This window comes from Eptatretus burgeri, chromosome 14, assembly GCF_056783735.1.
Source record: "Eptatretus burgeri isolate ZD-2024b chromosome 14, Ebu_testis_v1, whole genome shotgun sequence".
Taxonomy (NCBI): Eukaryota; Metazoa; Chordata; class Myxini; order Myxiniformes; family Myxinidae; genus Eptatretus; species Eptatretus burgeri.
Window position 1 is genome coordinate 13,875,024 of NC_140974.1, and position 72,089 is coordinate 13,947,112.

The 72,089-nt window shown below is 43.7% G+C and overlaps 2 protein-coding genes and 1 long non-coding RNA gene across 3 annotated transcripts in view; all 3 read right to left on the reverse strand.

Annotated features, from left to right (window-relative positions):
- Positions 1 to 1,361: 1,361 nt before the first annotated feature.
- LOC147012687 (uncharacterized) lies at positions 1,362 to 46,577 on the reverse strand. The gene is made up of 17 exons (XM_085855747.1): positions 46,189 to 46,577; positions 41,568 to 41,671; positions 40,416 to 40,575; positions 33,281 to 33,396; positions 27,583 to 27,743; positions 27,337 to 27,418; positions 26,877 to 27,020; positions 24,503 to 24,663; positions 24,200 to 24,338; positions 23,744 to 23,887; positions 21,100 to 21,260; positions 20,798 to 20,936; positions 18,241 to 18,401; positions 17,939 to 18,077; positions 6,497 to 6,657; positions 6,195 to 6,333; positions 1,362 to 1,535 (listed from the first exon to the last, which is right to left on the reverse strand). The coding sequence occupies exons 1-17, from the start codon at positions 46,445 to 46,447 to the stop codon at positions 1,362 to 1,364; spliced, it is 2,544 nt and encodes an 847-aa protein (XP_085711873.1). The 5' UTR covers positions 46,448 to 46,577.
- Positions 46,578 to 56,381: 9,804 nt separating this feature from the next.
- On the reverse strand, positions 56,382 to 65,412 carry LOC147012688 (uncharacterized). The gene is made up of 3 exons (XR_015051415.1): positions 65,144 to 65,412; positions 64,805 to 64,991; positions 56,382 to 57,047 (listed from the first exon to the last, which is right to left on the reverse strand). It is a non-coding gene; the product is annotated as an uncharacterized LOC147012688 (long non-coding RNA).
- A 3,342-nt stretch (positions 65,413 to 68,754) lies between these two features.
- LOC147012689 (uncharacterized) overlaps positions 68,755 to 72,089 on the reverse strand; it is a 58,192-nt gene continuing 54,857 nt past the window's right edge. The window contains exon 28 of the mRNA XM_085855748.1: positions 68,755 to 72,089. This exon is cut by the window's right edge and continues 1,153 nt beyond it. The gene's annotated coding sequence lies outside the window, so the exon portion shown is untranslated.

Below are 72,089 nucleotides of genomic sequence, written 5' to 3' on the forward strand. Positions count from 1 at the left end.
AACAGCACCATATTTAGAGATCGGGACAGGGAGGAGGGGAGGGGACAAACTTAACACAGAAACATAAACAGCACATTCACGAGCATCGAATTTCACTTCTGAGGTAAAAACTTTTACAATGCCTGTTCACCAATCATCGAGATTCTAGAAGGTGTTCACAAAGTCCCATTACCCCTCTACAGAACCTAATGAATGAATATAATGAACACACAAGAAGTACAAATGTAAACTCTGAATCCACAAGAATTTTATTGTCATAAAATCAAGTTGGAAACATTAAGATACACATACGAAATGTACCAGGGTGGATGATGATTTGGGGGTTGGGGGGGGGGGGAAGGGGGAAGGGATGAGTTCATCGGACTTTGTGGCCACCCTGTATCGTATCGTACATTGCCCCATGTGCAAAGTAAATGTTGCGATCTCTTGATTGTGGGTCTCTTGGTCACTTGACAGTTCCAATACTAACACAGGGTTTCCAAAAATCTCACGGGATTGTTAGTTGGACAGGCGACAGTGACAGGTCTCTATATCATGCCTAAGCCTTTGTTGTCATGTGAAACGGAATACTAAATGCTCCCCGACCCCATTCCTTTGTGGGTATTGGGAAGTGTTTTCGCCTCCCACAAAAAAACGACCGGGTAACACTGGGTAGCCCAACTCATCATTGATATTGAAATAATGGTAAACTGTACCTCAATTATACACTCCTTCTCCAGAAAGGGGGAATTTTGCTTGCATGAGTCACCCTGGGCTGTCCTGCTTTTCCATCCATCCACGATGCAAGAGTATAATAAGTGGGTAATATGTTTCAGGAAGTGAAGCATCGTTGATATTACCCCCCAATAATACAACAGAGTTTTGTTAAAAATGCCTGCGATGAATATGTCAAATATTGGATGAATGTGGATGCACAAATTTAGGGCAGGTGGGTTTTTAGCAGTTTCATGACAATCGTCCTGAATTTTTATTTTCAATTATACTTTTACAAAAACAAACCCAATTTTAAGTTCAACTAAATTATAGATCGAAGCGTTGAGGATATGTTTCATGATATGAATCATTGCCATTACCGGATTAAGTGAAGACTTGCTTGCAATCAACAATTCGTTTGCAGATAGAAGCTGTGCTTTCAAATAATCAACTCTTTATTGAGTTGCTGTGACACTCTCTTCGTAACGCTTCTTCGAACTTTCCACCTGATGCTGTAAACTGCAAGATCCAGCACACGACATGTGAGGGAACAATGTAGATCACAAGATACACGACGGTTTCTGGACAAGCAAAATATACATCGTTTACACCACGAACAACAAATATATCAATGGAAGGAAAACTAAAAAGAGTTAAATTGGGCTTTGCTATGCCTCCGTACCTTTCCACAGACTGTGAAAGCTGATCACCACGAGACTTCTCTGCTTCCAACTCACTCTGTGCACGAGTGTGTTGTTGACACAGAGATTCGTTTTTCCCTCTGCGATTGTTCGCGACACCCTTTCCATTTTCAACTGTGAATTGACTACACTGAGTTGCACCTGAAAACAGTGTACACTGTTAGGGTCACTCCACCCTCAAATTGGTGAAACACATTTATTTTGCCCATTTACCTCCAAGTCCCAGCAACAACAGAAACTATTGTTACGGTTGTGGAAATTCGCATTACACCATAAAGGGCCCTCAGGTGAGATATCTCTGTAAGTACATGTGTAGTTAACCCAAACCCGTTGTATAGAGGGAATTTATGTGATCCATCCGGGCTGCGACGCTTTGAGTTAGCCATTTTTCTGTTCTATCTTTTATTTCAAACAAACAGCATCTCAACAACCACGCCATCCCCACCACAGCACCAACCACACTACAACGACGCCACCTCTACCACCTATGCTACCACATCATCGCTTCTACAACCATTCGCAAACACCACCACCGTCGCCTTTACCTTCACAACTTCATCCCACATTATTGCTTCTACGGCCATTCCCAAACACCACAAGTCAACACCAAACGTCGTGTTCCTGGAGCCGTTCGGCAGTGGAGGCCGAACGCGTCGATCCGTGGATCAGGAATGCTTCACGCCCACTTCTCCTCCATCCAATGGGTGAATGCGAGGGGGCTTGGCCCCACCTCCAAGTGCATGTCTGTGAAGTCCGTTTATGCAAATATGCGGATCAAGGGAGGTTCACGTCCCCTTTTTGCCCGACCAATGGCTGAACAGAGGGTGGCGTGGCCCCGCCTCCAATGGCATTTTGATCCGCATATTTGCATATCGGCTCCTCCGGAGGCCTATAAAAATCGAGCGCAAGGCGACTCGCGGAGAGTTGCGTTTTGGTGGAGCGTGGAGCGTTGAGCGTGGAGCGTTGAGAGTTGAGCTGGAAGAAGTGGAGTGCACGCGGTGGAGCTGCAGGCGGCGGGTCGGGGCAAGGGAGCTCGGGTCCGAGGCAAGGAGGACGGCGGTCGGCGACGAGGTTGCGGTGTGGGGGATCGCTCGTCTCGCGGGACCCAAGCCAGCCAGCCACTCCCCTCCCCCAGGGCATCAACAATTTCCCCTTCCCCCATGCTGAGATAGTGCAAAGGGGGGCCCCGTTCCTCCCCCACCCCAAATGTGGTGCCAACGAGCATGCCAGAGGTACGGAGTCAGGGCACAGCGGCGCGGACATTTTGCAGCTTGCCCGCCAACACGTCACGAGGACGCGGGTAAGACCTCCCCGGTCTCGCGGACCTGGCCGCTCCTCCAGGTCCCGCGTACATTTGGCCTACGGGCCTGTCTGCCTCCTTGTCTGTGAGGGTGGCTTCCTTCTTTTGCTTTTGTGTAAATGTGTGTTGGCGCCGTCTGTGAAGTAAAACTGTGTTAGTGTTGCCATGTGTACGCGTTAGGTCAGTGTCAATTGTTCTTCTTGCCTTTGCTTTTTGTGCATTCTGTATGGCTGTACATACGTGCTTTCCGTGTGTCGCGAAATAAAATGCTTGCTTGTTGAACTGTGCCCGTTTCGCTTCGTCTTTTCTCGATTTGATTCTCCATCTTGCATCATGTAAGGGGTTCGTAGTGGGTTCAACATCCCGGTAATTAATCTGAACCGTCAAGGTCGACGATAACACCGCTCAGTTATCCCGATTTTAGGGAACGGGCCGCCCAAGTGGCTCGTGTCCGGAGTCGACCTGTGGCGAGGTACGATCGCCCGGTTAACCATCCGCGTGGGTACTTAGGTAGGTCGAGTTTGGCGAACAACCCGACCCAACGCGGGTGGCCAATTGGCACGATTGTGGTGAGGTCGAAAGGCCCACCCGTGACTAGCTCCCGGCGTTGTTCCGAGAGGGTCACGACAGAATTCTCCGTCCGGTGAGCGACGTGCCGCGATTCGAGTTACGTGGCCGTTCACACGCCGGCGGGCGCGAATTCGCAACACTATTATTCCAATGTTAAAGTGTAAATTTTAGTTTTAAGTTATAATTAAATTCATACTAAAGGGTAAATAACCTGATGTTAATCAGGTGACAATTATTTTTTGAATAGCCCACTCCCAGTCGACACCGAAGTAAAAACAACATGGAAGGACTGGAGTCTCATAAGTTTGTCTCCAGAGCTTTCAGCGGTGAATTATCTAAGTCCATTCATTGTACTGTGAGAAGCTGTTAGAAGAAGACTGTCAGATATAAACCCACCTGAAGTTTGCGGAGAAACTCACTTTGTGGATGACACTGTTCCAGTTCAACAGCCTGACTCTGCATGAGCTTGGCCTGCTTCACTATCTTTGCATCTGCTTCGTTGATTTGTCGATGCAGAATATTTATTCTCTTCTCTTGTTACTGCGCCTGGTGTTGGCTTAGTTGTTAGGGTGGCTGGCTTGGGATCCTAGGGGTCCTGAGTTCGAGCCCCGTTGGCCACTGAATTAACACCAGGGGGTTGACTCAGCCTGTCATCCTTCCAAGGTCGGTGAAATGAGTACCAGTGTACTGGTTCCGGTGTATGCCCCGGTTAGAATAAGTGCACCATATCCCTGTGTGTCGTAAAAGGCGACCACGGTTGGCGTCAGGAAGGGCATCCGACCATAAAACATTGCCTCAAGAAGGGAACCATGGTTGCATGGAGCTGGCAAAAAGCTAACCCCTGCTCAGCAGGGAAAAATGGCTGTAAAAACAGGTGTTTTATTTTTTGTTTTGTTTTTTTCTTGACCCTGCCACATTCTCAAATCATCAATTTGTGATGCACAATATGAACGTGTGACCGTACATAAATCAGGGTTCTGTGCACCTGATTGTGGGAATATGATATTTGCACATTTTCAAAACATATTTATGTGGGCAACACATTATTTTGGATGCATTTTGGAGATGGCTGAACGGATCTTAGTCAACCTTTGAGGGGTTCGTCAGTCAGTGTCAGGGAGTGGTTTGACAAAAACTTTGAAATATTTGGAAAAAGAAGGTCGATTTTGGGGGGATTAATTTTTTTTTAAACTCTATAGTGCCAAAGCCTTTTTCATTAATGACAGTTATATTCAAGTACACAGACGCAAAAATAAATAAAAATCAATTCCCACACTTTTGAATACAAACAAACCTCTTCCGGTCATGGTTGAAATTGGCGGTACATCTTATTCTTCCTGGACGGCACCATATTTATAGATCGGGGCAGGGGGGAGGGGAGGGGACAAACTTAACACAGAAGCATAAGCAGCACATTCACGAGCATCTAATTCCACTTCTGAGGTAAAAACGTTTACAATGCCTGTTCACCAATAATTAGAATCTACAAAGTGTTCACAAAGTCAAATTACCCATCTGCAGAACCTAATGAATGAATATAATGAACACAAAAGAAGTACAAATGTACACTCTGAATTCACAAGAATTTTGTCATAAAATCAAGTTGTAAACATTAACATACACATACAAAATCTACCTTCCAATGGCAAAACCTTGCAAGTCACTTTTCGTCAAAGTTGAGATTTTGTCATTTTTGGAGTTACTAGGTTCTGTCACATGTTCAGGGTGCCCCACAGAAAACCAAAGAAATTTGAGATTTTGAAATTTATTTTGCCGTATTTTACCATATCAATAAACTAACATATTAATCTTCCAACCGTTTTTATATTTATTTCAGAATGCAGCAGTTATCAAATTTTCAACGTGAGGTGATTGTTCTCTTTAAGAAAGAACATCCAACTTGGGGACTGAAGAAATGCCATGAAATTTTGCCAGAGTTTTTTTAATTGCCGGAGTTGCCAAATTTCCAGGTTTTCTGTGGGGCACCCTGTATAACAAAATCTGTAAAAGTGGATCCTAGATGCTTGAATGTCAATGGTAAAACCGAGCAAGTCAGTCGGATTAGGCCTTTGATAAAACAGTTTTCCTTTGTTTTCTCTAAATGAACAAGAGATGACTTACGAGGTTTTGCCATTGGACGAGAGAAATGTACCAGGGTGGATGATGATTTGGGGGTTCGGTTGGGGGTGGGGGGGAGGGGGAAGGGGTGAGTTCATAGGACTTTGAAGCCACCCTGTACAGTGCAGTACATTGCCCCATGTGCAAAGTAAATGCTGTGATCTCTTGGTTTTGGGTCTCTTGGTCACTTGACTGTCACAATAATACCACAGGGTTTCCAAAAATCTCACGGGATTATTAGTTGGACAAGCGACAGTGACAGGACTTGAGATCGTGCCGAAGCCTTTGTTGTCATGTGAAACGGAATACTAAATGCTCCCGGACCCCATTCCTTTGTGGGTATTGGGAAGTGTTTTCACCTCCCACAAAAAGGACCGGGTAACACTGGATAGCACAATTCATCATTGATACTGAAATAATGGTAAACTGTACCTCTATTATACACTTCCGCTCCAGCATGGGGGAATTTTGCTTGTGTGAGTCATCACCCTGGGGTGTCCTGCATTTCTATCCATCCCAAATGCAAGAGTATAATGACTGGGTAATATGTTTCAGGAATGAAGCATCGTTGATATTACCCCCCAATAATACAACAGAGTTTTGTTAAAAATGCCTGCTATGAATATGTCAAATATTGGATGAATGTGGATGCACAAATTTATGGCAGGTGGGTTTTTAGCAGTTTGATGACAATCCTCCTGAATTTCTATTTTCAATTGTACTTTTACTAAAACAAACCCAGTTTTAAGTTCAACGAAATTATAGATCGAAGCGTTGAGGACATGTTTCACGATATGAATCATTGCCATTACCGGATTAAGTGAAGTCTTGCTTGCAGACAACACTTTGTTTGCAGAAAGAAGCTGTGTTTTCAAATAATCAACTCTTTGTTGAGTTACCGTGACACTCTCATCGTAACGATTCTTCGAACATTCCACCTGATGCTGCAAACTGCCAGATCCAGCACACGACATGTGAGGGAACAATGTACATCACAATATACACGACGGTGACTGAACAAGCAAAATATACATCGGTTACACTACGAACAACAAATATATCAATGGAAGGAAAACTGAAAAGAGTTAAATTGGGCTTTGCTATGCCTCCGTACCTTTCCACAGACTGTGAAAGCTGATCATCACAAGACTTCTCTGCTTCCAACTCACTCTGTGCAGGAGTGTGTTGTTGACACAGTGATTCGTTCTTTCCCTCTGCGATTGTTCGCGATCCCCTTTCAATCTTCAACTGTGAATTGACTTCACTTAGTTGCACCTGAAAACAGTGTACACTGTTAGGGTCACTCCACCCTCAAATTGGTGAAACACATTTATTTTGCCCATTTACCTCCAAGTCCCAGCAACAACAGAAACTATTATTCCAATATTAAAGTGTAAATTTTAGTTTTAAGTAACAATTAAACTCATACTAAAGGGTAAATAACCTGATGTTGATCAGGTGACAATTATTTTTTGAATAGTTCACTCCCACTCGACACCGAAGTAAAAACAACATGGAAGGACTGGAGTCTCATGAGTTTGTCTCCATGGCTTTCAGCGGTGAATTATCTCAGGCCATTCATTGTACTGTGAGAAGCTGTTAGAAGAACAGTCAAATGTAAACCCACCTGAAGCTTGCAGAGAAGCTCACTTTGTGGATGACACTGTTCCAGTTCAACAGCCTGACTCTGCATGAGCTTGGCCTGCTTCACTATCTTTGCATCTGCTTCGTTGATTTGTCGATGCAGAATGTTTATCCTCTTCTCTTGTTACTGCGCCTGGTGTTGGCTTAGTGGTTAGGGTGGCTGGCTTGGGATCCTAGGCGTCCTGAGTTCAAGCCCCGTTGGCCACTGAATTAACACCAGGGGGTTGACTCAGCCTGTCATCCTTCCAAGATCGGCGAAATGAGTACCAGTGTACTGGTCACGGTGTACGCCCCGGTTTAAATAAGTGCACCATTTCCCTGTGTGTCGTAAAAGGCGACCACAGTTGGCGTCAGGAAGGGAATCCGGCCATAAAACATTGCCTCAAGAAGGGAACCATGGTTGCATGGAGCCCGCAAAAAGCTAACCCCTTTCTCAGCAGGGAAAAATGGCTCTAAAAACAGGTGTTTTATTTTTTGTTTTGTTTTTTTCTTGTCCCTGCCACATTTTCAAATAATCAATTTGCGATGCACAATATAAACGTGTGACCTCACATAAATCAGGGGTCTGTACACCAGAATGTGGGTATATGATATTTGCACATTTTCAAAACATATTAATGTGGGCAACACATTATTTTGGATGCATTTTGGAGAAGGCTGAATGGATCTTCGTCAACCTTTGAGGGGTTCGTCAGTCAGTGTCAGGGAGTGTTTTAGACAAAAACTTTGAAATATTTGGAAAAAGAAGGTTGATTTTTGGGGGATTAAAATTTTTAAAATTCTCTATAGCGCCAAAGCCTTTTTCATTAATGACAGTTATATTCAAGTGTGCAGACGCAAAATAAATAAAAATCAATTCCCAGACTTTTAAATACAAACAAACCTCTTCCGGTCATGGTTGAAGTTGGCGGTACGTCTTATTCTTCCGGAATGGCACCATATTTATCGATCGGGGCAGTGCGGAGGGGAGGGGACAAACTTAACACAGAAATATAAGCAGCACATTCACGAGCATCTATTTCCACTTCTGAGGTCAAACTTTAACAATGCCTGTTCACTGGGGTGTTCCAAAAAAATGAAAGTTTGACTTTTGCTGCTCTCTGATTTTGCCTTTGTTCCAATACCCCATAAGAACTTATAGGTCCAAAATGAACAAAATTCCATGATATTTATGGGTTTCTCAAGTTGGCACAATTATGTCCATTATGGAGATGGCATTTTGCACTGCAATGTCAAAAAGCTCATCTAGGTCTCGTTGGAAAAACTATTGTTGTGGTTGACGAAATTCACAAACCACCATTCAGGTCCCTTAGGTGAGATATCTCTGTAAGTATATGTGTAGTTAGGCCCAAACCCGTTGTTTCGAGGGAATAAATGTCATTCAGTCGGGCTGCGACTCTTCAGGATAGCCGTTTTTCTTTTACTATCTTTATTTTGGACCAGCCGCCATTACTACCACCACCAACCACGTCTCAACAGCCATCACACAACAACCACCAACCACAACGCCGCTTCACAACAACAGCCACGACCTTTACCGTCACAACTCGCCACCATCGTATCACCACCATTCTTGCGCCACTTGTGGGCACCGATACTGGACTCGTGCAGGGCGCGCACCGAGCAACGTGTTCAGAAACATCACAGACTTTCCGAAGAAAACGGATCAAAAATGACTCACGCCCACTTCTGTTCCGTCCTATCGGTGAGCGTGGGGCGATTTGGCCCCGCCTCCAGGGCGTTGGAGGGTGGTCGCTATATGCAAATTAATGGATCAAAAAGCATTCACGCCCACTTTTCCTCGGTCCAATGGGGAGCCAGTTAGAGGTGAAGGGTCGGAGGTAAAGGGTCGAAGGTGAAGGAGCGAGGCCACGGGGCATATAAGGGGCTGCGTTCGTCAGTCAAAGCAGTTCGCAGTTGGGAGTTCGCAGTTGGGAGTTCGCAGTTGGGAGTTCGCAGTTGGGAGTTCGTGGAGCCAGTGAAGAGTTGGGACGAGTCAAGAGAGGAGACGGAGAGGGCGATCGGACGAAGCTGTGGAGAGGCGGCGGCGGCGAAGGCGGTTGAGGGGGTGCTCGCGTCGGATTCGGGGAATTGCGGAGGGAGAGGCCGGCGGCGCGACCGATGTCGTGGTGGAGACGCTCGTCGCGGGACCCGAGACAGGGAGATATCCTCCATCCCCCGAGCATCAACAACCCCCTCCTGTTTCCCCCCGCGCTGAGATAGTGCGACAAGGGGCCCCCTTTCCCACCCCCTACCAGACACTGTCCGCGAGGCCCGCGGAGTTGGGGCGCCACCGCCACTTTGCGTCTCATCATCAGACGGGTAGGCCCGACGTGGTCTCAGCCCCAGGCCCGCCTCATCCTTGAGGGTGGTCCTTTTCTTTTGCTTTGGGTATATGTGTTGTCGGCGCCGTCTGTGAAGTAAAATTGTATAAGTGTTGCCGTGTGCTCGGTAGTCGGATCGCTCTGCATTGTCTTCTTCTTTTATATTTGCTTTTTGTGTAATATTGTGTGTTTCTTCTCCTTTTACATTTGCTTTTGGTGTAATTGTATATGTGTGCTTTCCGTGTGCCATCGCGAAATAAATGTGAATTATGTTGAACTGTTTTCCCGTTTCGCTTCGTCTTTTCTTTCATTGAATCTCCATCTTACTTCACATAAAAGGTTGGTAGTGGGCTGAATACGCCCGATAATTAATCGAACCGTCGAGGCCGACGATAACACCGCTCGGTTATCCCGATAGTACAGAACGGGTCACTTAAAGTGGCCCGTGTCCGAAGTCGACCTGCGGCGAGGTGCGATCGCCCGGTCTACCCTCCGTGTGGGTACTTAGGTAGGTCGAATTTGGCGAGCAACCCTATCCCACGCGGGGGGCCGATTGGCACGATCGTGGTGAGGCCGAAAGGTCCACCCGTGACTGGTTCCCGGCGTTAGTCCGAGAGGGTCACGACTGGATTGTCCGTCCGGTGGGCGACGTGCCGCGATTCGAGTTACGTGGCCGTTCGCACGCCGGCGGGCGCGAATCCGCAACACTGGTGTCAGGAGTGGGATATAAACTCATCGCCCTCCTCGCGGCACTGGTATCGGAGAACGGGAAAACGGGCTCTCCTGTCTCCAGCTAAATTCACGGGAATCGGTCCAGGGGTGAGAGGAGCGACCTCCGATTCACTCCAAATTACGAGCGAGCTAAATTAACGCTTTACGAGAAGCAAGATGGCGTCTCAAGGCGAGCGGGTGCCGGGTGGATTAGGTATGTGTAATAGTAATGTAGAATCCATGGCTCAGGACGAGTTCACCGTGCAAGAGAAACCCGTACCAGAAGGTTGGGAAAGGCATCGATGCCGTTCATCTGGTCGTTTTTTTTTATTATAACTCCACCACTAAATGTAGTCAGTGGGAGTGGCCAGGGCAGGTGACAATGCGGCAGATTATGGAACTCGCGCAGAGCATAAATGACAAACTGGATTACTGGAATTCCGGAATAAAAAAAATGAACGAAAAGATGGATACAAACACAAAGGAAATGAAAAACGAAATGAAAGGCATGAACAAGCAAATGAACGGAATGAACAAGCAAATGAACGGAATGGAAACAAACATGAAGGAAGAAACTAAAAAGCTGCGGGGTGAGACGCAGAACATGGGCCGAAGCCTGCAGGCGGGCATGAAGGCAGTGACCAGGGAGCTAAAAATGGCGACTCCACGTGTGGGAGCGAACGAGCTGGAAGGGGGTGCAACGGCTGTCGGGCCCGCGGTGGAGGCGGGTGACAAAATAATTCGGGGGGCGTGTTGGGCGAGGGGCGTGACAATTCGGGGGGCGTGACAGAAAAAGTGACAGTAACCGAGAGGGACAAACTAATTGGTGTGACGGAGACGTGCACGAGGGAGATAACAAGGGGAGAGACAGAAATAATAGTTGAGACAAGGGAGGTAAAGGGTGAAGAGGTGACTGAGTTGGCAGAGACACGGGAGATGGGAACAATAGAGGGAAGACTACACGATGAAGACGGGGTAAGTGACGCACACACACACGGAGGTAGTGGAGGACCATGAGGGTGAGCTCGCGGACTGGGTAGAGACCCGGTGCGAGCAGTTGGATGGCCTCCTCCAGGAACGAGGGGAGGGAGTATGCCCCCTTGAGGCGAGTCACGACCAGGTGGGTTCGGTCGTGCTTTGCGAGGTCGAGGGGAGGAGTGCTGTGGACAGGTGCACGGAGAGCTTGGGGGGTATAGAGGCCCCGGAGACCCTTGTGGGGACACGAATCCCCAGTGTGGTTGTCCCTGTGTGTGTGGTGCAAGGTGTGAGTGCGTCCCCGTGTGTGGAAGCGACCCCGTGTGTGAGTGGTGTGGTGGCGATGGTGCCGGTGTACGTGCTTCCCAGCACGCCGTGTGTAAAAGGGGCACCGCAAGTGGAAGAGGCCGTGTGTGTGGATGAAACACCGCGGATGAGTGCCCACGCGTGTGTGAGTGAGGCACGGTGTATGAGTGAGGCACCGCGGGTGAGTGCCCCCGCGTGTGTGAGTGAGGCACGGTGTGTGGATGAGGCACCGCGTGTGTGAGTGCCCCCGCGTGTGTGAGTGGTGTGGTTTGTGTGAGGGAAATGGCACGAGTGAGTGGAAGGCCGCGAGTGCGTGGAGCCATGTGTGCAAGGGAGGTAGCATGCGTGAGTGAACGGCCGAGTGCAAGGGAGACCGTGTGTGTGAGAGAGCAGTATGTAAGGGAGATGTCGGTCGGCATGTGTGAACATGCAGCCGCGTCTCCCGGTGTGAGTTTAATGGTGAGGTGTGTTAGCGTCGTAACACGCAGGTGTGCGTGGGTCGAATGGCGACGACGGCGACATGAGAAGAAAGAAAGCCGAGCAGTGGCTGTAGTTGTTTCGGGGACCGTGCCGGGTTCACCCAGCAGTGAGAACGAGGTCCGTGCTGTGCAACGCACGAGGCCCCCACGTGCTCGCTTGCGAGAATGAAGTCCCGGTCCGGAAACGCACGCGGTGGATTTGCCGATCCCGCGGACGGACAAAGTTTAGGCAGGTAAACGGATTTGGACCGGATGGGTTCTCCACGCGGGCGTGTGTGTGTTAAGCTCCAACGGGCAAAGCACATGTGTTCGCATGGGGAACCCCTCGAGACGTGGGGCTTGTGTTTTTTTTTAAGCGCACGGTGACGTCATGGCTGCACGTGGGGTTGGAATCCGGAAGGAAGGGTATCCCTGCCGGATAGTACCGTCCAAGGAGGGACGAGGTACACGTGCAGCTGCATGACGTCACGGGCAGGTGCAAAGTGCGCGAGCTGTGAGTTGCCGCGCTGGTGCTGCGCATATGAAAAAAAAAAAAAAGAAGAACAGCAAGCCTCACTTTCGGGTGCACAGGATTCCTGGGCAAGGGGTGGAAGACCCCCTTGAACTGGGCACAGGATGGAAACTAGTTAGGGGGAAGGGTAAGCTTAGTTAGACCGACTTTATGGGGCAGGGGTAAGTCCTCATGGAGTCCGTGGAATGGATTAGTTAGAGGGATTGTGGCGAGATTTAGGTTGGGTAAATAATTTTTTAGAGATTTGGAGACAGTGACAGACAGTGAATGTGTAGAGGGGACGTAGTTTAGCTACGTAGTGTTAAAAGGAACGTGCTATAGTGTAAGGGACGACGTGGGAGCACGAGTTAGTTAGGGGAGGTAGTTAGAAGGATGGCAGAATTCAGTGGTGTGTGTGTTGAAGAGTTGTTTGTGAGTGAGTGAGGCCAGCGGGTCTGTGTGAGTGGAGCGAATGGGGAATGCATGGTGCGATGAGTGATTGGGGGGAGGAGTGACTCCCGCCCAAGGGACCCCGGGGTCAGTGTAGAGTGAGTTAGGGGGTTAGTCAAATTAACAAATATGGAAGTCGTTTTGTTGTTGGTGGGGAAGTAGGCTCGAAACCCGTTTGGAGGGGTGCAGGAGCCCTGTTGACGGGCTGGGAGCGTGGCTGCGAAAGGTGAGTATCGCTGAGTGGGTACCCTGGGCACCAGGCTAGTCGGCCGTGGTAGGCCAAGGACCCATGGAGGGCCGGGATAGCGTAGTGGGCACGGGTGCGCCTGCTTGGTGCGGGGGCCCGGGGCGCTATTAGCCGCGTGGGCAGTGTTGTGGGCACGGGTGACCCTCGGAAAGGGGCCTGGGAAGCCAGCCTGCCACGTGTGCGTTTCAGGGGAGGTGCCATGGGGGGCACTCCCCGGTGTTAGGGAGCTGGTAGGCTCGGAGGCAGTGTAGTGCCCGGGGGTGCCATAGCGGGAGAATCGGCAGAGGGTCGTGCCTGCCAAAGGTAGCCACGTGTCCCAGCCATGAGACCGTGTGAGGGCACGGAGAGAAAATTGGGGGGGCGAGGCCCGAAATTGTGAGGACACCAACACAGGCGACGGGAATCTGGGTTGTTAGAACCAATAGTTTAAGCGAGAGGTGCTTGTTGAAAGCCCCGGGGTAGTTTAACAGTTAAATGGTTAGGGTAGATAGGAAGTGTACCGCTCCGCACCATCCATCCCCTCGCTCTCGTTGTGGGCCGCTGGACCCACTTTGTGTTATAGATCGCTGAACTCTGGGGAGGCCATCTTGAGGCTTCGTTGGGCCTCGACACAGGACGCTAGCTCTCCCTTGTTCCTCTCCGGGAAGGGAACGTAGGGGTTGGGAGTAGGCTAGGTGACAGGATAGGTTAGCCGAACAAGGACAGTACAGGGGGTTAGGGGACGATTTATAGTGGGGAAGTAAAAATAAAAGTAAGTTCGGGCTAAATTGGGGTTTGACAAATTAAGGGAGTGGGTATGTACAGTGACAGGCAAAGGCGATAGGTGGGAGGGAGACAGGTAGGTAGGTCCGAGCCCGCCTTCTGAGTGGCCAGCACCACCGCACTCCCTCCACCAACCTCCACTGAACGGCAAAGGCTGGCCAGCTTTATCTGCTGGCTGCGTTGCTGCAAGGCAAAGGCCGGCCCACTTCATCGGCAGCTGTTGTTTTGCTGCAAGGCCTGTGCCGGCTGGATCGTCTGCAGCTGTTTTTCTTCAAGGCCCGTGCCGGCCAGTTCGTCTGCCGGCTGTGTTTGCCTGCAGCGGCCTTATTCTGCAGGCTGTGTTTGCCTGCTGCCTTTGCCATGCCATGCCCACTGCCCCTGCTCACCAGCCCCCATTCAATTTTTGCTTTGCCCCCCCTGTTCATTGCCATGTGCGCCAGGATCAAGGCAACAGTTTGTAAGCTGCGAGAACTGCCCTGATGGCAGCTACAACACGGGCCTGCACTGGCGGCCCGTGCACCGTGTTTGTGTTCATCCATCCATTCGTTGTGTTTATTGCGTGTGCCACTTGAGCTGGCACGGAGACTGCATTTGTGCAGCCCGTGCACCGTTGTGGTTCACTGCGTTCAGTTCAAACCATTCATCCATCCATTCGTTGTGTTCATTGCGTGTGCCACTTGAGCTGGCACGGAGACTACGTTTGTGCAGCCCATGCACCGTTGTGGTTCACTGCGTTCAGTTCAAAAGGGAAGGCCTTGGACTGCGTGTGAGCAGCCGGCCACGTTCCCTGTCACCTGCATTAGTTGAGCCAGAGACTGCATGTGAGCAGCCTGGCTCCCTGCTAACTGCTTTCTTTTTGCAGAGTTCATTGATCCTGGGCCATGGTTTTGTGTAAAATTTGTAAGTTAAGGTTAAGATGTACTGTAAATATGAGTGCGCCCCCGGCATGTCTGTCTTAGCGCCGGCAATTTTATTTAAGTCGTCCGTGTGAGTGAGTTTGTTTAGGTAGTTACTCAGCCCTCAGGTTATTTATTTTGGGGACACGAATACCATGAATGTCGCACTCAGGGATCCGTAGGTAAAATGTACTAGGGGAAAACTACACATGATGGCACACGAAAATTTGACGACTCGGGACGAGTCTGTAAAAAGGGGAGGGGGTAGTGTTGTGGTTGACGAAACTCACAAACCACCATTCAGGTCCCTTAGGTGAGATATCTCTGTAAGTATATGTGTAGTTAGGCCCAAACCCGTTGTCTAGAGGGAATAAATGTCATTCATGCGGGCTGCGACTCTTCAGGATAGCCGTTTTTCTTTTACTATCTTTATTTTGGACCAGCCGCCATTACTACCACCACCAACCACGTCTCAACAGCCATCACACAACAACCACCAACCACAACGCCGCTTCACAACAACAGCCACGACCTTTACCGTCACAACTCGCCACCATCGTATCACCACCATTCTTGCGCCACTTGTGGGCACCGATACTGGACTCGTGCAGGGCGCGCACCGAGCAGCGTGTTCAGAAACATCACAGACTTTCCGAAGAAAACGGATCAAAAACGAGTCACGCCCACTTCTGTTCCGTCCTATCGGTGAGCGTGGGGCGATTTGGCCCCGCCTCCAGGGCGTTGGAGGGTGGTCGCTATATGCAAATTCATGGATCAAAAAGCATTCACGCCCACTTTTCCTCGGTCCAATGGGGAGCCAGTTAGAGGTGAAGGGTCGGAGGTAAAGGGTCAAAGGTGAAGGAGCAAGGCCACGGGGGATATAAACGGCTGCGTTCGTCAGTCAAAGCAGTTCGCAGTTGGGAGTTCGCAGTTGGGAGTTCGCAGTTGGGAGTTCGCGGAGCCAGTGAAGAGTTGGGACGAGTCAAGAGAGGAGACGGAGAGGGCGATCGGACGAAGCTGTGGAGAGGCGGCGGCGGCGAAGGCGGTTGAGGGGGTGCTCGCGTCGGATTCGGGGAACTGCGGAGGGAGAGGCCGGCGGCGCGACCGAGGTCGTGGTGGAGACGCTCGTCGCGGGACCCGAGACAGGGAGATATCCTCCATCCCCCGAGCATCAACAACCCCCTCCTGTTTCCCCCCGCGCTGAGATAGTGCGACAAGGGGGCCCCTTTCCCACCCCCTACCAGACACTGTCCGCGAGGCCCGCGGAGTTGGGGCGCCACCGCCACTTTGCGTCTCATCATCAGACGGGTAGGCCCGACGCGGTCTCGGCCCCAGGCCCGCCTCATCCTTGAGGGTGGTCCTTTTCTTTTGCTTTGGGTATATGTGTTGTCGGCGCCGTCTGTGAAGTAAAATTGTATAAGTGTTGCCGTGTGCTCGGTAGTCGGATCGCTCTGCATTGTCTTCTTCTTTTATATTTGCTTTTTGTGTAATATTGTGTGTTTCTTCTCCTTTTACATTTGCTTTTGGTGTAATTGTATATGTGTGCTTTCCGTGTGCCATCGCGAAATAAATGTGAATTATGTTGAACTGTTTTCCCGTTTCGCTTCGTCTTTTCTTTCATTGAACCTCCATCTTACTTCACGTAAAAGGTTGGTAGTGGGCTGAATACGCCCGATAATTAATCGAACCGTCGAGGCCGACGATAACACTGCTCGGTTATCCCGATAGTACGGAACGGGTCGCTTAAAGTGGCCCGTGTCCGAAGTCGACCTGCGGCGAGGTGCGATCGCCCGGTCTACCCTCCGTGTGGGTACTTAGGTAGGTCGAATTTGGCGAGCAACCCTATCCCACGCGGGGGGCCGATTGGCACGATCGTGGTGAGGCCGAAAGGTCCACCCGTGACCGGTTCCCGGCGTTAGTCCGAGAGGGTCACGACTGGATTGTCCGTCCGGTGGGCGACGTGCCGCGATTCGAGTTACGTGGCCGTTCGCACGCCGGCGGGCGCGAATCCGCAACACTATTCTTTCAACCTATATGACTGCTGTGGTTTTTGAAAATATCAAACAACCATATTAATTGTGAAGTGTACTGTGTTGTGCATATTCGACGGCAAGTTGTTAGTTACAGTTTGGCAAATTTCAAAAATATTGTGCCAACTTGAGGAACCCCTAAACATCGTCCAATCTGCTTCATATTTGGTGTGTACGTTTCTACTGCCAAATGGAACAAAGGCACACCCAGGGAGCATGAATATTCATACTTTTATTTTTTTTTACCCCCTATTATGAAGCACCCGACTGTTCACCAATTAATCTACAAGATGTTCACAAAGTCCCATTACCCCTCTGTAGAACCTAATGAATGAATATAATGATGTCCATTATGGAGATGTCCATTATGGAGATGTCCTTACCCCACAAGAAGTATAAATGTAAACTCTGAATACACAAGAATTTTATTGTCATAAAATCAAGTTATATACATAAACATACACGTACAAAATGTACCAGGGTAGCTTATGATTTGGGGGTAAGGGGGGGGAGGGGGAAGGGGTGAGTTAATAGGACTTTGAAGCCACCCTGCACAATGCAGTACATTGCCCCATGTGCAAAGTAAATATTGCAATCTCTTGGTTTTGGGTTTCTTGGTCACTTGACTGTTCCAATAATACCACAGGGTTTACAAAAATCTCACGGGATTGTTCGTTGGACAGGCGACAGTGACAGGGCTCTATATCGTGCCGAAGCCTTTGTTGTCATGTGAAACGGAATACTAAATGCTCCCCGACCCCATTCCTTTGTGGGTATTGGGAAGTGTTTTTGGCTCCCACAAAAAAACGACCGGGTAACACTGGATAGCCCAATTCATCATTGATACTGAAATAATGGTAAACTGTACCTCTATTATACACTCCCGCTCCAGCATGGGGAATTTTGCCTGCGTAAGTCACCCTGAGATGTCCTGCTTTTCTATCCATCCCAAATGCAAGAGTATAATGACTGGGTAATATGTTTCAGGGATGAAGCATCGTTGATATTACCCCCCAATAATACAAGAGTTTTGTTTAAAATGCCTGCGATGAATATGTCAAATATTGGATGAATGTGGATGCACAAATTTAGGGCAGGTGAGTTTTTAGCAGCTTGATGATAATCGTCCTGAATTTCTATTATCAATTGTACTTTTACTTAAACAAACCCAATTTTAAGTTCAACGAAATTATAGATCGAAGCATTGAGGATATGTTTCACGATAAGAATCATTGCCATTACCGGATTAAGTGAAGTCTTGCTTTCAAACAACAATTTGTTTGCAGAAAGAAGCTGTGTTTTCAAATAATCAACTCTTTGTTGAGTTACCGTGATACTCTCATCGTAACGCTTCTTCGAACATTCCACCTGATGCTGCAAACTGCAAGATCCAGCACACGACATGTGAGGGAACAATGTACATCACAATATACACGACGGTTACTGAACAAGCAAAATATACATCGTTTACACCACGAAAAACAAATATATCAATGGAAGGAAAACTGAAAAGAGTTAAATTGGGCTTTGCTATGCCTCCGTACCTTTCCACAGACTGTGAAAGCTGATCATCACAAGACTTCTCTGCTTCCAACTCACTCTGTGCACGAGTGTGTTGTTGACACAGTGATTCGTTCTTTCCCTCTGCGATTGTTCGCGATCCCCTTTCAATCTTCAAGTGTGAATTGACTTCACTTAGTTGCACCTGAAAGCAGTGTACACTGTTAGGGTCACTCCACCCTCAAATTGGTGAAACACATTTATTTTGCCCATTTACCTCCAAGTCCCAGCAACAACAGAAACTATTATTAAAGTTTAATATTCCAATATTAAAGTGTAAATTTTAGTTTTAAGTTACAATTAAACTCATACTAAAGGGTAAATAACCTGATGTTGATCAGGTGACAATTATTTTTTGAATAGTCCACTCCCAGTCGACACCGAAGTAAAAACAACATGGAAGGACTGGAGTCTCATGAGTTTGTCTCCATGGCTTTCAGCGGTGAATTATCTAAGGCCATTCATTGTACTGAGAAGCTGTTAGAAGAAGACAGTCAGATATAAACCCATGTGAAGCTTGCGGAGAAGCTCACTTTGTGGACGACACTGTTCCAGTTCAACATCTGACTCTGTCTGAGCTTGGCCTGCTTCACTATCTTTGCATCTGCTTCGTTGATTTGTCGATGCAGAATGTTTATCCTCTTCTCTTGTTACTGCGCCTGGTGTTGGCTTCGTGGTTCAGGTGGCTGGCTTGGGATCCGAGGGGTCCTGAGTTCGAGCCCCGTTGGCCACTGAATTAACACCAGGGGGTTGACTCAGCCTGTCATCCTTCCAAGGTCGGCGAAATGAGTACCAGTGTACTGGTCCCGGTGTACGCCCCGGTTAGAATAGGTGCACCATATCCCTGTGTGTCGTAAAAGGCGACCACAGTTGGCGTCAGGAAGGGCATCCGGCCATAAAACTTTGCCTCAAGAAGGGAACCATGGTTGCATGGAGCCAGCAAAAAGCTTACCCCTTTCTCAGCAGGGAAAAATGGCTGTAAAAACAGGTGTTTTATTTTTTGTTATGTTTTTTTTTCTTGTCCCTGCCACATTTTCAAATCATCAATTTGCGATGCACAATATGAACGTTTGACCTAATATAAATCAGGGGTCTGTACACCAGAATGTGGGGATATGATATTTGCACATTTTCAAAACATATTTATGTGGGCAACATATTATTTTGGATGCATTTTAGAGAAGGCTGAACGGATCTTCGTCAACCTTTGAGGGGTTCGTCAGTCAGTGTCAGGGAGTGTTTTAGACAAAGACTTTGAAATATTTGGAAAAAGAAGGTCGATTTTTGGGGGATTAAAATTTTTTAAATTCTCCATAGTGCCAAAAGCTTTTTCATTAATGACAGTTATATTCAAGTACACAAACGCAAAAATAAATAAAAATCAATTCCCAGACTTTTAAATACAAACAAACCTCTTCCGGTCTTTGTTGAAGTTGGCGGTACATCTTATTCTCCCTGAACGGTACCATATTTATTATAGAAAGGGGCAGAGGGGAGGGGAGGGGACAAATTTCACACAGAAACATAAACAGCACATTCACGAGCATCTAATTCCACTTTTGAGGTAAAAACTTTTTCAATGCCTGTTCACCAATAATCTGCAATGTGTTCACAAAGTCCCATTCCCCCTCTGCAGAACCTAATGAATGAATATAATGAACACACAAGAAGTATAAATGTAAACTCTGAATACACAAGAATTTTATTGTCATAAAATCAAGTTGTAAACATTAACATACACATACAAAATGTACCAGGGTGGATGATGATTTGGGGGTTGGGGGGTGGGGGTGGGGAGGGGGAAGGTGTGAGTTAATAGGACTTTGTAGCCACCCTGTACAATGCAGTACATTGCCCCATGTGCAAAGTAAATATTGCGATCTCTTGGTTTTGGGTCTCTTGGTCACTTGACTGTTCCAATACTACCACAGGGTTTCCAAAAATCTCATGGGATTGTTAGTTGGACAGGCAACAGTGACAGGGCTCTATATCGTGCCTAAGCCTTTGTTGTCGTGTGAAACGGAAGACTAAATGATCCTCAACCCCAGTCCTTTGTGGGTGTTGGGAAGTGTTTTCGCCTCCCACAAAAAATGACCGGGTAACACTGGGGCGCCCAACTCATCATTGATATTGAAATATTGGTAAACTCTACCTCTATTATACACTTCCGCTCCAGCATGGGGGAATTTTGCCTGCGTGAGTCACCCTGGGGTGTCCTGCTTTTCCATCCATCCCAAATGCAAGAGTATAATGAGTGGGTAATACGTTTCAGGAATGAAGCATCGTTGATATTACCCCCCAATAATACAACAGAGTTTTGTTTAAAATGCCTGCGATGAATATGTCAAATATTGGATCAATGTGGATTGTAAATGCACAAATTTATGGCAGGTGGGCTTTTCGCAGTTTGATGACAATTGTCCTGAATTTTTATTTTCAATTGTACTTTCACTTAAACAAACCCAGTTTTCAGTTCAACGAAATTATAGATCGAAGCGTTGAGGACATGTTTCACGATTACCGGATTATCATTGCCATTACCGGATTAAGTGAAGTCTTGCTTGCAGACAACACTTTGTTTGCAGAAAGAAGCTGTGTTTTCAAATAATCAACTCTTTGTTGAGTTACCGTGACACTCTCATCGTAACGTTTCTTCGAACATTCCACCTGATGCTGCAAACTGCAAGATCCAGCACACGGCATGTGAGGGAACAATGTACATCACAATATACATGACGGTGACTGAACAAGCAAAATATACATCGTTTACAATATGAACAACAAATATATCAATGGAAGGAAAACTGAAAAGAGTTAAATTGGGCTTTGCTATGCCTCCGTACCTTTCCACAGACTGTGACAGCTGATCATTACGAGACTTCTCTGCTTCCAACTCACTCTGTGCACGAGTGTGTTGTTGACACAGTGATTCGTTCTTTCCCACTGCGATTGTTCGCGATCCCCTTTCAATCTTCAACTGTGAATTGACTTCACTTAGTTGCACCTGAAAACAGTGTACACTGTTAGGGTCACTCCACCCTCAAATTGGTGAAACACATTTATTTTGCCCATTTACCTCCAAGTCCCAGCAACAACAGAAACTATTATTCCAATATTAAAGTGCAAATTTTAGTTTTAAGCTACAATTAAAGGCCCGGTCACACCTTGAAGTTTTAGCCAGCGATGGCAACGTATTAAAATGTATGTAAAACGCTGGCTGACGTTGAACTTTTGATGTTTTTTTTTTAAGATTCGGACGTATTCATAACGAGTTGGTCGTATGCATAACATTAATAATGGACACAGAACGTTTCGTTGTGATATAGATAACTTATACCAACGAATGCTGAACCTGTTGTCGGCCTACACAACCTATGCCCAACGATAGTCTAACTTCGGCATAGCGCGTTGCACGCATCGCCGACGATGTCGTGACGTAGCCTATTAAAAGGCTGATGCACAACGATTCGAATCATAACTGCCGTAGAAATGGAAGTGACAACATCGCGGTCACACCTTGGCGTTCTTGCCAGCGTATGCCGACCTAAGAAAAATGTGTCTAAAAGGTTGGGGGCACGTCAAATACAGTATGAGTAAGTTTGGTATATGTGAGTAGAACGCTAAAGTACGCTATCATACGTCGTAGTAAGTAGAGTACGTCAAGAAATTTTAAACATGTTCAAAATTTTACGACGTACTCGGCATATGACACACATTCCGCATGCGATGGGGATAAGTTTTACACACGATATGTGGACGCTTACACACGTCCACAAAGGCTACTTATAAACTACTCATAAGTCTAAACACGTCGAGGTAATGTGTTTTTTACGCGAAACTTATTTCTAACTTATGTTTGACGTGCTTTGAACCAATTCTTTACGTAGTCCCAACACACATCGACGTATGTAGACGTATTCCAATGATGTCTTCCGGTCGACAAAAAAAAAATAAATGAATGTGTTTCTAGCTTACAACTGCAATATAAAGACGTGTTCCCAGCGGTTTTGGGTATTGGTCTATAAAAATGCTGCTCATAAAAGGGGAACCCAACAGTGTTTTCGAGTCCTTTTTGAGTCGATGTCCATGTCAGCAGTAACAGTATCAGTATCAGTATTAGTATTAGTATTAGTAGTAGTTTGTTCATGTTGGCAGTAGTAGGAGAGTGTGAGGGGGAGGGTGTGGGTTATGATGGATCGTCCTTGCGTCCGCGTGTCCACGGGTAGGTTCATAGGCTGCCACTCAATGATTTAAATGGCTGTATCTCCACTATTGAAAGTAGACGCTTGTGCTCAACAATTGGATTTTTTTTTACACTCAACGACTTTTAAACGGTACCACTCACCTATTTTCATTGTTTACAATGAACGATTTAAATTGCTGTCACTCACCTTTGTTTTTTGACGCTGGCGCTCGGAAATTTTAATCGTTTCTATTGAACGTGCTAAATCGCTCAAACCCCACTATTGAAAGTAGACACTTGCGCTCAACAATTCGATTTTTTTTAACACTCAACGACTTTTAAACGGTACCACTCTGCTATTTTCATTGTTTACAATGAACGATTTAAATTGCTGTCACTCGCCTTTGTTTTTTGACGCTGGGGTTTGGAAATTTGAAGCGTTTCTTCTGAACGTGTTAAAACGCTCAAACTCGACTATTTTAAATAGACGCTGCCGATGGACAATTGGAATCATAGCCAAGCTAGACATCGAAGTGTGAACATCCTCGTCATGCCGAAGAAAAGTTTGAAGAATGCTGCAAATAAGTGTCCTGGCCGTGGCCGTGGACGCTGACGCAAGGACGATCCATTATACCGACGTCTTTCAGCCTATGAGTAACTTAAAAGTAACGTCTGTCGATGTGTGGCAACGATCGCGTAACGTGCAAACAACACGTTAATCATAGGTTAGAAATAAGTTTCGGGTACGCTAAACATTACCTCGGCGTGTCTTAACTTATGATTAACTTACAAGAAGCATGTGTTGACGTCTGTCAACGATCGCAGACCGTGCATACAACTTGTGGCCAGCGTAGCGGAACGTGTGAGTCATACGCCGGCATACGTCGTGAAATTTCAAGCATGAAAAAATTTGAGGACAACCGAAAAGTACAACGTTTAAAGCCAACGCACAACGACGTATGGCAGTGTTTTTCAGCGTGCTCTCAATGTTATCAAAACTTACCCATAACGTATACAACGTGTGCCAGCGTTTTAGAAAAAAAAATCAAAAATCGGCATACGTTGGCTAAAACGTCAAGGTGTGACCGGGCCTTAAACTCAAACTAAAGGGTAAATAACCTGATGTTGATCAGGTGACAATTATTTTTTGAATAGTCCACTCCCAGTCAACACCGAAGTGAAAACAACATGGAAGGACTGGAGTCTCATGAGTTTGTCTCCATGGCTTTCAGCGGTGAATTATCTAAAGCCATTCATTGTACTATGAGAAGCTGCTAGAAGAAGACAGTCAGATATAAGCCCACCTGAAGTTTGCGGAGAAGCTCACTTTGTGGACGACACTGTTCCAGTTCAACAGCCTGACTCTGTATGAGCTTCGCCTGCTTCACTATCTTTGCATCTGCTTCGTTGATTTGACGATGCAGAATGTTTATCCTCTTCTCTTGTTCCTGCCACATTTTCAAATTATCAATTTGCGACACACAATATGAACATGTGACGTTACATAAATCAGGGGTCTGTGCACCAGAATGTGTGCATATGATATTTGCACATTTTCAAAACATATTTACGTGGGCAACACATTATTTTGAATGTACTAACACGGATCAATGTGTATGGACAAACATGATGTCCATGCAGATATCGACAAGTGCACTTGAAAAATGAAAAAAACAGATGTACCTGCTGGACACACGGGCATGGATGACGTGCACACATAAATGATGCACAGGCATCAAGGAAGTTCAAATAATCATTACCAGTTTGTACGAAGTCTCCCTTGCCAACATGTCTTTCTTTGAAAAGTGAAGCTGAGCTTCCAAATCAGCAACTCTTCGTTGATATGCTGCGAGCTTCTCCTGAAATTGTTTCTCCGATTTTGAAATTTCATTCTGCAACCTGCAAGATTCAGCACACAGCATGTTAGGGAACAATTTACATCACAAGATACACTACAGTAACTGAACGAGCAAAAATAAACAACATTTACACAACAAACCACAAATATATCAATGGGAGGGAGACTGAGAATAATTTAAATGGGCTTTGCTGTGCCGACGTACCTTTTCAGAGAGTATGAAAGCCGATCACCACGAGTATATTCTTTCTCCAATGCACGCTTTTGCAGAGCGTGCTGTTTCTGCAGGGATTCATTTTGTCCTTGTGTGATTGTGCGTGACTCCATTTCAACCTTCAACCGTGAATCGCCTGCATTTAGTTGAACCTGACAATCACATACACTGTTAGGGTCACCCACATCCTCAAACCGGAGAAATACTGTGCATTTCTTTTACCCATTTATCGCTGAGCAACAGCAGTCACAGAAACTATTATTCTGATGCTAAAGTGTAAATTTTTGAGTAAATTTATTCTGAAACTAATACTAAAGGGTGAATAACCTCTTCTTGATCAGATGTCAGTTAGTTTTTTAATAACCACTGCCAGTCGACACCAATGTAAAAACAAACATGGAAGGAGTGCAGTCTCATGATAGTGTTGCGGGTTTGTAAAACCGGCGCTCCTCTAAGGTAATGGCACACAACATACAGTGATCCCAAGGCAGTTATTTCTTTCGTATGTGTTCATTTCGTTCTTTCCACATGTGTAGTGGGAAAATGGGAAAGATGCATTGCATAGGGAATTTAGTTCGATGTTCATTCCTCTATTCTTTCATATCTTTGAATCCTTCACTTTATTTTACCTCTTACACAAACCACGCAAGTAAGCACCTCATGGAGAACAGCAGCGGTGCCAGGAATACGAAGCAAAGTCAGATTTATTTGCATCTGCACGTCATTTCCCCTTCAAAATTGCATGCCAAAACTCAACTTCTGCCTCACCTCAGAATTTCCTGCTCACCATAACCACTCCACACATCCTCTAAAAATCCCCACAATCTCCGTCCACGCCATCACTGCAAACGCCACAGTTACAAACATCTCCTCCAACCTCTTCACTACAACGCCACATCTACAACCACCTCTCCCAAGCTCTCACCACAAATTCCACAACGTTTCTCACACCTTTCTATTACCACCACAACTATAAGTGAACCCGGTGAACACTCATCACAGTCTCGGAAGATGTCAAAGATGCCAAGGAAACAAGTCGCGTTGTTTTGGCATGTAGCTCAAAGTGCAAGCATGTGCTGGAGTTCATTCGTAGACGTATGCATAGTGCTGGGATCCCCCTAAATAACCAAGTTCAAATGGAGTGCAGCACACGTTCAGGGCCGGAGAGCGCTCGCCAAACTCGAGGCCAATGTTAATCTCGGAGCTCCGATGCATGGCGTGGCGTATGGTCGAATGAAGCCATTCAATAAATCCGAGGCCTGGCAGGATGTGGCTTCGGCACGAGGCGACTGCTGTGCACCAATATGGGAGCTCAGAAACACCTACAGCATTGTTTGATCCGATTTTTAGCTCCTCCCTTGCTCGGGAGCCCATAAAGGGGGCAATTCAGCGAACAATTGAGACAGACATCACCAGAATTCAGCAGACAGCAGACTGGGCAGGCTTCACTTCACCTCTCGAGGCGGTCATACTGTACAAGAGCTCTCCAGCGCCCGAGCGGATCTCGTCAAGAGTCAGCACGAGCCACAGGAGAGGGCGGAGCAGCCAAGCGAGGAGATCAGGTGGAACAAGCGTTTGCCAGCACGAGCAGGGACCACCTCGGGTCACTTACGTTCAGTGTTTGACTGCATCCAGCAGTCAACATTTACATGTGCAGACTCTTACACAATTCCGTTCAGCTCTTTCTCTTATGCATCTTCTCTCGCATCTATCTCTCATCCAGTGTGGATGCACAAGGGCAATCGGTAAGGGCAAGTCCCAAACAACTGTTCTTTTCAGAGCGACGTCACCGATTCGCATCTCTCATACGTTCCTCTCACACCACGCTGCACTAAACTCACACCTCTCCCTCCGACACCACAAGCACCTTCAGTTTTCCTCCCTCATCTCCATTCCTTAGCGTTTGGGTTGCAACGGTCTGCCAACCATGCCAAGTACCAAGAGGTTGCTCTTCCTCAACTGCCTCTTATCTATCTGGGCTATCTCTAATTTTCCTCAGTTGTGTGTGTCGCATGGCGCCTGTTAAGTATCATGTACCCAGCTCGTTTTGGTCTGAGGGCGTGATTCCCCAATAAGGCGATCACGTGTTCCGAGTTAAATGGTAGTCAGATAGAGGACACTAGGTCACGTGTTCAAATTATTGACGTTCGCGGTCGATTGATGATCCGCTCTGGCACTAACTTATTTGCGTGTGATGGCCAGTGATTCCCGGGAGAAACCAGGGATATCTCCACCCTTGTTGTACAATCGCGAACCTGGGTCCACGACAATAGGTTGTCACCATGGCATTCAGAGGTGAATTATTGAAGGGCATTAATTGCACTGTGAGAAGCCATGAGAAAAAGACAGTCATACATAAACTCACCTGAAGTTTGCTGATAAGCTCAATGCGATGTCGACTCAGTTCCAGTTTAACAGCCTGACTCTGTATGAGTTTGGATTGCTTCGATATCTTTATATCTGCTTCGTTGATTAGACGATGCAGATATTTAATTCTCATGTCTTGTTCCTGCCACAACATTATCAAACCATCGCTTTGTGATACACAACATAAATACGTGACGTTGCATAAACAGTCAGTGTCTGCACTGGGATGTGTGCATATTATCTTTGCATACTTTCAAAACATATGTATGTGGGCAACACATTATTTTGAATGTACCTACATGGATAAGTGTGCATGGACAACTATGATGTCTCTGCACACAAATACAAGCGTACATGAAAAATGCAAACACAGATGTACCTGATGCACGCACACATATGGATGATGTGCACACATTAATACTGCACATGCATGGTTGAAATGCAAATATAATCATTACCAGTTTGAACGAAGTCTCCTTTGCCAACAAGTCTTCCCTCTCCTGAAGCAGTTTGTCTGACTTTGCCTTTTGATGCTGCAAACTGCAATATCCAGCACACGACATGTTAAGGAACAATACACATCACAAGATGCACTACAGTAACTAAACAAGTGAAAATAAATACCATTTGCACTACAAACCACAAAGAAACTAATTGAGGGAAGACTACGAAGAGTTAAAATGAGCCATGTTATGCCTACGTACCTTTCCAGAGATTGGACAAGCCGATTGCCACGTGTCTTCTCTTCCTCGAGGGCACTCTTTGCCAGGGCAAGTTCATCCACGAGTAACAGACGTTTCCTCTCTGTGATTATGTGTGAAGATCTTTCTTCGTTCAACACCGAATCAAGATTTTTTAGGTCAATCTGCCATTGGAACACACCGTTAGGGTCACCCCCATTGCAAAACCGGTAAGGTACATTTGTTTTTCACAAGTCTTTCACAAATTGGCTGGTTGGGCCCGTCGATGGACTGAAAGCAAATTGTTCAGGAATTTGCAAGTTGTTCAGTGACAGAATTCATACACACGTGACATGAAGGACTGAGGTATTAGAAGAGATCAGTGTGGTATGAATTCAAATCCAAGAAGATTAAGAAATATAGGACAAGCCAACACATCGTATGGGATTTGACTGAAGAATCGAGCCACCTGATTGAATGGGAATCTAAAAGAGTGTCCCATGATTAAATGTCCAATACCAAGGAGAAGCATCCTCATTTAGATGACGGTTAAGTGGATTTGCATGATGTCCCTTTCTCAATGTGCAAGCTTGTAGACAATCATGCAAATCACATCAGATGGTTAAAAACTCCTTCGCTCTTTACCCCAAAATCTCGTTTGAAGGATTATTTAGAAACGTGCTTGAAAGCAAATCATAGTGATTGTTCTGTGGAATCCAAGTCAAACAAAGAAAAGTTGACTTTCCTTAAACCTCTCCAGAATTTTCCGATTGAGGTTTACAGAAGACTGAAACTTATTGGTCTTCTCAGTTACGAACTTGGCCTGGATTGATTTATTTTCTGCCATCTTTTCAAGTTCAAGGTGGAGATCATCAATGATCCTCTTTTGTTGCTGCCAAGACATTAATCAAAGCATCATTTATCTGCAGCTTCAGGTTAAAGGTATTTGCTGCACGTTGCATCGAATAAACAATTCATGTGTGCACGGAGACGTAGATGATGTGTACAATCGGAATTTGTGCAAATGAGATCTACATACTTAAACAACATATGTACATGAACTAAATATGTATTTATATGTAGGTCCAGGAATGAGTATAAATGGATAATCATAATTTACCGACATCCAGAGACAAGTGCACTTCAATAATGCGCATACATGAATGATTTGCAAAAAATATACGAAAATAGATGTACCTGAATAACGCACACTTATGGATGAGAAGTACACATAAATAATGCGCCTGCATTGATGAGGTACAAACATAGATGTACATATTCATGGATTGACATGGATACATGCACAAAGCATAAATGATGTGCATCAATGGATGACAGACAGACATCGATGCTGAGCATTCAGGGATAATGTGCAAATATGGATCTTGTGAAAACTTACATGATGCGCTTAATAAATAATGCACCTTTATGGATGATGTGCAACCATGGCTGATGTCAAACACAGATGTTGTGTAAACATGATGTGCAATCTGGCTGTTCCCCGACTCAGAGCATTCCCCATTCCTGCTCATGACTTTTTCCAACCTCATTCTCCTTCCCGAAGCGCACGCCTTCCTTTCCAGGTTATTACATTTTCTCTGCACTTCATCCACCCTGCTTTCCGCTTATTGTCCCATTGCTTTAATGCCCGTTTTGCTTCCGCTTCTTTCAGGATTCATCTTGCTGTGTTTTAGATTGCATTCACCCCCCTGTGTGCACACCTCCCTCCAACCCCCTACCCCTCGCTTTCATTATTTCCCTCACCAATTCTTCTTTCAACTGTCCCTCCACCAGAAGGTTGGTGTGCTCCCAGATTTCCACTGCGTTCTTTCGCTTCAACTCAGTAGTTCGATTCATGGTTGAGGTGGCTGGATTCAGGTCTGACTGTCCTGAGTGTTAGCCACTGGCATCCAATAAAATAACATGAGATGGGTTGACTCAGCCTGCCATCCTATTGAGGTCAGCAAAACGAGTACCAGCTAACTGTGAAGAAATAGACATTCAAGTGTCCTGCACCGGAGTGGCTGCCTGTCCAAAATTGTGACCCCTTCACAAGGAGACTGCTTCGGCAGCACCAACGCTCTGCCCAGAGTATGGTCCCAATGGATGGCTGGATGGACCAGGAAAAACTGCCATAGCAGCCCTATTCGTCTAAAGGCATAAAATGTGCTTCTTCTTTCTCTTCTGTTCTGCATGTTATGGCTCTTTCACTAGCCTCAACTTTGGATACAAAAATGTACAAACATGAATGATGTGCACATCTAGATGGTATGCAAACAAATGGACATATAGATTATAGACAATGTGGAAGCATGAACTCAGCCTTCCTGGCTGATTTCCACAAGAAATAATGAGCATACATGAAAGAAATACAACCATGTGACATGGATAGATGCATTCATGTTCATAAATATGTGAATAGATTCATATATATATATATATATATATATATATATATATATATATATATATATATATATATATATATATATATATATATATATATATATACATATAGGGTGTCCCAAAAAAATGTACTCACTCTTTGAATGATAATAAATGCGTTATTTATTGAATTAGAAACAAGATTAGTGGTTAAATGTATAAATGGATAAATGCATGTTTACAAATGTTTAAACTGACGACCATCACGTTCCAAACACAGCCGATAACGCGGACCAATGGATTCAACAGCATTACAAATCATTTCATTTTGAACTGCAAGGCATTGTCTTTCAATTTCCTCTTTCAGCTCATCGACTGTTGCTGGTTTTGAGCCGTAAACCTTATCTTTGAAATATCCCCATAAAAAGAAGTCCATTGGAGTGAGGTCTGGGGAACACGCAGGGCATTCAACACTACCTCTTCGCCCAATCCATCTGTTCGGAAAAGTTGCTTCGAGATAGGCCCTTACATCACGGTTGTTGCGGGGAGGTGCTCCATCTAGCTGAAAGTAAATCTCTTCGTCAACAAATATCTCTTCGACAGATGGACCGACGGATTCCTGCAGCAAGTTTAAGTAAACATCCCCAGTGACAGTTTGGTCAAAAACGAATGGCCCAGGATGCCCAATGCTGATCTCCCACACCACACAGTAACCCCTGGTAAGTTTAAATGGTGTTCCATTGTAACATGCGGATTTTCAGGAGCCCAGTACACGCAATTGTGTCAGTTAATTGAGCCATTTATCTTGAAATTGGCCTCATCGCTCCAAACAATTTTGGATGGAAATACTACATCTTCTTTGCATTTGCCAAGGTGCCACTCACAAAATTCAGCTCTCCGGTCAGGATCGTCTTCATTTGGAGCGTGGATTAATTTTGGAATGTAACTTTTCCAATTAATTCACTTCAAAATGCGATGGGCGCTTGATTTTGGGATTCCTGTCTCATGAGCCATTTGTCGTACAGATTTCCGTGGGGATCGGTGGAGGGTTTCCAGCAATTGATTTTCCTTTCCGGGGGTGGTTGATGACCGTGGTCTTCCTGAACGCTCCTTATGGACGTCATGCACAGTTCGATCTGTTTCAAACTTATCTCGGATGCGAGCAATGGTACGTCACATTGGTGGATCTTTGTGAAAATGACTTATAAATTGTCTTTGCACTTCCATGATGTTTTCGTGCTTCTAGTAGCACTTTATGATAAATTTTCTTTCGTCAAAACCGAGTCGTACTTCTGCCACTATTAGGGTCAATTTGATCTGAAAAGAAATGAAAAATTCAATGAGTTATGAGGAGCCAGAATGTGAGTACATTTTTTTGGGACACCCTGTATATATATATATATATATATATATATATATATATATATATATATATATATATATATATATATATATATATATCAATATATATATATATATATATATATATATATATATATATATATATTTAAACATATAAAGATATATACATTTATTTATATATATATATATATATATATATATATATATATATATATATATATATATATATCTCCATACATACGTACATACATATATATATACATATATATATACACAAACATATATATGTATAAACAAATATGTTTCAACATACATATATATATATATATATATATATATATATATATATATATATATATATATATATATATATATATATATATATATATATATATATATATATATATATATATATATATATATATATATATATATATATATATATACATATATAAATACAGACATATTAGGGTGGTCCAAAAAAGTCAAAAAAATAGAATGTTGCTCCACAAGCTAAAATTCTAATATGATCCAATAATGCGCATAATTTTTTTTAGCTTGATCGGAGGTGATTTAGAGGTCGCTCCATATGACAACTTTTAGTTTCATGAGTTGGTTAAATTTGAGTATGGTCAGGCAAGTACCTGTACTTCTGGATGTCCGAGGTGGAAATGGAGTGCATTTTCGAACTCTATGGGGCCGATTTACTCTAAGAAATGACTGCACCGACATTGAATTCACTGCCATTTTGAAAATATGACCTAAAACAAGATTTATCATTACAGAAGTTGAGTAACTAATCCTACTTATTTCGATATTTTATAATCTATAGTAAATTTGTTGTCCGTCTAAACATTTCTTCAAGTAAATCGACCCCACTGAGTTCGAAAATGCAGTCCATTTTCACCTCGGGAGTTCAGAAGTGTACGGATTCGCATCTTACCATACCCTAATTTAATATAATAATAACGAAATAAATAACTAACATATTTTTCGTGAATCATTGAATCTAAAACACTGGATGTTGGGCCAGCTAGAAATAAGTTCAGGCGGGAGTCGAGACAGCAATAGATGCGGAGATGATAGTGGTATTTGGTAAATGAGACGAAATATTCTAATAGTTTGTAATTCCATTGATTGAAAAATTAGGGTATGGTGAGATGCGAATCCGTACACTTCTGAACTTCCTAGATGAAAATGGACTGCATTTCGAACTCATTCGAATGTTTACAAAGTGGGGTTGATTTACTCAAAGAAATGTTAAGACGGACAACAAATTAATTAAAGATTAGAAAATATCAAAATGAGTAGGATTAGTTACTCAACTCCAAGAATGTTAAATCTTGTTTTAGGTCATATTTTCGAAATGGCAGTGAATTCAATGTCGGTGTAGTCATTTCTTAGAGTAAATCGACCCCATAGAGTTCGAAAATGCACTCCATTTCCACCTCGGACATCCAGAAGTACCCGTAATCATACCTGACCATACCCTAATTTAAGCAACTCATGAAACAAAAAGTCGTCAAATGGAGCGACCTCTAAATCACCTCCGATCAACTTAAATTTATTTATGCGCATTATTGAATCATAGTGGAATAATTTTTAAGGCTTGTGGAGACATCAGAATTTTTTTTTTGCTGTTTTTGGACCACCCTAATATATATTATACATATATATATATATATATATATATATATATATATATATATATATATATGTATATTAAAATAAATATGGATACGTGCATTTCCACAAACAATGTGCTTTACTGGATGACAAACAGATATTGATGAAAACATGGATGACTTGAAATACGTGATCACCTCAACAATGTGTAAACATCGAGAATACACATTGAGGGATGATATATGTACATGAATGTGCATCCATGGATGATGTGCAAATATGAATGATGTGCAAACATGAATGAAATACATGCACAGATAACATATTTTAAGTGAAGGCTTTTCCCAACCAGATTCTGTGATTCATCAAGAAGTTTCGTTTGCCGCATCACCTCCATTTCCAGCTCTTTCAAATGCAGTGCACATTCCAGATTGTGTATTTTATGCTTCAAGTCCAAGGACTCCCCTGCATATCACCAGACAAAACAGAAACATTGTGATGATGTTCAAACCTAGAGTTTTTTTCTTGATGACAAGATGAATAAATGAACCACAATGTAAACAAAACAGTCTCCTGCAAAAGTATTCTCCCCCCTTCTAAGTTTTCACATTTTGATGCCACCTGTGCTTATTAGTCCCCTCACAGTTTCACCAGAGGGGACAATAGGTTTGCTGTGTCCATACACCCATCTGTCCCACCTGGTGTTTTCCAGACTTTTTTTCCCCATATCCTTTAACATATTCAACTGAAACCTGATAAAGGGCTATATTATGATAAGGTACAGAACAAGTTTGAGTTTCAGGGTGTTTGGTCAGTTTTTCCCATATTTATGCCCTTTGTAAACTTATAAAATATCACATATTATACATGGGTCCACTGACCCAACATGTTCAAGTCAGGACTTTGACTGGGACACTCAAGAACTTTTATTTTCTTCTCATCCATCCACTCCAGTGTGGTTTTAGCTTTGTGCTTCAGATCATTGTTCTGCTGAAATGCGAATCTCCTCCTCAATTTGAGATTCATGGCTGACTCAAGCAGGTTTACATCAAGGATGCTCCTGTAATTTACATCATCCATTGTCCTTTCTATCCTGACAAGCTTGCCAGTCCCTGCTGATGAAAAGCAGCCCCACAACACGATTCTGCCACCACCATGCTTGACAGTGGAATGGTGATACGTCTTTTTCAGGAATGGCATTTTTCTTGTCACCTGTCCATCCATGGAGGCAAACTTTGTAAAGGGAACAGGAGATTGTTAATTGATGAACATCTTGGACATGAAGCCTTGTAGATCTTGGAAAGTCATTGCTGGATTTACAGTGGCATCCCGAACCATTTTCCTGTTTGTCAGGCTGTTAATTTTGTATGAGCGATCTGACCTGGGTAGAGTCTTGGTGGTACGATATGTCTTCCACCGTACTCAAAGAGATGAGTGACTTTGAAATCTTCTTATAACCCTCTCTTGAACGGTGCTTCTTCACCACCTCATGTCTGACTTCTTTGAAAGGCTTCTTGTTGGTGGACATGTTGGGTGTGTGATAAGGAAGAATTGAATCAATTTTGGTGAAGATCCGAATGCGGATCTGATTATTTTTAAGGACATTCTTCACCATTGAGAGAAAGGGCAAAATTAATATATCGCATGTTATCTCAAAAAGTTGTGGACGGATTCGGATGAAACTTGGTGGACAGGTTGGGTGTGTGACAAGGGCAAACTGATTAGATTTTGGTGAAGATCCGGATATGACAACGAGAATTTTTTCAGTGATTCGTCACCATTGACAGATCGGGCCAAAAACTATAGATAGCACAATATTTGAAAAATGTACTGGGCCGGATATGTTCTTGTGGATCAGGCATTGAGTGGCGGAGGTATGCGCTCTGACGAGTGCCCTTCTATTTCTTTAAATGAAATAGGCAAAGCCGAGAAACGATTGAAACACGGCGGGTTAGAATGGTTCTCTCTGCTTCATTTTATTCCATAAGCTGTGCGCATGTTTTGCTTCATGGATGTACCTCGGGTTATTTTTGATATGAAATAGGCAAAGCCAAGAAAAGAAGGAAACATGTTGGGTGTGCATGATTCTTCTTCTTCATTTTATTCTTGTATCGGCTTGAGCGTGCGTTAAAGCAAACTAATTTTTATCTCTGGTTTGTTATTCCAGTTGTCTGTATTGGTTTATAGTCTACAAAAGATATCAGTAAATGAAAAATGCTTTTCCTTTTATTTTGCCGAATAGACACAAACACGGTGGGTTACAGGGTTTCTTCTTCATTTTGTTTCCAGTATCAGCTCGGGTGTGCGATAAACGCAAATAAATTTATATCTCCTGAACATTCATTGGGACCGGAAGAGGACATGTATTGCAAAGCAATTCTCTCTCTTGGTTAATGATGCTTTCAAATCAAACTTACTATAAAGAGTCTTCACAAACTACTCCAAAGTGATAAAACCAAAAAGTACATATAAAATGTGAATAAGTTCCATCATCAGGGAAAAACAGATGATTCTTAGTTGAATAAGTATTCACACCCTTTGATTAATGAACCCAAAATTACTTCACGAGAAAATTATTTGTTTGAAATATTACAAAATAAGTGTAAGAGGTTTAACCTGAACGTAATCAGTGGTTTTACTTAAAAATTAAACTCCCACACATATTTCATGAGTTTTGCGGTGAAAGGGTTATATTTCATAGTTATTTCAATTTTTTATTTCAAAGTCACTCTTTATCCCTTTGAGTACGGTGAAATCTATCATGAAGGAGTGGAAGACGGACATTCCACCTAGACTCCACCCAGATCAGATTGCCAATCCAAAATCAACAGCCGGGCAAGCAGGAAACTGGTTTGTGATGTCACTGTAAATCCAGCAATGACATTGCAAGATCTTGAAGCCTCTATGTTCGAGATGGGGGTCAATGCTCATCAATTAACAACATGCTGTTCTCTTTACAAAGTTAGCCTCGATGGATAGGTAACAAGAAAAAAGGCATTACTGAAAAAGACGCATCAAAAAGCTCGTATGGAGTTTGTGAAAAAGCATCTTAAGGATACTGCAGGCATGTGGAGAAATGTTTTGTGGTCATCTGAGATAAATAAGAAAACATTTTGGTCTAAACTCAGTGTTATGTCTGGCGCAAACCTAACAATGAACATCACCCATTCAACACCATCCTACTGTCAAGCATGGTGGTGGCAGAATCATGTTATGGGGCTGCTTTTCATCAGCAGGGACTGGCAAGCTTGTCAGGAAAGAAGGGACAATGGATGGTGCAAAGTACAGGAGAAAGGTTGATGTAAACCTGCTTGAGTCAGCCATGAATCTCAAACTGAGTGGGAGATTCGCATTTCAGCAGAACAATGATCTGAAGCACGAAGCTCAAACCACACTGGAGTGTCTGAATAAGAATTAAATAAATGTTATTGAATGTCCCAGTCAAAGTCCTGACTTGAACCCAATTGAACATTTATGGCGAGACTGGAAGATTGCAGTCCATCGATGATGCCCATCAAACTTGGCAGAACTAGAGAAATTTTCATGTGAAGAATGGGCAAATATTTTACCATCTCACAGGGGAAGGCTGGTAGAGACCAACCCAAGAAGCCTCATGTCAGTCATTGCTGCAAAAGGTGTTTCCACGCTCGACCAAGTACTGACAGAAGGGTTGAATATTTTTACAACCAGTGAATTTGATTTGTACATGTGTTTTACAGGTATTCCTGGCATGTTATCTTCTTCAATGACAAGTGTTTAGTTTATTCTCTTCAGTTGTGAATAAAAAAGTTCATTTGGAAACATTGTTTCTCCATCATCTATCTATAATTCCAGTAATGTGTATGTGTGTGTGTGTGTGTGTGTGTGTGTGTGTGTGTGTGCATGCGTGCGTGCGTGTGTGTGTGTGTGTGTGTGTCTGTCTGTCTGTCTGTATGCGACCGCCGTTTCTCGACGACCGCCGGTCTAATCTGATTGAAACTTGCCAGGAATATTGCCGGGGCCACGCGGATGTGCCTTTTCAAGGTTTGATATTAATCAGAGGAGCGGTTCCCAAGTTACGGCCATTTATCTGTCAACCAATGACAGGACACGGTGGTATGACGTCACAATTAATGTTTATTTATTTATTTTTTGCACGATTGACGTCACAATCGACGCTGGGGACCTGAGTATGGCCTTTTCAAGGTTTGATATTAATCGGCCAAGCGGTTCCCAAGTTATGGCCATTTATCTGTCAACCAATGACAAGACACAGTGCTATGATATCACAAATGACGTCACAATTAATGTTTATTTCTTTATTTATTTATTTTTTGCACGATTGACGTCACAATTCTTCTTCTTCGTTTGGTATGACGTCACAATTGATGCTCGGGACAATTGACGCTGGGAAAAATGTGCCTTCTCAAGGTTTGATATCGTTCTTCATCCGTTTCAGCTGTTTCCCAAGGTTTGAATTAATTGTTCAAATTTTTAATTAATCCCAAGGTTTGAGGGGGCGAGAGAGAAGGGACGAGAGAGAGGGTGTCACAATTCGAGAGAGGAGGGGGCGAGAGAGGGGGCGGGAGAGGGGGTGTGAGAAAGGGGGTGAGAGAGAGAGGAGTGAGAGAGAGGGGAGAGAGAGGGGTGAGAGAGGAGGGAGGAGAGAGGAGGGAGAGAGAGGGGAGAGAGAGGGGTGAGAGAGGAGGGAGGAGAGAGGAGGGGCTAGACTAGGGGGGAGAGAGGGGATGAGAGAGGGGGGGGAGAAGGGGGGAGAGAGGGGGGGCGGCACAATTCTTCTTCTTCTTCGTTTGATATGATGTCACAATTGACGCTGGGGACCCGAGTATGTTTCCCAGGTGTTTTCCAAGTTATGGCCATTTATGATACAGTTGGTCCGATCTAATTGAAATAATGCCTGAATCCAGTCGTCGTTTACGAGAGTGAAGGAACGAAGCTGCACCTACTGGCACGCACCTACGGGCCCGCACTCGTCCATCTATAATTCCAGCAATCTGTGTGTGTGTGTGTCTGTCTGTCTGTATGCGACCGCCGTTTCTCGATGACTGCCTGTACGATCTGATTGAAACTTGCCAGGAATATTACCCGGGCCGCGTGGATGTGCCTTTTCAAGGTTTGATATTATTCATACAAGCGGTTCCCAAGTTACGGCCATTTATCTGTCAACCAATGACAGGACACGGTGCAATGAGATCACGAATGATGTCACAATTAATGCTTATTTATTTATTTATTTTTGCACGATTGACGTCACAATTTTTCTTCTTCGTCGTTTGGTATGACATCACAATCGACGCTGGGGACCTTAGTATGTGCCTTTTCAAGGTTTGATATTAATCGGACAAGCGGTTCCAAAGTTACGGCCATTTATTTGTCAACCAATGACAAGACACGGTGCTATGACATCACGAATGACGTCACAATAAATGCTATCGTTTGAGGTTTGAGGTTTAAATAAGGTTTGATATCGTTCTTCATCCGTTTCAGCTGTTTCCCAAGGTTTGAAGCTGTTTTTTCCCAAGGTTTGAATTAATTGTTCAAATTATTCATTAATCCCAAGGTTTGGGGGGGGCGAGAGAGAAGGGCCGAGAGAGAGGGGGCGTCACAATTCGAGAGAGGAGGGGGCGAGAGAGGGGGCAGGAGATAGGGGCGAGAGAGGAGGGAGGAGAGAGGAGGGGCGAGACTAGGGGGGAGAGAGGGGATGAGAGGGGGGGAGAGAGGGGGGGCGAGAGAGAGGAGTGAGAGAGAGGGGCGAGAGAGAGTGGCGAGAGAGAGGGGCGAGAGAGGAGGGAGGAGAGAGGAGGGGCGAGAGGAAATAATGCCCCAATCCAGTCGTCATTTACGAGAGTGAAGGAACAAAGCTGCACCTACGGGCCCGCACCTATGGGCCCACACCTACGGGCCCGCACTAGTTCATCCAAATGTGGCATTATTGGTCGGGGTGAATACTTTTGCAGGCCACTGTATATTTTGTTGTTTGTTTAAATCTATGGATGAAGCAGATGAGTTGAACACAGTGAACCCCAAATTACTGTGTGAATTACAAGATTTGAAAACTCTGCTCTCACTTGTTTGTACCCAAACCCAACAGGGGCGACTTGCTTGTTCACACACCGAAAGCTTGCATTCTTTACAGATTCTTGACCTCATTCTTTTCAGGGTCAGTGTTTGAGATATTAACCATGAATGCTTTTCTTCTCTGCACAAACTGGAACACTGCTAAACTTGTCCAACAGATTTGTCTCCATGACGGAACGCTGAGCATGCTTTGCTTTTCATTCAGAAATAACTGCCCCGGAAGAAGCACATCATTTATCTTGAACAAAACTCCCAGCTTCAGCCAGTTTAGGTTGCCTTCAGTGTTTTATGTTAAATAAAATAATTAATGTGCACTGCAGAGATTTCTGAATGCCCCATGTGATGGTTTTGGGTAATCCTAAAGTTGCAGAATATAGCAAATATTAACAAGAGCTTGTCACAAAGTTTGACTTTGTTGCTGGGTTTGCAAAGTTCAGTTTGTTAATTTGTAAGAAAATTGCAGCGGTTTAATGTAATTATTTCGACTTTTACTGTTTTGTTTCTCCTGATCCTCAAAAACCGCTTGCTCTCCATGAAGAGGGACATACCATTCTTGTGTGCAGATATATAATCGATATTCCCTATCGACAGAATCATGGGATATGGAACTTAATTTTAAAGAGACATGGATGTTAATGCTGATTAAACCTGAAGGGCATTCGGTGGAGAGCATACCTCCGCCACGCAATGCCTGATCCACAAGAACATGTCGGGCCCAATATATTTTTGAAATGTGCTATTTATTGTTTTTGACCGTATCTCTCAATGGTGAAGAATCACTTTAAAAATTAAATAATCCTCGTGTCCAGATCCAGAATCGGATCCTCAGCAAAACTGAAGCGTTTGGTCCTTGCCACACACCCCACTTGTCTCCCAAGTTTCGTCCAAATCGTCCACAACATTTTTGAGATGTCCTGTTATACTGTATCTTGTTTTTAGCCCTTTCTCTCAATGGTGAAGAATCACTTTGATAATTCAATCATTCTAGTAGCCAGATCCGGATCCGGATCTTCACCAAAATCTAATCAGTTCATCCTTGTCACACAACCAACCTGTCCACAAAATTTCATGAATCCGTCCATAACTTTTTGAAATATCCTGCACACAGACAGACAGACAGACAGACAAACAAACAGAAAGCGGTGAAAACATAACCACCTTCACCTTCAGTGGTGGAGGTAATTACCAGTAAAACAGGGATTGTACAAAGAAGAAAAGTAAACAATTTTAATGTGGTGTGGATACAGCATTGGCATAATAAGCCAAATGCCTTCATTCTATTTGTACATTTCTTTCTATATGATAAATCAGGATGTAGGTCAAGACAGAGAAGGAACAAAATTAAAGTTTTGAGACTGTTTTCTCCAACCAATTCTAGCAGCACATCCATTCAAGGGTCACCTCACCTTGCATCTTGTCCTTCTGCTTCAGGTTTTCCCCACAATACTTTTCATTCTGAGTTTGCTCCACCTTGAATTTCAACTTGAACTCAAGGTTTTTTCGCAATCTTTCACTCTCTGCCAGTTTTTTATTCAAATCGAACAATTTCATGTTCCAATATGCAACCTGCAGCAGCACGTATCAGATATGTCAAAAACATGGAAACAAAATTCTGTTAATTGCCATAAAAACGAAACAGGTGTCTCTGCTTCATGCACAGGCAATCAAGAGGAATCACTACAAACTCACTTCACAGTTCCACTGTTCTAGAAGTGGAAATTAAAAATTCAACTTTCTAGTTGAAAATATTTCAAAGGAAGAGCAATAAATGACATCAATCAATGAGAGTGAAGTCAATGGCATGCCATCAAAAATCCTCACGCCTCCCACCAAAAGCAGTTGAAAGATTGCAAAAAATTCCACCAGGAATTACCAAATATCAAATTTTGAGTTAAATTTTTTCCGTTTTGACCCCTGTGACCCCCAAGATCCCATCCCCTGGGGTATGGATCCAAAAACATCGTGACATATTTCAAGTGTCCCCCAATGTTGATTGCAGATACAAAGTTTCATTTTAAAATTATTAAAATGTATCCACAATTGCATTTTTTGGTATTTCATTTTTGACCCCACCCGAAGGAGCGGGGCCAAAATGACCCTGCTCTTGCACCTTCATACCATGTGGTGATCATAACTCATAATAACTCTCAAGTTTGGTGAATTTCTGCACAAGCGTTTGGGAGGAGATAGCGTAACCGTCGGATGGATGGACAGACAGAGAGACTGACGATTGTAAATCCTCATTTTTTTCAAACAAAAAGAGTGGGGATAATAAATATGCCTCCCAGTGTGTCCAGAGATTGTCACACAGCCATCGGGATCCAATACGAACCAGGATCGTTATTTACTAAACAAGGATTGATCTTATTTTCGATGAGAGCGACAAGGAATACTTTTTCACTCCAAAGGAAATTATTCCCACAAACATGGTTTGCTCCAGTTGATTTTGGATGAGGGTGAGTGAACGGTTAGTTACTTCATCGGAATGATTTTCCATTTCTCAATACGTGACACATCATAACAATCCAGCATATTTGTATTTTGTCCTGCAATCTCACCTGTTGTTTGTCGTACAGCGAATCGTTCAGTTTGTGACGAAGTTTCGTTATACATTCGAACTCACCAAACTCCTCATCCCCTTGAGGTTTTATAAACCACGAACCTGCAAAAATCAACAATCAATAAATACAGAATAATTTATTACATTCAGTCTGAATTGGTGGATTAACAGGGATTTCCTCACATTTAACAGACAATGATAAATAAGTACATGCTTGTTTAAAAAGGTGAACTAAACTTAAACTGGACATCTTTGTTTCATCAAACTTTCATTTCCTGGAAAACTTAGTCCAATAATCGGTGATTGTGAGATTTGCTTCCTGAATATCCACAACTTTGTTTGGGGAAATGTTTCCTTCTGAAATATGATTTCTGAAACATGTGAACTTCCACTGAAACTTTTGTTTTACTCGGCTCATCTCAATTTGACAGTCTCACGAAACATTTACAGACAAAATAATCTTTTACCAAATATTAAAAACCTGTCTGGTCCACGTGTTTGTCGACCAGTCAGACAAGAAGTTCTATATCACTGTCCACATGTTGGAATGTTTCTGAGAGTGATGTTAAAAGTGTTTTCTGAACCAAAACACTCAGTGGGTTCCACAAAGGGCTCAGGTTTGCCCAAAACACGTTAGGAAAAAGAATAACCAGGTGGAAATGTCATTGAAGAAATTGATACATTTTCCTCCCCTTTATTTGTCTGTTTATATCAGAAGAGTCTGGCTGACAGGATAGCCTGAAGAGGTACACATACTTGCCTCAAAGCTGTCTAGCTTGGGTTTGAATCCCGATCCAGCTATAACCTGTCATTCTTGTGTTTCACAGGCGGAGAGATTCACCAATGTGTGTGCTTTCCCTAAATGGACATCCCGTCTGTCAGCATTCATTGGTGGAAGTTAAACATCCCATGGTGTCCTTCGTGACGAGTCGGTGAGCTCTCGCTGGTACCCTGAACAAATTACAAATTCCTACCCGCAACCAACAGAGGGCACTACATCAGTGGCACAGCCGTGTCCCCTGCCAATGATGCTACCCCACAGCCTTGTGATGCACACAAATGAAGATCAGAAGAGCAAGATAACATGGAACTTTGATCAACACAAAATATCTGGAATATGGCAACTGAGAAAGTGACAAACTTGAGAGAAGAGTTCCACATCGGAATCGGAACTGAAATCAACGGAAATTCCAAAAATATTGTCAAAAGTTTAAAATCAGACGACTCGTCACAGTGGATCACTCCTCCACTCAGGCACGATGACTCCCTCACAGAAAGCCAGATGAATAAACTGAAACACTAAATTGATATATTGCTTCAGTGTTCCGAATGGAGGGAACTCAATTCATTCCAGAACCAGTTCCAGTTGATGTCTCTGATAGACAAGAAAGTGTTGAAGTGATCAAACATCTCAAATCACTGAAACCAGACAAGTCTCCAGTCAGGTCCAGATGGAATTCATCGCAGGTACCGCCATAATGACCTCAGAGCAAGGGTGTGAACCTCACCTCGAGACACACAAACATCTCCTTGATCTCTTCATCTCCATTTTGCCATTTCGTTTTTATCAACAGGGAATCGCTTGTTTCAGGAAAACGATCATCCTTGTTAAACTTTGATAGGAGACTCAAAAGCACGACCTGTAATCTCTCCATTTGGACGAGGAAATAGAATTCTCCCGCTCATTCGATGATGAAGTGAAACACAAAAGGAATTTCAAACACCATAATTATCATAATTAACTTCATTCACTTATTACCTACTCATAATAAAATACATTCTGCAGCAAATGCTTCAAAGGTTCCACAACCATCGCCGGTGTTTCTCACATGCTTCCTCTGTTCGATGGACCTGAACACGGTCATGCTAAAGATCCCAAATGAAGAAAAAACAAAAAACCCAATTACCATGGCAACCGTGTAATCAATACCTAACACCCTTTGGAATGATGACAATGGAATGGAATGACAAGCCTGGCCAGTCGATTACCAAATGTCGTGGGACAACATGTTTCCAATCCCGACCCCACCAGAGACGTGCCCATGTCACCATATCGTTTTATCACATTGAGACGAAGATCTCCACAAGTCGTTACAAACAAAAGAAACTTCGGGAAGCCCCTCTTGTTGGTGGGTAAAATGGCGGATTGGCCGCTCCGTGTTCCCCACGAGTCGCAACACACCCGCCATCGGATTAAAACAGAACGTTTTCTCCACAAACCAAATGGAGATTTCCCTCCTCACTCGATATCTGTATTTACATTCACTAGGCCATGGTACGGCAGACATTGTACAAATCACAGAGCGGACATACCCTCCGCATGGACGTGCTCCGTCGTCTCTCTGTTTGAGGGTTTGTTCACAGGTCCGAGTTTGACGGACGAACGCTGCAGATTCAACCGGATGTTGTTGAAATCCTCGGTTGACTCGTCCAACCATTCGAAGAATTGTCCTTTCAAACAATCCGAACGTCTCGTATTCTTCACCTCAGGCGACTCCATCTTGAACAATGCTTCCCCTTCAGATACAAACGCACAATGGCGGGAACATCTTCAAACCAACTACGTCATAGGACTTCCGTTGTCATGCCGATGATGCCAACAAACACGCTTGTTTAACATTTGAAGAATAAACTCGAGGGGGAGCATTCGGGAGAGTGCAAAACCTCCGCCGCCAATACTGCTGGGTCACTCAAGTGAACCTTACATCTTATTCATTAAATATGTCAGCAGTGCTGACAGTTATAGTTCTTTTCTCCAACATTTTTTTTTTGGGGGGGGGGGGGGGTTGGAAATCACTTAAAATATGTAGAAATGCAAAAACACAAATTCAAATATTTTTCAAATAAAATCGAATTTTTTTTTAAAAAAAAGTTGCAAAATTTTGCGTTTTTTTTTTTCTCTAACAATTTTTTTTTTGATTGGAAATCACTTAAAACACGTAGAAATGCAAAAACACAAATTCAAATATTTTTTCAAAATGGCCGCCATAGCGGCCATATTGGACTTTGGACCAAGTCCAAAATCTAATGGCATGACCCTTGGACCATACCTAACCCCCCCACCAAGTTTCGTCGAAATCCGTCGAGGAGTTTTTCCGTAATACTGTTCACAAACAAACAAACAAACAAACAGAAAGGGGTGAAAACAGTAACCTCCGTCCATCTTTGATGGCGGAGGTTAACAAGTTTTTACAAAGATGTTATTTTTTTAAACAATTTTTTTATACTAGGACATGCCCGTACGTGCGTGGCTGTGCGTGCAAAAAAAAAAATCTTTCAAACCGCGTGCCAGAACAAACAACCACACAGGCCGTTCCTTCGCTCTCGCGTGCCCGTACCTGCGTGGCCGTACGTGCAAAAAAAGGAAAAAAAAAAGAATTGTGACGTCATAGCACCGTGTCCTGTCATTGGTTTGGTAAATAAATGGCCATAACTTGGGAACCACTTGTCTGATTAATATCAAACCTTGAGAAGGCACATCCTCAGGGCCCCAGCAATAAACCTGGCAAGTTTCAATTAGATCGGACCAGTGGTTGTCGAGAAACAGCGGTCACAGTCACACAGACACAGACACAGACACAGACACAGACACAGACACAGACACAGACACAGACACACACAACACACAGACACAGACACAGACACAGACACAGACACACACACACACACGCAGACACACACAGACAGACACACACACACACAGACCCACACAGACACAACACACACACGCACACACACACACAGACACAACACACACACGCAGACGCACACACGCAGACACAGCCAGACACACACACACGCAGACGCACGCAGATACACACACACAGTCACACAGACACACACGCAGACACACACACAGACACAGCCAGACACACACACACACAGACACACACACACACACACACACACACACACACACACACACACACACGCACAGACACACACACACACACACACAGACACACGCAGACACACACAGACAGAAACACACACACAGACACACACACACACACACGCAGACACACACAGACAGACACACACACACACAGACACACACACAGACACAACACACACACGCACACACACACGCAGACACAACACACACACGCACACACACACACAGACACACACACACACGCAGACACACACAGACAGACACACACACACACACACAGACACACACACACACACACACACACACACGACAACATTCAGAACATGGATCATTTCAAGGAACGTATTTGAAGTGGAATTACTTCCATAACGCCAGGTGTGTTGACACGAGTTCACCATCAGTGGGAAAGACGCTCCCTGTGTATTTACAAACAGATGACAATCGTGTGGAGAACGTTTTGTAAATGAAGTTACATTTTGTTCAAAGTGTAAATTTCCCCGATTAGAGGAGACTTCTGGGACTCCCTGGTCCCTGGATGTGAATCCCGACCGGAACCAAAACAAAATGAATCCTTCCTCGTCCAACACTCAACCGACACACCGAGTTTCCTCACAACTCGTCGGGAACCGTTTCACACATTGTGCTCACAGACAAACACGGATGAAAAGATAACGTCCGCGGACCGACCGAGGAACAGCCGAGTCGGTTCGAGTGAGAAACTCACCATCGCCCGTGTTCCTCACACTCCGCGGAACAGCTCCAGTGGGGGTTCCACCGTCGCAGGCCCGAACGATTCGGCCCACGTCGTCCACCCGAGGAGAGCTCGAGTCGACCTTGAAGGAACCATGATCGCCAGAGGACGATGACAATGTGCGGCGCATCGACCTCAAGAATCCTTTAAACCGGAACGTCACGGTCCCCTTGTTGTTGAGCTTCTCCATCTTCTCCTCACGATCGTGTTTTGAGTGAAAAAATTTCGGCATTGTGAAGATTTTCCCTTCAGGGACACCGGGAGCCTCTCACGGTGCGTGTGGTCAGGTCCGGTGCTCGGGGGGGAAATGGGGAGAACGGTCTTTACCTTTATGACGTCATCAACAGCTCCATGGAAACAATCGCAACAACAAGGAACTTTTCATTTGAATTTTGACCAATCAGAGGCCGTGATTTACTGCACGTCATGAGATACAGATAACATCATCACACCCACACAGACGAGCTGAGACAGAAAAACTCGATGTGTTGTCCACGTTTTGATCATAATTATTGTCTGATAATAATTATTGTCTGAGGAGTGGCACGCTGTTTGAAAGTTTTTTTTTTAATTAGTTTTTTTTTTGCACGAACAGCCACACGCACGTACGGGCACCTACTAGTTAAACAAAATCACATTCCCAAGATTATAATCTTGGGAATGCGATCTTGTTTAACTGGCAGGTGCTTGTACGTGTGTGCCTGTACGTGCGTGGCTGAACGTGCAAAAATAAAAAAAATAAAAAAAAACTTTCAAACAGCGTACCAGAAACAACAACCACACAGGCCGTTCCTTCGCTCTTGCGTGCCTGTACGTGCGTGCCCATTTGTGTGTGGCTGTACGTGCGTGGCTGTACGTGTGTGCCTGTATGTGCGTGGCTGTACGTGCATGGCTGTACGTGCGTGCCTGTACGTGCGTGCCTGTACGTGTGTGCCTGTACGTGCGTGGCTGTACATGCAAAAAAAAATAAAATAAAAATAATAAAAAAAACTTTCAAACAGCGTGCCACAAACAACAACCACACAGGCCGTTCCTTCACTCTCACGTACCCGTACGTGCGTGCCCATATGTGTGTGGCTGTACGTGCGTGCTGTACGTGTGTGCCCGTACGTGCGTGCCCGTATGTGTGTGGCTGTACGTGCGTGGCTATACATGTGTGCCTGTACGTGTGTGGCTGTATGTGCGTGGCTGTACGTGCGTGCCCGTACGTGTGTGCCTGTACGTGCGTGGCTGTACATGCAAAAAAAAAATTATAATAAAAAAAACTTTCAAACAGCGTACCACAAACTACAACTACACAGGCCGTTCCTTCGCTCTCGCGTGCCCGTACGTGCGTGCCCATATGTGTGTGGCTGTACGTGCATGCTGTACGTGTGTGCCCGTACGTGCGTGCCCGTATGTGTGTGGCTGTACGTGCATGGCTATACGTGTGTGCCTGTACGTGTGTGGCTGTACGTGCGTGGCTGTACGTGCGTGCCCGTATGTGTGTGCCTGTACGTGCGTGGCTGTACATGCAAAAAAAATAAATTATAATAATAAAAAAAACTTTCAAACAGCGTACCACAAACAACAACTACACAGGCCGTTCCTTCGCTCTCGCGTGCCCGTACGTGCCTGGCTGTACATGCGTGGCTGTACGTGCATGGCCATACGTGCAAAATAAAAAAAAAAACTTTCAAACCTTGGGAAACAGCTGTTTCCCTTGTGGTGGGGGTGGATATGTAACATTTTTGGTGGAGTTGTGCACTTCTGGAAAGAAGCATGAAACTTTGCCCTGGGGGGGGGGGGGGGTTGGGTATGCTGATTTCAAAAATTGCGGGAACCACGATGTCACTCCAGCGGCTCTCACCAAAAATTAAGAAATTCAAAATGGCCGCCGCAAAACACATTTTTGCCCATAAAACTGCTCTAAGTAGCCCGATTGCCTTGATCTTGATGTCTATACCTATGTTTTTGAGGTCAAGGAATCCAATAAAACACATGAGAAGACTCATAACCTACATCTTCATGCTGAAAATTTTAAAATATTGCTGTTATAACACTAATTTTAATAGAAACGTATCATAGTGATTTGCACCTAACCTTAATTCCTTAAATAATTGTGTTCATGCCACGAGAGCAGAAACCTGGTAAGGCTTGAATTTAGCACATTCTTGATGTTATTCATGCACCATTGTCATATAAATGCATAGCAAATTGTGTAAATGTAATAAATGTAATAAAACACAAACTTTCATCATCCAATCTGATGTTGTTGTTTTACTCATTCATCATTTAATGCAGAACATTCAGATGACATTGGTGACTTTCAATGTCTCACATTATACATGCTTAATTGATTCAACTCATTTCAGTGATTTCACATTTCAGAGCTTCTTTCAGTGTTTAGATACAAAGCACAGATTATTGATAATGATATTTCTCGTCAGCAGGATTATAATCAAAAGTATCCGGACCTAAACGTGACGAGGTGAACTGGAAATGCATTTGTTCAAGTATATTCAGCAAGTTATCTTTACTATTTTTCAGAAACCAGTGACTTCCATGTGGTGATGATTATCTAGCTGATTGCCATGTCCAAAAGACTTAAACTTGCTCCTCTAGCATGCGCTGCACCGGTTCAACCACAAACTGGGATATTTGTGCTCTGTGTCAAGAACATGGTGGAAATCTCATAAACCCATCCATAAAAGGTTATGCAACACTAGCTACGAATTTATCTGCCCCTAATGAACTGAACCATGTGCCATTGGGCAAAAACATTTGACGACTCGATGATGGCGACGGCATGGAGAAAACGTTGGCTGAGCATGAAGCGAAATGGCACAAAGCATGTTACGTCCTGTGGAATGCAACAAAAGTGGAGAGAGCCAGGAAGCTGCAAGAAAAGGCCTGTTCGAATACAGTTCCGTCACCACTGAAAAAACACCTTTGCAGTTCAACCACTCCAGCATGTCCAATGGAAACAGAAGAGAGTCATCGACCAGCTTGTTTTTTTTCTGTGATGAAACAACAGGGGACTTTCACAAAGCCTAAACAATATCCCTTGATACTCGTGTCCGAAATATCGCTACAGAACTCCGAGATACAAAACTGTTGGCAAAATTGTCAGTTGGAGATATGATCGCTATTGATGCTGTATATCACGTAAAGTGCTTGACATTATTCTAGAACAAACATAGATCTCAACGAAGACATTCGATTGAAAAGTGTCACCAAATCAACGCAGACTCACTTGCATTTGCTGAGGTGGTGTCTTATATTGAGGAATATGGTCAATTGGGAGGAGACCAGAATCATGTTTTCAAAATTACTGATCTCAAGGCATTGTATTGTGAGCGGCTTCAAAAATTAGTTGGTAACACAACTGGAAACATCCATTCCACTCGACTGGCAGAGAAACTCCTACAGCATATTCCAAACCTAGAAGCTCATCACAGCAATTTTGGTATTGCACTGTCATTCAATGACGATATTAGTGACGCCTTGCTCCACGCCTGCAACCTTGATCCCGATGATGAAGAGAGTAGCAAAGCTGATTCGCAAAGAAGTGCTTGAGAAAAAATACCACTTCAGTGGTTCCTTATGTGATGAACAATATGACGATCTCCCAGTGTCCCTCTCTGCTCTGGTCGGAATGATTTTAGGAGGTTGAAATGCAGGACAAGTTATTGATGACAATGAAGTAAGCACAGCTGCCTCATCCATTACACAGTTATTGGTCTTCAATGCTGTTAAGCGTGGTAGGAAAGAATCTGTCGCAGTACGTCACAACTCCGACCGTGAAACTGTTCTCCCATTGTACCTTGGCCTACTCATTCATAATAAAACACGAAAACGTGATCTGATTGATATTCTCTTTCAGAAAGGTCTGTCTGTATCATATGACAGAGTTTTGCAACTGTCCACAGAGGAAGCAAATAGAGTAATAGACATTTATGAGAAGGAGGGCATTGTCTGTCCTTCTACCCTCAGAGACAAACTATTCACCACTGGAAACCTGGATAACATAGATCACAACCCGTCCTCAACTTCAAGTTATGATTCTTTCCATGGAACAGCAATATCAATCACACAGGATGTCACAAATGACAATCCTGGTGTTGTTAGGGTCCAGCAGACGATTCCAGAAAACACACAACAGCCCAAGTTGAAATCAATCAAGTCATTACCAATGTCATATACTAATGTCCCACCAATATCACTCCCAGGCAATGTCAATCCAACTGTAACTGATGATCAAGCGAGTTCGATACCTGCTGCCGTGAATGAAGATCAAACGCAAGTGCCTTGGTTTGAAAGCGTGAGGACAGCTTTGGCTGATGAAAGCCAAACTTATATAGGTATATACATCAAGATCAAGGCAATCAGGCAACTTAGAGCTGTTAAATTGGCAAAAATGTGTTTTGCAGCGGCCATTTTGAAATTCTTAATTTTTGGCGGGAACCGCTGGGGTGACATCTTGGTTCCCGCAATTTTTGAAATCGGCACACCCAAAAACCCCCTAGGGCAAATTTTCATGCTTCTTTCCAGAAGTACACACTGATTTCACATATCCGCCCCACTACAGTATTGGGAAAATTCAAACCTTGGGATTAAATAATAATTTGAAAAATTAATTCAAACCTTGGGAAACACTTGGGAAACAGCTGAAACAGATGAAGAAGAACGATATCAAACCTTGAAGAGGCACACACTTAGGTCCAGCAATATACCTGGCAAGTTTCAATTAGATCGGACTAGCGGTTGTCAAGAAACAGCGGTCACACACACACACACACACACACACACACACACACGCACACTGACACAGACACACACACACACACACACACACACACACACACACACACACACACACACACACACACACACACACATTGCTGGAATTATAGATAGATGTATGTATATATATATATATATATATATATATATATATATATATATATATATATATATATATATATATATATATATATATATATATATATATATATATATATATACTACACAGGGTTCTCATGGAGAACAGGATTCCATGATGACTGTCTTGTGTATTTTTCATTTGGATTGGTGTTCGTTTCATTATTAATGAGAGAAAGCTTCGGATCACCAACAAACTTGTTGAATGACAAACGGATGTTTAAAGTAAGATTAATAATTATAGGCTTGGACCATTATCAAACGGCTCATTTAATTCAGTATATTCAGTGATAAAGTATATAGACTCGCATCAATTAACAGGCCCTTGTTGATTGTTGATGATCTATGATATTTATATTACGGTATATAGTCTTCCATCACCACCGCAATGTGTATAATGTATAAATTGTACCACCACCGCAATGTGTATAATGTATAAATTGTAGCACCACCGCAATGTGTATAATGTATAAAATGTACCACCACCATTTTGTTTTTTTTATAATAACTTCGAAGTACCTCCAAAATTTTTACTGAAGTGCTTGTGGATAAACTATATTGAATGTCTTCCCCTCCAGGGCTAATATGTGTAAAGTCTCTGATGATCCCACTCTGGAGCATCCGACATTCAGCTTCCCATGGGAAAAGCAAGGAGTAGACAACTCCAGCCCTGCACCCTGCAACTTTCATTGACTGTCCTTGTGCCTTATTGATAGCTATCGCAAAACACAGGCGTACAGGTAACTGTAGTCTCTTAAATTCTATCGTAGAATTTGATGGAATGAGCGGAATTTTCGGAAAGAATACATCTTCTCCATTACCACTTCGTCATGATAGTGGCCTCAATAACATGTGGCAGTAGTCGTTTCACAGTTAACTTAGTGCCGTTGCAAAGTTTTCGTGCATGTCCAAAGGAACGAAGATTTTATGCTGGCTTTCAATTCATCAGCTGGAGTGCCACGGGGTACTCCAGGCAAAGTTTGTCTGAAATTGCCAGAAATAACCAATGTAACTCCACCTATTGGCAGATCTATTCCCTTGAAATCCCGCATCATTCTATGCAATGCTTCAAATGCATCCTTGGGTGACATCGTACCTTCATCCCAAACAATCAGGTCGCAATTCTTCAGAACCTTCACAGCTTCAGTTTGTTTGCCAATGCCACAAATCGGATATTCCATTGTAGTTAGGTTTATAGGCAATTTGAGAGCTGAATTTGCTGTGCAGCCACCTGAAAGTAATGTTGCGGCTCTACCGGATGAAGCTACAGCCAAAGCTATTATTTTCTGACTCCTTATCTTCGCAAGCAAAAGATTGAGTACGAACGCTTTGCCAGTTCCGCCAGAGGCATCCAATAAAAATATCCCACCTCTTCCCTGTTGAACTGTTTCAACAATCAGTTGATAAGCAATGTTCTGATCCTGTACCAGAAGTGGCTCATTGTCAGTAACAAACCTTTCAAGAGTATCTGGATTGTAGCTTGTTTCATGGCACCATTCTCTACTGATGGTTGCGCTGCCAGATCTATTCGGAGATGTAAGTCCCCACTGAGTTAAATCCTTTCCGATCATGGATAATACCATATCCTCAATGTAGATCAGAGCTTTATTAAACATCTCTGGTGTGTGTACTGGATGTCCTCTTGGGGATAATCTCTTTGAATCCTGTTTTTAACATCCTCAGACGGGACTTCTTTGTGATTGTCCCAAAGGTACTTGGGATCTGACATCTCACACATGGTTATCATCATGGCAAATACATATCTCATGGTTGATGGGGATTGTGAAACAGTTGCCTCTTCAAGTGTGGCTTCCAATGGGCATCATCTTCAAGCAGTCCGAGGAGATTGCAAGCCTCGCGGAATGTGCTACAAATTCACCCCTTCACTGTTCTGAGGTCTCGGAAACTCAATGGACCTCGTTTCACATGCAGGTGGAGGCGGACGCAGAAACACTCAAAATTATTGGGATGCACAGTGTACACGTGACCCAATGCATCAGATTTGAAAATCCCAGGATATCCAGGGACTTCTGATCCTTGCTTTCTCCTGTTCCAACGTTTCTGAGTCGAGTCCCAAGTGAAATATGTTGGCACCTGAGCATACAGTGGGGTTCGAGCAAAGTCATCAACTTAGCATAGTTTGAAGAATGCGAGCAAATTCGACATTGGAGGTTCTTCTGCTCATTGTTGGATATTTTGGTCTGTAAAGTAAACTCTCTGTCCGTTCTCAAGGTGAACACTCAGGTGAAAAACAGGAGGAAACCTGCCAGTGATGGGGAAGTTCAATATCCTCCATATGGCTTCATTGCTGCATATATAGGGTGTCCCAAAAATATACAACTTTTAAAATGCTTCGTTTGATCCTAAAAAATCAGTAATTTTGTCACCAATGCTTCATTTCTTGTTGCAGAGACCCTGAAGTTTATTTTGATCCCAAGCAAGTGCCAGAAAAATGTCAAGACTGACCGTACAACAACGGACGAAAATTGTTGAACTTTGGCACCAGACGAAAAGTGTCATACAGGTGCAACGTCTTTACTCGAGACATTTCAGTATCCACTTGCACGATGCACCAAACTTTCGGACAATAAAGTGCACCATCGCAAAGTTTACCAATGTGGGAACCATCTGTGACCTTCACAAGGGTCACTGGTCGGAAGAGGACAGGTCGAAGTGAAAAAAATGTGGAAATGGTGAAACAGGCGGTCGTTCAGAGTCCAAAAAAATCGATTCGACGAATTTCTGCCGAGACAAACATTCATAAGAGCACCGTTTAGAGGATCCTTCGCCAAGACATTCATGCCTTTCCAAACAAGGCGTTTTCTCAACCAACATTTTGAGGGCCGCTTTATCTCCCTCTACGAAGACGTTGAGTGGCCACCGTATTCCCCTGACCTTACTCCTCCAGACTTCTTCTTGTGGGGGTATCTGAAGGACAGGATCTATGGAAACCCTAGGCCTCAGACTCTTGATCAGCTGAAGGAAAACATCCACCAAGAAATCCAGAACATTCCTCAGGAAACGTTTTCCAAAGTGATGAAGAACATGACAACGCGTTTGCAGGCAGTGATCGGACAACGTGGAGCCTACGTCGAACATGTGTTCTAAAAGAAAACGACGATTCTATACCAAAATTTAAATTTTGGTGGCAATTTTGACATTGGTACAATAAACTTCAACCTTTCAGCTTTCTATCCAGCCATATATCTTTTTTAAAAATATATGTTATGACCATCCTCTTTGCAGATGAAAAGTTGTATATTTTTTTGGGACACCCTGTATATCACCCATTTTCATATTTTTGCACCTCGTTGATGTCGTTCTTCTTAATGGCCACCACTACGGCTTGATCACTGCCCTTGTGAATATACTTACATGTGTACTTGATCACTTTAACACTGTATTACAGTCCTCAGCGTTGATATAGGCATTGCCGATAGTGGAGAGTAATGAAATATATGGAACTATCCATTTGTTATCAATAACGACAGGTTCAGGAATACCTTGAACTCCAACTGTTGTTTCAAATCCCCCATCATTGGGTGCCCGCCTACGATACAATGGATATCCATCTTTATCGGATTGAGTTTCCTGAAGGAGTTCTCTCGGGAACCTCTTTCCACATTTCTCATTCTTCATGCAGGGTGCCTTGCGATTTTTTACACCACGTGGTCCATGAATCATATGACGTTTTACAATGGCATACAAAACTGGATCCTCCTCTGGATTTGGCAATTCAGCACAATGACTGAGTCAATCTGGGTTGGTTTAAGTTTTTCACGGAGCCAAAAAAGGCAATGTATGTGTGGAAGCCCATGTTTTTGCCATTCTATGGGATGCATGAAGGCAACAGCAGACCCACATATATTCGCTTTCATCATAGGATCAATCAAGAGAATGACTTTCCTTTGAAAGACTCTCGCTATTAGATCATGTCGGTCATGTGGGCCTTGTCCTGGTAAAAGTTTGTTGGCAATTTCTGGCCACTGAGTATTGCAGGTCAAAGTTATGAAAAGGTCCGGTCGACCGAAATTTCGAACATAAATCATTGAATCTTGATTGAGTTCTGCCATATACCTTTGCCCACTACTGAAGGCTGATGAAAACTGAAATGTGGAAAATCAGTGTCGAAGGTATTCCTGAATTTCCAATCTGAGACTGGTTCAACAGAATCTAAGGTGCACCTTTCCTTGTAAAGATCATTGAGCTTGGTTTTGGTCAACGTTGGAGCTAGGTATTTCCTGTTGACATGACGTGCACGAGTATAGTGAGATTCATCCTGTGGTATCTCACCAATAAACGTTTTCAAATGATCGATTCGTTCAGCCTCGGTTTTATTCCCAGGTTCATGATGACCACGTTTATCAGGTCCCGGACTACCTGCCTCAACTGCATTTGCCAGTGCCCCACCAAGACGCCCATTAGAAATGGAGAATGTGTGCAGGAAAAAAAACTTTGCAAACTTCCATGTCCGTTCCACTTGAATCACTAAGGAAATAGGTTCGTGTTATTTCCTTTAGCCTTGGCAATGTTGGACCAACAATTTGCCCAGGATTATGGTCCCTTCTGTCTCGTTTGTTGTGTTGCTTCACTGCTGGTTTTTTTTTTTTACCAGTCCAACCAGAAATGCATTCTGTGCACTCTAATCACCCATGTTCCAGAAGGACTCGTGCAGCTGTCGGCGCCTGACTTCAGAAATTTTCTGAACACAACGTTTTATACATCCACAATCCACGTGTTCCAGTTTCTTTCTTGGAGCGTGTTTATTGGATAATGACATGTAGTCTTGTCCAGCATTTCTCTGGCATTTACGGATATTCTTCTTCCATTTACTTGGGTTACGAACACGGCTTCTGGCACATTCTGTCCCAACACCTGGATTATTCGGATCACCATTTTCTACACCCGCAGCTTCCGCAGATCCATCAGCAGGACCATTTTCTACATTATTATTAGGATCAACATCTGCAGGCCCACTTCCATTTCCTGAAATGTAAAAAAAATAACCTGAGAAAGTTGGACACACTCGGAAAATGCCCATTGCTGGATGTGGCCTTGAGGTGCTCTACTGGGCCAACCCACACAAGTTCATAGAAATTACTAGGCTCTTTCAAAATGTATTTTAAGTTCTTTATCCTAAAACTGTAGGCTCATGGTATGTAACGAAAAAGAAATACACAGTATTTCCGTGGTAAATGGCCTATTTTTGCTACTTCATAGATTGTTTTAACACCTGATTCATCTTAGACGATTGACCAGTTCCATCATTTGCCAAGTGCTAAAGTGGGTGAACCCACAACACCAAAACTAGCCACTGTTTCTCAAAAAGTAATCATTGAATGTAACACTTACCATCTTCTGATGAAGTACCATCCTCTTCTGATTCATTTGGGCGAAATTCTGGGTCCTTGTCATCATCTACTTCGTAATTGTCACCAATCATAGCCTCCACTTCAGCATCTGATAGCTACCTGGCAGTCATGTTTACATGGAATCATGGGAAAAATGTAGGATGGCCCACTTTGGTTCTGGCAAGTCAGATGCACGTCACCAGAGTCAGAGAGGTTTTCTGCTTCGAAAATTAACATAATTTATGAGATGGGGTTGGTCCATTTTGGCACAGAAAGGGCTCAGTTCTGTGTACCTCCTGACATGTATAACTCAATTTTGCAAAAATTGTGGGATGGTTCTTAGGTACTCATATGTACATGAATATGCATCCATGAATGATGTGCAAACATGTAAGAAAATACATACACAGACAACATCTTTTAAGTGCTGGCTTTTCTCAACCAGATTCTGTGATTCATCAAGAAGTTTCGTTCGCTGCATCACCTCCATTTCCAGCTCTTTCAAACGCAGTGCACTTTCCAGATTGTGTATTTTATGCTTCAAGTCAAAGGACTCCCCTGCATATCACCAGACAAAACAGAAACATTGTGATGATGTTCAAACCCAGAGTTTTTTCTTGATTATAACATCAATCGATAAACCACAATGCAAACAAAACAGTCGCCTGCGAAAGTATTCTACCCTCTTCGAAGTTTTCACATTTTGATGCCACTTGTGCTTATTAGTCTCCTACCAGTTTCACCAGAGGGGACTATAGGTTTGCTCTGTCCATCCGTCAGTCCATCCCACCTGTTGTTTCCTGACTTTTTTTTCCCCCATACCTTTCAACATATTCAACTGAAACTTGGTTAAGGGCTTTATTATGATAAATTACACAACAAATTTGAGTTTCAGGGTGTTTGGTCAGTTTTTCCCAAATGTATGCCCTTTGTAAACTTCGAAAATATCACATATTATACATGGGTCCACTGACCCAACATGTTCAAGTCACGACTTTGACTGGGACACTCAATAACTTTTATTTTCTCCTAATTCATCCACTTCAGTGTGGTTTTAGCTTCGTGCTTCGGATCATTGTTCTGCTGAAATGTGAATCTCCGACTCAGTTTGAGATTCATAGCTGACTCAAGCAGGTTTACATCAAAGATTCTCTTGTACTTAACATCAGCCATTGTCCCTTCTATCCTGAGAAGCTTGCTGACACTTGGCGAAACAGAACGGCACTCAGGAGAGAGCATATCTCTGCCAGGTTGAACAGATTACATTTTGCATCCCACTGATGGTTCGGATCTGAATCAGATCCATAACCGTAATTGAACCGGCTTGTTCTCGTCACCGAATAAACTCATCTACTCAGTTTTGTCATGACTCGTTCACAACTTTTTGAGATATCATGCCATATATAGTTTTTGACCTCATCTCTCATTGGTGAAGAATCAGTGAAAAATTTCTCGTATCTGGATGCGAATTTTAATCTTCACTAAAATTGAATCGATTCGTCCTTGTCACACACCCAACCTGTCCACAAACTTTCTGCGGAATCCATCCATAACCTTTTCAGATATTGTGCTGTATATGGTTTTTGGCCCTATTTTTCAATGGTGAAGAATCACTGAAAAAAATTCTCTCCTCCGGATCCGGATCTGGAACTTCACCAAAATTAAGCATTACTGTTCTTGGCCGGTCACCTCCATACACAATTTTTTTTCGAACGATAACTTGAAAACCGTGGCCAAAAATCATGTGACAAACAAACAGACTAACATAACGTAATTTGGAAAAATATTTTTTCATCAAACAGACAGGACACACAGGGGTGAAAAAATAACCTCCATCCACCTTGGATGGCAGAGGTAACAAATATGAAAGGACTTGAGTGGCATGATAATTCACATCTGAAATCCGTGGAAACAAACTATCTGAAGCCATTATTTGTACTGTGAGAAGAGATTAGAAGAAGACAGTCATGCGGAAACTCACCTTAAATAACTTGTCGTTTGCAAGGCTTGATAAATTTTACATCAGTCTCTCTTTTTTTAAACCGTATAGGTTTTACTGATATCATGCCCTCTGACTTTTCTGATCATTTTTTGATTAAAATGCATCTTTCTTTTCCTTGTCCTCAGAAGAATCCTTCTCATTGGTCCCACCACTGTCCCATTGGTTGTCCCACCACTGACGTAAACAAAAGAAGTCCTGATCCATTGCGATGTAATGTGCCCAAAAGGTCTTAAAAGAAGAAACAAAGAACTTGTTTTGAAGGAGTGCTGTATTGAACTTCCGAGATGGACTCACCACCTTAACAAATGGCAATTGAAACCACATTACAATGACATGGTGATCAGAAAACCCAGATGGGAGAATATAAGTGTTTAAGACGAGGTTAAGGAAGTGATCGGAAACATAGAATTTATCAAGTTGAGCTAGGGACACTAAATTGTTTGAGCAGCGACACCAAGTAGATTGTTGCTGCATCAGATGTTGCAATCTCCAAATGTCAGTCAACTTGGCTCTTGAGATGGAGTGAACAAGAGATCTCGTGCTGGCAACATGCGGTTCAGCTACATTCCTATCAAGGGAGGGATTTCATGTGCAATTAAAATCTCCTCCAAGACATAGGAAGTGGTCAGGAGGAACACTAGCAAGATACGAATCAAGACGGCCAAAGAAGGAAGATCTTTCAGCATTTGTACTTGGTGCGTACACATTGACTATTGTAAAAGGGTGTTTATGAATGGAGAAGGTCAGGGAAGCTAAATATCCCTTCAGAATTTCTATAAAAGAAACTACAGTGAAAGGACGAGTTTGCCGAAAAAAGATAGCTATCCCAGCAATCGGACTTGAAAGACTACTGAAAACCCAACGTCCTTTAACAAACAATTCCCACTCAGTTGAAGAATCATCATTGGAGTTTCTTGTAGGAGGAAGATATCAACCTTGTTACACTCAACTAGCTGTTTAACTTGCCCTTTACGAAGAGATGTGCAACCACCATTGATATTTCGGCGAGCAATGGATAGTTTCACCTACTGTATAAGGAGTCGCCAGCAAATAATAGATCAGCCATGATCTTTAAGTTCATTCCGAGCGTAACTCAGAAATTTTCTGAACTGGTGACGTTGAGGGTCTGTAATGTTATATCTATCAGGTCGAGAAATCATTATTCGAGCCACTTGAATAAAATCTTCTAGAACCGGAAAATGGTCTTTAATTTTGACCCCCTTTTTCCGAAAACTTTTGTGCAAGAAAGCATGAACGGCATTCGGAGAAAATGAGGAATCAACCTCAGGGTTTTGAGAAAGCATATCGCCGCTAACATCACTTAAAGACGAGACAACAGAGGATGTCCCATCAGACTCACATCCCATGCTATCTACCGCAAGGCCCTGCTGTTTTTCAGCAGCAATTTGATCAGGTACCGCAGGTGCACCCACCTCTATGTTACAATCAATTTGTACATCCGGTGTATCGATTTTAATTCCAGCAACTGCACATGGGGGGGGGGGAGGAGTTCATCAATTTCACAAGAGATCTCAGGTTCATTGGGCACACTGGGAACAACAGTTTCACGTGTACTAACAACGAGGGTACAAGGCTGCTCGGAAGATGAGTCCGTGGGAATGGGTTCAGGTAATTTTTTAACAGGTGCTGTGACAGCTTGCACATAAGGAGACCTTTTAGGTTCCACCAGACTCTTTATTTTATTATCAAATTCACGCTTCTGTGCTTTATTCCGGGTAACAATGGTGAAACCAGCATCAGCATCACTAATCTTTGCTGGATGGGAATGTTGTGAAGGAAGGGATTGCTGTCCTTCAGGTAGCACAGTGTTCTCATTTGACGCTGAATTAGTCAAATATTAGACGCAGGGGATTACCTGGGCAATCCTTTCGCAGATGTCCATACTGATTACAGGCGTAACATGTTAACACCTGTGTTGTTGCATACATTTGATTGCAATTATCATGTTTAATTGTGAAACTGACGTCAAGATCACGATGGTTCTCGTTCAAAACCATGAAGAGTTGACGTCTGAAGGAATAAACGTGTTTAAAACGATCATCGTGGCACCGTAAGGGAACCATTGAAATGCGAGACACGACTGTACCAAAAGGGCGAAGTGAAAATTCTATTTTTTCATTCTCCAGGGAGGGTGGAGTATCTATATATTAATACTGAAGGACCAATTTTGTGCTCCTCCTAGCGGTCGCGTCACGTTTTTCTCGGTACCGTGACCTGAGAAGTTTTGACATGGTGTTTGTACGTCAAAGTAGACACGTGCACAAATCAGGGGACTTCTTCACAAGGAGTAGTGTACACCAAAAATGTCGTGTACAAGGACGTTTTGTAGGCCTCATTAGGTAAGGCCATGGAGTACATCGACTGGGATCCGGCTCTTACAAGAGCCGCCACTGGTTGTCATATTGGGCTCATGGAACGGAATCCGTCTGTGACGGGGTTTCGGCTCGTTGGAAATAATAACCTTTACTGACGGAGAATCGAGCGGAGAAACTGGAATGAAAATGGAGGGCTTAACGGATCAGCCCGATTCCACAACACTCACCACCATACTTTCTTGTAAAACAAAAACAACTTTCTTGTCCATACTCGATGCTGTGAGGACATTCACAGCACCGATAATTCCACTGATGGCAATAATAACTTTGACTGCCACGTGGGCAGGAGGGATGCACGTGAGGCCATGCTTCTGACTTAATGAGCTGAATACGGTGCCACGAGAACGAACGCTTATCATGCCGGCAGTGCGAAAAAATAGCAATGGTAGAGGGAAGCGTAAATCACTGAAAACATGTCAAGGCACGTTAAATGAAGCAATATATAAACAGGCAGAAGCAATGGGAAGCAAATAGTTCACTCACGATCATCTCTCTCTGTCTCTCCTTCAACTCGATGAAGGGAAGAATAACACAGGGGGAGAAGTTTAATCATGAAAGGAATGATACATGAAAAATAATGATATGAACCGAACAAACTCGGGGGTTGGGGGGTGAGAACGATGCGAAAGGGGGGTAAAACAAAGATGCGAAAGAGGGTAACAACCAACAGCAATGGCAGCTCCAAGCTCACCAAAACCACACAGCCGCCATGACGCCACACCCACCAGCTCACAGACTGCCAGTAGGGTGTGTGTGTGTGTGTGTGTGTGTGTGTGTGTGTGTGTGTGTGTGTGTGTGTGTGTGTGTGTGTGTGTGAGAGAGAGAGAGAGAGAGAGAGAGAGAGAGAGAGAGAGAGAGAGAGAGAGAGAGAGAGAGAGAGAGAGAGAGAGAGAGAGAGAGAGAGAGAGAGAGAGAGAGAGAGAGAGAGAGAGAGAGAGAGAGAGAGAGAGAGAGAGAGAGGAGAGAGAGAGAGAGAGAGAGAGAGAGAGAGAGAGAGAGAGAGAGAGAGAGAGAGAGAGAGAGAGATTTGGTTCCTCTTTATTTCCAGGAATCATTGTGCACAAGGAAATCATAAACCAAAGGCAAACATTGTACAAGGTTGAAATGAGGAAAGAGGGACTACATAAACAAGGCAAATCATAAATTAACTCTGAAGACACCATCAAAAAGTTTACATAATGATTCCTTCACACACCACTACTGTGAAAACAACGTAAAATCACTGAGTTGAAATTCAAAGTGCAAACGTGATGTGACAAAGGCTTTAAAAAGATGAACTACATCATCAACAGTACGTTTTTCCATTGAGTTAAAAGGGATAAAACCTTGAAAGTGAAGTGAAAGTGAAGGAAAGGGTTGTTGGAGCGAAGGTGTGGAGTCCAGCTGTGGAGTCCATTTTAACTTGGACTGCTTGAAATATTGTAGAATTACAGAGAAAATTCTCCCAATGACTCGAATGCACTGAATTTCAGTGGCCACAGTGACCTCGGCAGCTGGTTTCCATTTATAAAGGAAAAGGAATTCTAAAATGTTTAACTTTGGTGTATCCAACATCAATAAAATTTTGCATAAAATTGCGATCACCACAAACCCCTTTAAAAAGAGGGTTGAGAAAAATGGGCTCGTTTAAAAACATTTTGAGAGAGAGCTCCCGTCATCACGGCGGATGGTGACTGCCTGCCACGCCTCCAGCATGCTTCTATAGAACAGGGGCACTGATGTGATGTCAACTTTCTTGGTGTCAATGAGAAAGAGTTCCTGATCATAGCCAAGTTTCCCTGCCTGCCGAAGCAGTCAGTGAGCGAAGGCTTTCCAAGAAACATTCCTGTATAACAGCCTGCGCAACAAAATGAGGCGAAAAGCCATCACTTTGCTGGTAACGACAACCAGCCCCTGTCCTCCTTCGGCAATAGGCAGGCTTAGCACACCAGGCCAGTGCTTCCCCCCCCCCCAAAAAGTCAACAAAAATGGTTTGTTGTTTTTTAAGAATGAAATCTGGGGGTTGTCGTGCCGTAAAAACATGCCAAAGCATTGACGCTGCAAGGTTATTAATAACAAGGGTTTGCCCCCGATATGAGATTTAACTAAGTGGTCCCTTCCATTTTAGTAACCGTCTCTGTTTTATTTATTTAAAATTCCCAGTTTTTTAAAACGAAATTTTGAGTGCCAAAGAAGACACCGAGAGAAAAAAATTCCATCCCATGCCCATTCAAGTTGCTTGGGCAGGGTCGGAAGAGTGGCACCATTTTGTGGACCAAGATAGAGAGCTTTGCTCTTTTTCCAGTTTACTTTGGTGGAGCTTGCCAAACTGAATTCATGGACACAGTGGACCAAGGCAGACACATCCTCATCTGAATGGATAACTGCACAAAGATCATCCGCAAAGGCAATTACTTCAACTGGGTTCACCATTGGTTGGGGAAGAAAACCATGAAGATGTTCCAACAACCGAATGAGCAAAGGCTCAATTACTAGGGAATAGAGAAGGCCAGACAAAGGGCAGTCTTGATGAATGCCTCTACTCGCTGGGAAAGGCTGACATAAAATATTATTAACTTTAAGTTCACTAAAAATGTTGTTATGCAGGAGCTGTATGTAAGAGATAAAAGTTCCCCCAAAACCAAACCCACGTAAAACAGAAAAAAGATAGAGGTGATCAACAGTGTCAAAGGCTTTTTCCCAGTCTCGAAAAACCAAACCAACATTTTTTTCCTCAAGAGTGCAGATATCAATCATGTCACGCACAATAAAAACATTGTCGTGTATTGTTCTTTTTGGAACACAATAGGATTGATCAGGGTGTATAATTTCCCCAATCACGTGTCTGAGGCGGTTGGTAGAAGCCTTTAAGAAAATTTTATAATCCGTGCAAAGCAATGACAGGACACCAGTTGCACGGTTGCTGAAGGTCACCTTTTTTGGGACAAGGGCGAGGACAGCCCTGTGACAGCTTAATGGCAACAGATTCAATCGTAGACCATCAATCAGAGCTTCATGTAACTCTGGTCCCAGAAGGTCCCAAAAGGTTTTATAAAGTTCTTCAGGCATTCCATCTAGTCCAGAGGCTTTGGCTGTTGGTAGAGTATGTAGGGCAGCCTGAAGTTCCTCCAAAGTTATTTCCTTGTCTAGTTATAGACGTGCAGATTCTGATAAGGTGGGTAGGGAAGATGTCAGGGATTCCACAATCTCATTATCAGTGCTCTTGGCTTGGTAGAGTTCAGAGAAGTAATCCTTGAGTGAAACTGATGTCTTTTTGGCAGTGCGTTATTCTTCCTTCCTTCATCTTTAGTGAGGCTATCTGCTGACTTGTATTTTTCCAAACTTCCAGTCTGAAGAAGAACTTGGAGGAAGTATCCAAGTGATACAGATTTTCCATTCGGAGAAGGATCAGAGCTCCTCTGGCCTGCTTTGCACAGAACCCAACAAGAAGGGCTTTTTTCGTTGCCAGCAAAAAGTTGGTCCTTTCGGTGTTAGATGCGGAGAGGTTACATTGCAAAGATAGTATTTCTCTGGCACCCAGGGATTGAAGGGCAGAGTTTGATAAGTTTGTTGTGTTTGTAACTTTGATAAGTTAAGTAAGTTTGATAAGTTTGTAACTCACGTCGAGTTTGATAAGCTCCGTATTGCTGGCAGAAGGATCTTATCTGTGCTTTGGCATTGTCCCACCATTGCATAAGACGGGGAAAGGAGGGTTTACGTTGGAGTAAGGTTCTCCAAAAAACAGAAAAGGCATCAAGGAACAAATGACTCTTGAGGAGGCTTACATTAAAAGTCCAGCAGGCAGCACCTCGGTTACGAATTGGTAGGTGAATGCAAAGTATGACCATATAATGTTCTGAGAAACCACTGGGGACAGACAATACCAGTGTGGGTCACAATATTAAAAAATATCATTATTAATATAAAAACGGTCTCACCTTGCGAGGGACAGACAGCCATCAAAACGACACCACGTGTATTGTCGTGTTGATGGATTACAAGTCCTCCAAATGTCAATAATGGAGAACGTTGTCAAAGTCCGAGCGAGGGGCGTAATGCTCGCTGGGTGATGCTCTTTCCCATTGCGATCAATAGAAGAATCCATCGTGCAATTAAAATCCCCTCCTAAACAAACAAATCCATTAAAATAGAAGTGTGTGAGGGATGTTTCTAACTGCGTAAAAAAACAACTTCGATTCGTACTGTCACTAGGTGCAAAGACATTCAGTATTGTGTGTATAAAACCATTAAGAGTAAAGCTGAGTGAGATTAAATACCTTTAATAATTTCATTAAAATCAATAATGAGATTACAGAGAGAGGGATGTACAAAGATCTCTGGGACAAAGCCCCCCAGCTCTGGGACACTCTAAGCTGCTGAAGAACCACCTTCCTTTCATCATTCTCTCCCATTCGCTCATCCAGGAGGAGCCACATCTGGTTTCCTGTAAGAGTAAAAATTCAATGTGGTTCTTCAATACAAGCTCCTTAACTTCAGCTTTGTGTAAATTTGAACGTCCTCTATTAATGTTTAAAGTAGCAATCGAGAAAGCCATAGTGTGGAATTTCGAAAAAGACATTGGTCAATTGGTCGGGTTATGGATGCAGTAGTTTCCTTGCTTTCTTAACCCACTTCGTCAGACGAAATATTTGTGGCTCAGTCATGCCAAACTGCTCAAACGGAAGGAGCAGCCGCTTTGCAGAGGTAATAAAACTGTGCATGTCCGGAAGGGAATCTTGAATTTGAACATGTCTCTTATGGAAGGTGTGCTGTAAAAACTTTATGATCTCCAAGGGGGGGGGGGTGGGGCACAGTCGAAACACCCCCTGGTTCCTGAAATCAGCCTGGATCGTTCCAGACTTCGCTACTATCACTACGCTTTTGGTACAGAGAGGGACCAACATAGGTTCACTTTCAATGTCCATGACATCAGCAACCACTGAGGTGGTTACAACTACTTCTTGGGGCACAACACCGCCGTCTTGTTCATGCTCGTGCTCATCCCGTACATGATCAGGAGCACTGTCAACATCCACCGGAGCGAGAACTGCAAATTTGTTTTCTGTTTCCAAAGCAGCGAGCGAGCTGGCTATAACTACATGAGAGCCGTGTAGTTTGCTCGATGGCGCTAGCCTTTTAGAAACGCTCACCATTACATCATGACCATTGATGTGAGGACATTTGTTTCTTCGGCAGTGAACGGTGAACAAAACCCTCGTCGTCTACTTGAGATTCCTTAATTTCTGCACTTGCTTCCAAGGGCTGATTATGGGAGGTGTCTGCACGTTCCACCACTCTAGATGTACCACCAGTGCTTGGCTTGGGTGCTGCAGCTCTAAGTGCATCATTAGTGCTTGTTCTGGGCTCCTGGCATTGAGATTCCTCATTAGGTTCCACATGTTGAGATTCACTTCGAGGAACGTTTGGTTTCGGACATGCATTCTTTAAATGTCCATGCTCGCCACAAATAAAGCATGACATTACCTCAGTGGCGATATAAACTTGGTAGCTACGATCTTTATATTTAAGAGTTACAGCAGTACTAAGTGACCGTGCACCATTCTTCAAAACAATACAACAGTGACGGAACGACATAATGTGTCGAACCGAAATGCCACAACGCAAACGTAATGGGATCATGGAAAGCCATGACACAATCATCCCAAAATTACTGAAAGCAGAGATAATCTTGCTTTTAAAGAAAGGTGGAATATTTGATATAATAATTTTAACAGCAGGTGTGTCCAAAGGTCTTACAGAAACAAAAAGATCCGGAGGGATAGACAAGCCAGTTTCAACTGTCTGAGCAACATATCGTTTTTCAGACAAACATAGCACAACACATTGATTCATCCTCGACGCTGCGAGAATGTGTTCGAGCCCAATGAGCTCTCCGAAACCCATTACGACATCATCAACACTGACTCCGTCCGGTGGATAAACGATGACCCCGTTCTTTGGAGAAAGTGCCTCATACACATGATGATACAAACGTACGTTTGCCATAGTGTAAAACAATGCAAAGTAAATTGAAGGATCAAGAAACCAAAAGCAAACCTGCCACAAGCAAAACTAGCAAGTGGAGGGAAACAAAAGATTAATATGAACGAAGTATTTAGTGAAGAAAAAGGGTAAACGTAGAAACACAGCAAGTAGAAAAGCAGGCCCAAAAACCAGAAAGTCATGAAGAGGCCTGTGAAACATGTAAGCGCTCTCTTTCTCTCTCAAACACAGGGGAAAACTTCACAATCACATACAAGGACACAAGGGGAGCAAAAAGGGGATGGGAAAAACACCAACGCGACACAGCACTCACAGCTTCACTCACAGAGCCGCCTGATGCCACACCCACGTACAACTCACCAACAACTAGCAGGGGGGGAGAGAGAGAGAAAAAGAGAGAGAGAAAGAGAGAGAAAGAGAGAGAAAGAGAGAGAAAGAGAGAGAAAGAGAGAGAAAGGGAGAGAGAAAGGGAGAGAGAAAGGGAGAGAGAAAGGGAGAGAGAAAGGGAGAGAGAAAGGGAGAGAGAAAGGGAGAAAAAGAGAAAAAGAGAGAAAGAGACAAAGAGAAAAAGAAAGAGAAAAAGAAAAAGAGAGAGAGAGAGAGAGAGAGAGAGAGAGAGAGAGAGAGAGAGAGAGAGAGAGAGAGAGAGAGAGAGAGAGAGAGAGAGAGAGAGAGAGAGAGAGAGAGAGAGAGAGAGAGAATAAAGTGAGAAAGAGAAAAAAGATAAGAGAAAGAGAAAAAAGAAAAGAGAAAGAGAGCAAATAAGACCTGTCGCTTCAATAAGAAAAGAGGAAATAAGACCAAAGCTGACCTTGCTTTGATATTTAACCCCCCGGGGATCTTTGACTGGTCGAGGGTTAAACATGACCATCACCGCCGTGCCTCAACACAGAGCGCCATTTCCTGTGTGTTTTTTATTTAACGGCGATGGCCCCGCTTCACACAGGAGCGACAAAGGTTTCATCGGCTTGAGCTATGTCTTACTCAACCAGATTGCAAGGACAACCGACTGAAGTACAACACAATGACTGGGAGATCGTAGGCACAGCAAGACAGAATGCAGTCATTGCTGCAGTGTGTTGCTGCTGGTCTTGTTTCTTCTTGAGGAGTTTCAGTTGCACTGGAAGAAATCATTGCTGCTGTGTTTGCTTCTCAGCTTGCTTTTTGATGTTGGGGAGTTTCTGCTGCTCTGGATTTTTGTTATTCCTTGTGTTTTTTCTTGTTTTCCTCCTTCGGTCTTCCTTCTTTATCTTCCTCTTCTTCTGTCTTTCTTCTTCTTGTATCTTCCTTCTTCCATCTGCCTCTCCTTCATCCTTTCTAATTGGTCACCTTTTTTTTCATTGCTCTTCTTCTATCTTCCCTCTTCTGTGTTCCTCTTTCTGGCATTCTAGTCCTGGGGCTGATTCCAAAATTTTGAGTTTTGCTGCACCCCCCTGCCAACATAGGTTTGATGGTTTTTTCATGTTATATCGTCTATAGACATCTGATTTCAAAACATTGCCCCTTTCAAAAAGTGTCCAGATGACCCATTGTAAGCCATTTCATATCGTGATACGTTTTGGCAAAACCTGACATTTTTTGCAGTATTGAGTATTGGAGCATTCGTATAGTACAATATTGTTGGCTTCAGGAAGCATTTTGTATTGTGCTGAGGCATTGTAACTTTACTAAACCTGCATGTACATTTATCGAAACCCTGAAAAACATGTTTATTACTGAATAATACACATATTACCCCTATTTTACATGGGGGGGGGGGGGGGCGGGGGCATATTTGTTTTCTGCCTATACCGTCGCGACGGTAAGAGGTATGACTTTGAAACTTGGTGACGTTTATCCTATGTCATTTCTAAAAACGTGTACCAAATTTGTGAGCAATGTGTCTAAGTGGGGGGGGGGGGGGAGGGATTCTTACTCTAAAACTTACCGACTAAAAACACGGAATTTCGCCAAAATTAATTGTTCTTGACGTCAGAATTAGCTCATTGTTGAGGCAAAATTTTAAATGAGTTCATTTTTATGAAATAAACATGTGGCAGTAGCAACTGGCCAAGTTTCAGGTTTCGAGCACGTTCCCATGTCATTTCAGACCCCGTGTAAAATAAGGTTATAAGACCTATCGACTAAGCAAAATCTTACTTACCTGATAAGAAAAACTGGATCCATATGAATTGTTCAATGTCCTATTCGTCATCTGTCTCATCGTCGGATTCCAGTGGATCAACGATAGTTTCTTTGGAATTCCCGCACTGGTCAGGCTTACATCTGCATGCTCTGGTGCAACTTCGTTGATTCTGTCTACAGGAGCACCTCCGGTCAGCACAACGCAGACACCGGCAGCTAACACATTCCATGACAGACGTCGGGACAGGAGAAACATCTAACCATTTGATGGTGATCTCGTTCCTGGCTATATCCCAGCCATGACCATGTGGAGTGGGTACATGTGGGCAGTTCTCGAGACATCTTCTCCAAATGGCAGCCTGGTAATTGGCACGACGCAGGTGGAACTCGGCTGCATTTTGACAGGGCGGAAGTCTGCATGGATCTGTGGTATGCGCGCCAAACATCTCATGCCTCAGTTCGTTGACTCTACTGTGCTGCTTGTTCCCATATAGGGCGCAGATGGCCTCTTCTCCTCTGGCGAGTTCTGCTACTGACAGACTGAAGGACTGCCCAATGCTGTTCATAGTGGCTCTAAATTCATTTTCGATCTTTAGAAGTTTGAGTCCTGACAGCTTTCCACGCCCAGTGAAGGCACTGGTCGAGTCACAGCCACTGAAGGCATGGTAACCTGGGAGAGCAGAGCAGATATCGCGTCCCAGGGTATGTGCCATAGCTGTAAGATCAAGGTGGCAGGTCCGCTGTTGTGTGCCGGTACGAAAGATGAGCTGCGAGCTAATACGATGGCAGACTGAAAGGGCAATGACTGCAACATCAATGTCTGGGGACTTGATGATCACAGCAGGAGCACCATGATCAGCCGCATGGGCTGCGTGAAGCAAAAGCCTGGTGTCTGCCTCTTCGTGTGTGCATCTCAGTTCAGCCACTTCTGCCTTCAGGACTTCTGTTAGTTGGTCATTGGCCTTCAACCTGAAGCACCTCTCTCCAACTGTCACGAACAGCGCTTGTTGGCCCAGCTGCGCAGCATACTCTGGCTTGGACCACTCATTCAAGAGGAATTCTGTCAGGGCACATTTGAAGGATCCACTCATCAGAAACTTGTTCAGCTGCTGGTCAATCTTCTGTGTTCCTGTGCGGATCTTGGTTTCGAGGCTCTCCATACCAGCATCGCTTCTCAGGTTGCGCTCCGCGATCTTAATGGATATATCAGGGTATGTGTCAACTACCCAGTCTTTGCGCGCACCAGCTGGATAACCAGATGTGATGGTGTTGAAGAGTGAAAAGGCCAGTTATGAGTATGTCATGTTTGGTGCTGTTTTTGTTGAATGGATGATGGCCATTGCGTCAAGCACCCAGGTAGCATCCGGGGGGATACTTGTCAACGGTTGCACATTGTCTTCTAGTGCTCTGAGCAATTTAGCCTTGACTGTCTTCACTGGACTTCCATCTGGCGTGGCGATTGAGAGTGGGAGCGGTCCAAGTGGGTAACTCAGAAGCTTCTCCATAGATAGTTCACGGCTTTGACCAATCACAAGGAGACGGCCAAGCATGTCTCTTGTTGACTTCAGGACGCTGGCATGCGATGTGTCATGCCCCAGTCTCTTCTTCTTCCTGGATGCGAACGTCTTCAGCTGCAGTTGTGGTGGAGTAGCATAGAAGTCTTTGGTTCCATCTTTCCCTAATCTGTCTGCTGCAAATGTCCTCAGTGATCCTACGCCTCTTTGACGAGCATCCAAAAGGTCTTGCTTTACATCTTCGGTTGCCACGTGTCCAGAAGCCAAATGGCACAGCTGCTCGTCAAATTGGAAAGGGTTTATCCAGTTCTCAATACATGCCGTGATTCTCTGCACCGAATGCAATTCAAACTGAATAAGCACCAGACACTATTTGCAACAGTCAACATCAAGAAATATACTATAATGCGAATTTCGATTATAGTTTATGATGTTAGTGACAAAACATCGTATTTTGTCATAATTTTAACAAAATTTTGATAATTTTCACACAATTTTTTACCATTTTCACACATTTTTTTTTATCATTTTCACACAATCTTTACATTATTTTCACACAATTTCTAGCGAAAATATCTCCTAAAACAAAATCAAACACCTGGATTTGTATTTAATGTGTCTATGTGCACTCTGAGCAAACCTATCTGCAATGTAATATGTCCACCCATCCCTAGCACAAAAAACATATTTTAGCGGTAAAGCGGTATACCTGGTATCAAAAATGCCCCCAAAAACTTCGAATGGACACTTTTTAGAAGGGGTAATGTTTTAAAATCATCACCTTATAGATCAATAAACAAGAAAAACACATAAAACCTATGTTGGCAGTGGAGTGCAGTAAACTTTCATTTTAGGCCCCTTCTGAGAATCAGCCCCAGGACTATTCTTCTTCTTGTATCTTCCTGTCCTTCTGCCTTTCTTCTTCCTGTATCATCCTGTCCTTCTGCCTTTCTTCTTCTTGTATCTTCCTTCTTCCATCTGCTTCTCCTTCATCCTTTCTAATTGGTCACCTTTTTTTTTCATTGCTCTTCTTCTATCTTCCCTCTTCTGTTTTCCTCTTTCTGGCTGTCTTCTTCTTGTATCTTCATGTCCTTCTGCTTTTCCTCTTCTTGTATCGTCCTTCTTTATGTTCCTGTCCTGCCTTTCTTATTATTGTATCTTCCTGTCCTGCCTTTCTTCTTCTAGTATCTTCCTTCTTCATCTTCCTGTCCTTCTGCCTTTATTCTTCTTCTTGTATCATCCTTCTTTATCTTCCTGTCCTGCCTTTCTTCTTCTTGTATCTTCCTTCTTTATTTTCCTGTCCTTCTGCCTTTCTTCTTCATGCATCTTCCTTCATTATCTTTATGTCCTGCCTTTTTTTTCTTCCTGTATCATCCTTCTTCCATCTGCTTGTCCTTCATCCTTTCTATTTTGTTACCTTTTTTTCATTGCTCTTCTTCTATCTTCCCTCTTCTGTTTTTCTCTTTCTGGCTGTCTTCTTCTTGTATCTTCCCTCTTTATCTTCCTGTCCTTTTGCTTTTCCTCTTCTTGTATCGTCCTTCTTTATCTTCCTGTCCTGCCTTTCTTCTTCTTGTATCTTCCT

Excerpts from the sequence above, each read along its gene's own strand:
- LOC147012687 (XM_085855747.1), bottom strand. The coding sequence starts at position 46,447 with ATGCCGAAATTTTTTCACTCAAAACACGATCGTGAGGAGAAGATGGAG. Across the intron at positions 33,397-40,415 it reads GCAGAAGGACAAGATGCAAG|GGGAGTCCTTGGACTTGAAG; the intron begins GTGAGGTGACCC and ends GGTGATATGCAG. Across the intron at positions 18,402-20,797 it reads GCAAGACTTCACTTAATCCG|GTGCAACTAAGTGAAGTCAA; the intron begins GTAATGGCAATG and ends CACTGCTTTCAG.